The sequence below is a fragment of the Elaeis guineensis genome, chromosome 16, assembly GCF_000442705.2.
Source record: "Elaeis guineensis isolate ETL-2024a chromosome 16, EG11, whole genome shotgun sequence".
Classification (NCBI taxonomy): domain Eukaryota; kingdom Viridiplantae; phylum Streptophyta; class Magnoliopsida; order Arecales; family Arecaceae; genus Elaeis; species Elaeis guineensis.
Window position 1 is genome coordinate 43,034,338 of NC_026008.2, and position 71,906 is coordinate 43,106,243.

The 71,906-nt window shown below is 37.7% G+C and overlaps 4 protein-coding genes, 1 long non-coding RNA gene and 1 other non-coding gene across 19 annotated transcripts in view; 3 read left to right on the forward strand and 3 right to left on the reverse strand.

Moving 5' to 3' along the window:
* LOC105059032 (FT-interacting protein 7) overlaps positions 1–6,108 on the forward strand; it is a 7,250-nt gene extending 1,142 nt beyond the window's left edge. The window contains exons 2-3 of one of the 3 annotated variants that reach the window (XM_019855408.3): positions 989–1,073; positions 2,880–6,108. In XM_019855408.3, the coding sequence (XP_019710967.1) occupies positions 2,923–5,937 (3,015 nt within the window). In that variant the 5' untranslated portion in view covers positions 989–1,073; positions 2,880–2,922 and the 3' untranslated portion in view covers positions 5,938–6,108. The remainder of the gene's footprint in view (positions 1–988; positions 1,074–2,879) is intronic. The other 2 variants (XM_010942163.4, XM_073249889.1) reach the window with 2 other exon arrangements.
* Positions 6,109–7,481: 1,373 nt separating this feature from the next.
* On the reverse strand, positions 7,482–16,737 carry LOC105059033 (AT-hook motif nuclear-localized protein 5). Of its 2 annotated transcripts, none has more exons than XM_019855411.3 (6): positions 16,422–16,737; positions 15,121–15,672; positions 13,611–13,678; positions 12,163–12,294; positions 8,912–9,073; positions 7,482–7,906 (listed from the first exon to the last, which is right to left on the reverse strand). In XM_019855411.3, exons 2-6 carry the CDS (start codon positions 15,605–15,607, stop codon positions 7,679–7,681), a joined length of 1,077 nt encoding a protein of 358 aa, XP_019710970.1. In that variant the 5' UTR covers positions 15,608–15,672; positions 16,422–16,737; the 3' UTR covers positions 7,482–7,678. The 2 variants fall into 2 exon arrangements, with proteins under 2 accessions (XP_019710970.1, XP_010940468.1); XM_010942166.4 differs by having other exon boundaries at positions 16,351–16,736.
* Positions 16,738–19,402: 2,665 nt separating this feature from the next.
* Positions 19,403–30,260, reverse strand: LOC105059034 (uncharacterized). 5 transcript variants are annotated; one of them, XR_012137594.1, is made up of 6 exons: positions 29,817–30,260; positions 29,618–29,673; positions 23,648–23,908; positions 23,470–23,531; positions 21,117–21,268; positions 20,082–20,416 (listed from the first exon to the last, which is right to left on the reverse strand). It is a non-coding gene; the product is annotated as an uncharacterized lncRNA (long non-coding RNA). The 5 variants fall into 5 exon arrangements; XR_012137597.1 differs by lacking the exons at positions 20,082–20,416; positions 29,618–29,673; positions 29,817–30,260 and adding exons at positions 19,403–19,781; positions 27,172–27,793; XR_012137596.1 differs by lacking the exons at positions 29,618–29,673; positions 29,817–30,260 and adding an exon at positions 27,585–27,789.
* A 12,089-nt stretch (positions 30,261–42,349) lies between these two features.
* Positions 42,350–52,445, forward strand: LOC105059035 (probable serine/threonine-protein kinase BSK3). 6 transcript variants are annotated; one of them, XR_012137428.1, is made up of 12 exons: positions 42,350–42,627; positions 42,801–42,950; positions 43,037–43,257; positions 43,712–43,847; positions 45,479–45,612; positions 45,703–45,808; positions 47,691–47,776; positions 48,805–48,993; positions 50,236–50,400; positions 50,609–50,715; positions 50,954–51,120; positions 51,271–51,384. XR_012137428.1 is itself a non-coding variant. In XM_010942169.4 (12 exons), exons 2-11 carry the CDS (start codon positions 42,872–42,874, stop codon positions 51,803–51,805), a joined length of 1,476 nt encoding a protein of 491 aa, XP_010940471.1. In that variant the 5' UTR covers positions 42,360–42,627; positions 42,801–42,871; the 3' UTR covers positions 51,806–51,854; positions 51,968–52,445. The 6 variants fall into 6 exon arrangements, 4 of the variants coding, with proteins under 4 accessions (XP_073106011.1, XP_010940471.1, XP_073106010.1 ...); XM_010942169.4 differs by lacking the exons at positions 50,609–50,715; positions 50,954–51,120 and adding exons at positions 51,560–51,854; positions 51,968–52,445 and having other exon boundaries at positions 42,360–42,627; XM_010942168.4 differs by lacking the exons at positions 50,609–50,715; positions 50,954–51,120 and adding exons at positions 51,560–51,854; positions 51,984–52,445 and having other exon boundaries at positions 42,361–42,627.
* A 3,118-nt stretch (positions 52,446–55,563) lies between these two features.
* On the forward strand, positions 55,564–55,635 carry TRNAC-GCA (transfer RNA cysteine (anticodon GCA)). Its single transcript has one exon. It is a non-coding gene; the product is annotated as a tRNA-Cys (tRNA).
* Positions 55,636–56,403: 768 nt separating this feature from the next.
* The window catches only part of LOC105059222 (uncharacterized), a 16,647-nt gene continuing 1,144 nt past the window's right edge, over positions 56,404–71,906 (reverse strand). Inside the window, exons 2-3 of one of the 2 annotated variants that reach the window (XM_073250356.1) lie at positions 57,943–59,893; positions 56,404–57,137 (exon numbers count right to left, since the gene is read on the reverse strand). In XM_073250356.1, coding sequence (XP_073106457.1) covers positions 56,847–57,137; positions 57,943–59,709 — 2,058 coding nt within the window. In that variant the 5' untranslated portion in view covers positions 59,710–59,893 and the 3' untranslated portion in view covers positions 56,404–56,846. Of the gene's footprint in view, positions 57,138–57,942; positions 60,940–71,906 lie in introns of those variants that run through there. The other variant, XM_073250357.1, reaches the window with a different exon arrangement.

The following is a 71,906-nucleotide window of genomic DNA, read 5'->3' on the forward strand; positions in this document are numbered from 1 at the left end:
TCAGTGTTTGGAAACTTCTCCTTTTTAACTGAACCTGGGACTATGCCAGCGAATTATGTTCTTTAAGGCCAACTGCCTGGTGATGCTCACACAATGTAATATGTGTATATTTTTGCTATTAGTCTCATTTACTTTTAAGATGAGGCCTTTTACTATGGTTTAGGCATTTTATCAGATTGAATCAATTTTAATTTGTCTTGTTCTGCTGATCTTTCTTTAATGCTTCACTTTATGGATTATTTGTATTTGCTGGTCACTAGGGGAACTAGTTATTGTTACAGAATATTATTTGAATCATAATCATCTACATGTCATGACCTTGATACGGTAACATGCAAATCAATTTATCTGTTACAAACATATCATGCTTTTATATACGAGCATGTCAATTGGCATGGAAATCTTTAGCTTACCTACATTATGGTGTATTAACTAAGTTGGACGGCAAAAATGTTTTACAGAAGTACTAGAAGGATTTGGTCCCTTATACTATGCTTAGTATAGTTTCAAGCAATTTTTGACACTTAAATCATGTAGCAAATGCATGTGGCAGAGAACTAATAAGTCTACTGTTTCAGAAGGATTGGAGTAAACTTGGCAGGTATAAAAATAACTATCGAACTTATGTACCACCTTTACTGTTTTTGTTAATCTCTGCACTTTTGAAATTTGTTGGGTCGATGCTTGTGAGTCATATTTCTTGATATTTATTAATTGTCATGAATTTCAAGAATTTGAAGCTTCAATCCAATAATTTTGTGTATCTGTCAGGACAGCTCTTCAATTGCTTCTAATTTGAAATTTTTGAGGTGAAAAATCTGTTCCTCCTCTATATTTACCTTAAAAATTTAGATTTGCTTTGATTTTATTGTAAAATGTTGTCATCCCCAGTTAATTCTGTAATAGTTCTTTTATTTGACTGCTTCTTTTCCCTATCCTAATGACGGCTTAAATGTTTAATCAAGGTTAACATTGATCATTTTGGCAGTAAGAGTGGTAGCTCAAAGTATGCTATTAATCCTCAAAAACTATGGTCAGCAGCTCCTACTGTGCACTCTATTACCCTCAAAGAGGTCCAATATACATGTCCAAACTCTATGCTGCTGAATAATTTTTCTCTTAAAGTTTCCGTCACACCTTGTTTTTGCTTCATCAAGGTTTTCTGTAGTGATGAGTCAAAAAATGTCGGTAATGAATTTCCCAGTAATTCTCTGAATACCATGATATTTTAGGTATTCAAATGCTTTTGCAGAAGTGAAATAATTTATGTTCTCAACCAAAGAAAGAAACAAATTTCAAGATTCTTAAGCTGCATTGTGCTATAATTCAGTTCGCTTACTGCAGTAAATTGAACTTATATTCTATTGAATTTGCTTATATTAATGCTATTTGTTTCAGATTTACTATTACCATGGTTGTGGGATCTCTCCATTTCAAAGTAGTTAAATTTGATAGATAAACTCCATTACAAACTCATGCTTTTATCCTTGACTATAGTCCTACTTTAATGCAATGCAACAGACTTCTTATATTAAGTCCAATAATTGGAGCACAAAATCTTACACTGTGACTAGACACATAAAACTATTAATTCCAATAATTTTGGTTCTTTGCAATTATATATGCTAAATTAGATGTTGGTCATATTCCCAATCAGAGTATAAACTTGAAAATGTGGGTCCGACATCACATAATACCTTGCCATTCTGTGTCGGTTTCTTTTGGTTATAAATACTGCTAAACTCTAATGATCTGCGTTTAATGTTGAAGAAGTGCTTTTGTGATTGCTGTCTATATTGAAGGAAGTCTTAACCTGAAGAATCTTCTAGAAGTGTTTAAAGCTATTGAAGAATCAGTTCACTTCACTTGCTGGACTTGCTATTCCCTCCTCATTATAAGCCTGGTTTTCCCCTCTATAATCTCCATTTCAGTAGTCCATGTTTAACCATCTAAATTTCTAGAAACAAATTCAGACGGTTAATATCTTCATAGCTCCCAAGAACTTTCAAATCAAAATGGATAGCAAGGAACTTTGAAATGTTAATCAAATGCTAGAATGTCATGAAAAATGTTGAAGTCAGTGACCATTTTCTTAGATTTATCACTCAATAAAAAATATACTATCAATACAGTGATATTTATGCCTATATAAAAGGAGCATGGGACATATTTACTTTTTCCCAATTGTCCATCCAAAGGCATTTTCTTCTCTGATCTGTCAAAAAGAGGATCCTATCACTAATCTTTGTGGTCTCTAATCTAGACCGCTTCAAGATGTGAACTTTTTAGATTGATTGAATTGGTGGGCCTCGGTCTATTTGGTAAATGAGCTTGGGGATTTGTGTTGAAGCAAGGTTTTTCATTCAGGCATCCATTTAGACCTTACATAATCCTTATACTACCAACACTTCTTTGAAGTCAGTTGCAATTCTAAATATTTTTGGGACACCTGAAACTCTGATCATCTTCTTGAAACTTATGATCTGTATTCATGCTGCAATGATATGTGGGATACAAAATCCTCCAAGAAGATTAGATTTCCATTGTGCTCCCTTTATGTCTGAATGCTGGTTAACATTGGTCCTAAGATGGTCAAACTGTTGGATTTCTCTGTTTGTTAATATGCTTGTCAGCATGGAATGTTATTAGATAATCTAGTACTTCCAGCAAGGGCTTCTCATGGAGAACTTGTTTTCTGCTTATTCACATGGGTTGCTTTGTGCCATCTTCTCAAATTTGGTACATGTAGGTTTATGCTTTTGGCTATCTCTCTCTCTCTCTCTCTCTCTATTAGTACATTAAACTTTGAAAGCTACATTTGGTCATACTCTTTCTTTATTTAGGTAGGAATACTAACATAAATTCCAATTGTATTTCAGTAGGAAGAATTCTATCACCAAGAACTAGCAAGTTTCGCTGAAGATGAACAATTATAAGCTGGGTGTGGAAGTTATAAGTGCCCATGACCTCATGCCCAAGGATGGGCAGGGTTCTGCTAGTCCCTGTGTTGAGCTTCGTTTTGATGGCCAGAAGTTCCGTACCACCATCAAGGAAAAAGACCTCAACCCTGTCTGGAATGAGCGGTTCTACTTCAACATTTCTGATCCTGGTTCTCTCCCTGATCTTGCACTCGAAGCTTGGGTGTGCAACATCAACAACGCCACACATTCCAAGACCTTCCTTGGCAAAGTCCGGATTGCTGGGACCTCTTTTGTGCCCTTCGCTGATGCTGTAGTCATGCACTATCCTTTGGAAAAACGTGGAATATTTTCACGTGTCAAAGGAGAGCTTGGCCTCAAAGTGTTCCTTACTGATGACCCCTCAGTAAAACCTTCCAACCCACTTCCAGCTGTCGATCCTTTCCCAAATAATCCTCCTCCAAGTCAAACACATCAGATGCCGGCACGAGTCCTAGATCCAAACCCAAATCCACCTCCAGGACAAAAGTCTGAGTCAAGACACACCTTTCGCAGTATCCCGAAAGAGGACCACCAGCACCATGCTGCAGCTCCAGTTAGTGAACCAGTAAGGTATGTGGCTGAGCCGATGAAACCTGAGCCCCCACCCACAAGAATTGTCAGGATGTACTCATCGGCATCATCACAGCAACCGGTGGACTATGCACTCAAAGAAACAAGCCCTTTCCTTGGTGGGGGACAGATTGTTGGAGGCAGGGTCATCCGTGCAGAGAAGCCAACTAGTACGTATGATCTTGTGGAGCAAATGCAGTACCTCTTTGTGCGTGTGGTCAAGGCACGAGATTTACCAGCCATGGATGTTAGTGGGAGTCTTGATCCTTATGTTGAGGTGAGAGTTGGGAACTACAGAGGGAGCACAAAGCACTTTGAGAAGAAGCAGAACCCAGAATGGAATGAAGTGTTTGCTTTCTCCAGAGATCGGATGCAGTCATCAGTCCTTGAAGTTGTGGTCAAAGACAGAGATCTTATCAAGGATGATTTTGTTGGACTCATACGCTTCGATTTAAATGATGTCCCAACACGTGTCCCACCAGACAGCCCGCTGGCTCCAGAGTGGTACCGGCTTGAGGACAAGAAGGGTGATAAGACAAAGGGTGAATTGATGCTTGCAGTTTGGATTGGCACCCAAGCTGATGAGGCATTTCCTGATGCATGGCACTCGGATGCAGTAGTGCCTAGTGATGCCTCTGCTGTTAGCTCTCACCTACGGTCGAAAGTCTACCATGGACCCAGGCTGTGGTATGTGCGTGTTAACATTATTGAGGCTCAAGATATTATAATAGCTGACAGAACTCGCTTCCCAGATGTGTATGTGAAGGCACGAATAGGAAACCAGTTTTTGAGGACGAAGATAGTTCAAGCACGGACATTCAACCCTCTTTGGAATGAGGACTTCATGTTTGTGGCAGCTGAACCATTTGAGGACCACCTCATCCTGTCTGTGGAAGACCGAGTGGGGCCAAACAAAGATGAAGTGATTGGCCGTGTTATAATACCATTGGGATCCATAGAGAGACGAGCCGATGATAGGATGATCCACAGCCGGTGGTTCAGCCTTGAAAAGCCAGTTGCAGTTGATGTGGACCAGATGAAGAAGGAGAAGTTTTCTAGCCGGATTCATCTCCGTGTTTGTCTGGATGGAGGTTATCATGTGCTTGATGAGTCCACCCACTACAGTAGTGACCTGAGACCAACAGCAAAGCAGCTGTGGAAGCCATCGATTGGGTTGCTTGAGCTTGGCATCCTTAATGCTGAGGGGCTTCATCCTATGAAAACACGAGATGGAAAGGGCACATCAGATACATATTGTGTAGCCAAATATGGTCAGAAGTGGGTACGCACACGCACCATCATCAGCAGCCTGAGCCCAAAATACAATGAGCAATACACATGGGAAGTCTATGATCCAGCAACAGTTCTTACTGTTGGTGTGTTTGACAATTGCCAGCTTGGTGAGAAGGGTCCTAATGGTAATAAAGATGCTAAGATTGGCAAGGTTCGCATTCGTCTATCCACCCTTGAGACAGGACGTGTGTACACTCACTCGTATCCACTTCTAGTTCTCCACCCTTCAGGTGTTAAGAAGATGGGCGAACTCCACCTTGCAATACGGTTCTCATCCACATCATTGATCAATATGATGCATTCTTACTCAAGGCCTCTGCTACCAAAGATGCACTATGTACGCCCACTAACTGTGATGCAGCTCGACATGCTACGCCACCAAGCAGTTCAGATTGTGGCTGCACGACTGAGCAGAATGGAGCCACCCCTTAGGAAGGAAGTTGTGGAGTATATGTCTGATGTTGATTCTCACTTGTGGAGCATGCGCCGGAGCAAAGCAAATTTCTTCCGGCTCATGTCAGTTTTCTCAGGCTTGTTTGCAGCAGGCAAATGGTTTGGCAATGTGTGCGCATGGAAGAACCCCATCACGACTGTATTGGTGCACATTCTGTTCATAATGCTTGTGTGCTTCCCAGAGCTTATACTTCCTACCATATTTCTGTATATGTTCCTCATAGGGGTGTGGAACTATCGGTATCGACCACGCTATCCTCCACATATGAACACAAAGATCTCTCATGCGGAGGCTGTGCACCCAGATGAGCTGGATGAGGAGTTTGATGAATTTCCTACCAACCGGAGTCCAGAGCTCGTGCGGATGAGGTATGATAGACTGAGGAGCGTTGCAGGGAGGATACAAACTGTGGTGGGTGATGTGGCGACTCAGGGGGAGCGTATACAGGCACTGCTCAGCTGGAGAGACCCACGAGCCACTGCAATCTTTGTGTTGTTCTGCCTGATAGCAGCACTGGTGCTGTACGTGACGCCATTTCAGGTTCTTGCAGTTCTTGCAGGCTTTTATGTTATGAGGCATCCCAGGTTCCGGCACAGGATGCCATCTGCACCGATAAACTTCTTCCGGCGGCTCCCAGCAAGGACGGATAGTATGCTGTAAAGAAGGGACACAATGCTTGGATGGATTGCTGGTCTTGTTTCCATTAGTTTAGCTTGTTGCTCGTAATTTACTTGCCTTTATTTCTTTTTAACCTGTTGTTCATTTAATAGTTGAAGTTGCTGACGATAACTTTAAAGCAGAAATAAATTATTAGAAACTGTTGTGGCATCAGCGTACAGGTTTTGCGCGTCACCCAGGTCATTCTGGGTCATAATATTTGAACAAGCTTATGTTTCCCAGTTGCATGAGTTAGTATTTTTGACAAACGGACGAGTTGATAAGTTTGCTGCCATTAGTGTGGTATTATATTGATTAAACCCCACTATGATGATCGAGACCTATTTGATTGTTGCATGCATAAAAATCTGCTTTCAGGAAAAATAACAGGTAAGAGGGAAAGCAAGCTGTCGTTATTTGATTATATAAATACCAGTGTTCGATTGAAATGGTCTGTTTTGATCGTTCTTGCTGCAACATTTTGTACATGGTTCTTAAACTCAGTTAGGATTCATGGCATGTTTCTGTAGAAGCTTAGATAGGAAGGTCATTAATCGGAGTCTGAGGTATGGAGTAAGGGTTGAACCAACTTTGTTTCTTCTCTTCCTCAGTTTCCAAGTCTATGCATGTACATTGTCATGTGAATGGCCCCATTAAGATCTTCAGTGCCCTCACTCTCTGGGTTCCTTCCAGACCTGGATTTAAACTCAATTAAGATTCATGGTATGTTCTGTAGAAGCTTAGATAGGGAGGTCATTAATCGGAGTCTGATGTATGGAGCAAGGGTTGAACCAACTTTGTTTCTTCTCTTCCTCGGTTTTAAGTCTATGCATGTAGATGGTCATGTGAATAGCCCCATTAAGATCTTCAGTGCCATCACTCTCTGGGTTCCTTCCAGACCTGGATTTAAATCTCAACAAAGACAGCAATTCACAAAGACATAACTAATACCGCTTTTATAAATCAAATGCAGTTACACTTCTTATTTACAAGCAAATACAAAATTTATTTTACTGCAACTACAAACAAACACTGAAAATATGGATGCCAATACAGCAATCATAACCACAAAAAAACCCAACTACACATATTTCCAGACTGCGCCCAGAGGCATGTTTCATAAAACTTATGAATTTCCAAACTTCAGGTATTCAAACATACACTCGTTGAAAACTCAATGGATTTCCAACTCTGCCTCTTTTAAAAAGTCTTTCCACAGTATCTTCGCAGAAAATACTTGCTGATTATTAAACCAACTTACTTTAGTAGAAATACAAGATATTACGTAACAGATTTTTTTTTTTTTTTTTTCAATTAATAAAGTTGCACACATCAGACACTGCACGTGCACAGACATGCAAGCACACTGGACAACAAACCCACACCAATTTATGTTGAAAGCTCAGAAGCTTTAGAATCAATAAGACTTCAGCTGACAATAAGATATATAAAAGTTATCATAGTTTAGGCAAATGGTGATATCAAGCTCATATTGCAAAGCTGCAAGATATAATCATCCATATGATAACAAAAAACATGTTTCAGCATTGGTATAACAGAACACAATTTTACTAATCGGAATATGATGGTTCCCCAACTGCAAAAATATGTTAGTACAAAAAGTGAACATGGGAGTGAGGCAAAAGCCCACAGATGGTCCTAGTTTCCCCCAAGGCCACCCACTGTCACCCGCAGTGAAACATGCACACGAACTGTATCTATTATATCTATATCCAAACAAAAACTACCCACGAGTCAAATCAATATCAATGTGGGTGTTCCTCATGTCCATTTGCCTTAAACCAGTCCAACCTCCCATCACTGAAGGAGGGGTCAAATTTTGATTAAGCACAGCACTGGTTGGTATACTTTTATCACCCACTGGATGTTCAGACTCATGGCCTGATTCCTGACCAGTTTTTGCTTTGTTCTTTGTTCTTGAGCCACCATAAATAAAACTTCCAACTATCACCTGCAAGAAGTCACCAGTAAAGGATAGAGCATTAATAAGCAATATACAAATGAGCACACAAGCAAGATCTCCCAATCTGGTTGTTGCTGTCATTTACCTCTATGCACAAACAGCAAATCAGAAAGACTCAAACAACAGTATTCTCGTTTTTTAAGATCCAACCCACTAGGAATGCTACCAAACCAAGAGGACTAGCAACTTGGACAACTCTTGATCTCATCAGAAAATAAATAAATAAATAAATAAATGCAACTTTTTTTTTAAAAAAAAAGGAAACTGAAACACCTTTAGCTTGCAAATCTTTAAAACATTAAAACTAAAAGAAAAGGTCCATATTGCAGGCATCAGACCAGCAACCATCAACAGAACTCCTTTGTTCTATGCATCCAAAAATTGTTTCAGATAAGAGACAAGAAAACAAAGATCTAATGGACCTTCCCAGTGGCTGCAAAACCAGAAAAATCCCACCTAAGAACACAAAAGCTGATTTGAGAGAAATCTGAATTAACCCAGATTTAATTCAGGTTTCAAGAAGCTGATTTAATCTAGTTCTGGTTTGGATCAAGGGGTTGTCGAATCTCATACCACAACACACTTAAGAAGAATTCTATTGATAGTATTAACTGTAATTATTCATATTGCATATTCATGCTAACACTATTACTTCATCAGCATCCATGTATGCTTGTGCACTAATTAGTTCTGAAGGAAACAATACTTCCAAGTTAGGTTGCCAACTTTGGAGGACTTAGGGTACATGGTGCTCAAACAAAATCGAGGGCTTTACAAAGACAATAATTCTGTCCAGTATCTTAAGGCTCCAGTTATCTGATATAGGACAATTTTGAAACAAGTTTTTTTTTTTTTTTAATGCGATTTTACTTAATGCATAAAACTCAATTCATATATAAGCTTGGACCTTATGAACATAACCGTATTGACAGAAGATGACTACCTAGGATAGTCATTCAACAATGCAGCAGAACAGAAACTCAAATAAATTACCTGGACAGGGCTTGCAGCCCTAAGCAGCCCACCAACACCACCACCAATAACTCGACCATCAGGACTAGATAGGGAAATGCTTAGGCCCCCACTTCTGCTACGTGATCCGCCATTATCAGTCTTCAAATAAGAGCCAGACAAGCATAGAATTTCAAAACGACCCTGCACAAGCACTGCCATTAGAGACAAACTTACCTCATTTTTGTAATATAAACAGTGTAAATGAGAAAACAAGCATACGTAAATGGAAGCAGAACCCAGAACTTGCAGAGTGCCTAAAAGAAACTTCTAACACGCATTTGTCTAGAAAACAGTTTTATCAGCACAGAGGAGCAAGAAAATGCTCCCAATTGTGAGACAACAATCAAAAAGCCTCATCCCCTCACAAACTTGAGAATCTTTTATAGCTGGCTTCCAAATGTCATGCCGCCCTCTGAAACCCAATTTAGAAAGTGGACTTGCCATGATAACTAAAAGGTCAGAATGTAGGTGGCAAACCTTAGAGGAAACCTACACAACTGGATGGAGAGCTTTTTTCCTTCCCATTTTACTTTATGCTTACACACCACCAATTCATTGAGATAGAAATGATCAAGGTTAAAAGAAAGGGAAAAAAAAGAGCAAAATCTAAGAACAAAAAAAATGGGGGAAGCTGGGAAACCAACAGAGAACAGAAGAAGAAGAGTTGGACCCTTTGACATATGGGGAAAACAAATGGCCTGAATGCTTTGATGGGAATGGCAGTGGATCAGGTCCTGGCAAGAGTTGTTAGCCACATTTGTTAAGTTGTATAGATTCAGTGGTGAAGCCATTTATATGATTGAGGGGCGAAATGGCAGCAACTTATGTTTTTTTTCTTTTTTTTTTTTAAAAAGAAAGTCAAACAATGAAATTCCATATTATGTGTTGATGTCGGCTAGGGATTTGATACACCGGGAAAGAGGTTGGAAACAACATCAGAAGCATCAGAATTTTATTGGCAGGGACCTCATATCAAGGAGTGAATCAAGAGGCTGCTTGTTCTATGCTTGAAAAGAAAAGATAAAAGAAGAGAAAGGATTTACCATACTGTAGTTGCTGCTGCTTCATCCCAACCATAACTCTTAGAAAGGGTATCTTTGTTAAGAAAGTAAACTCAAACATGGATTCCTTTTTGAGAGACAGATCTACCAATATTCATTTTTCACTCGAATGGGCATCTACTATTGGGATCTAGGATGTAGACCACGTAGGTAATGGGACTTCAACTTTTAAGAGGCCAACATGGGCTAATGAAGAGTTGCTTATCAGCAAATATAATACATAGGAAAGTCTCAAAGATATTATAATCTATATATTTCCCACTTTACACCAAACTTAAGAAATTTACGATAAGATCAAAAAGCTCTCATCATACATCCTTTGGTAACCAACTCCAAAGTTTGTGTCAACAGTATTTGACCGAAACCCAACTGGGTAGTAGATCCCTGATGGACAGATGATAGCCATCGGTAGTCAGTCCCCAGCGTCGACAGTCAGCTCGCCCAGCCCACCTATTTCCCTAACCTGCTGAACTCCATGCAACCTGCTTGACCAACTTTAAGATTCACTCTTTCATAACGCAACCATATGAATGGAACCTGCTATTCATGATATATGGGACAAAACAATTATCCTTTAAAAGAAAAATTGTAACACAATTTCAAGAATTGAATCAAAGAGAAATATGCAGTTATTCAAAAAGTGGTATTCTTATAACCATCGTTAGACATAGAAAATGAAATTTCGAGAATGTCATTTTGGATCCAGAAATACTCGTCAATTTGTTAGGCAAATGAAGTCTAAAGAACTATAGCTATCTAGTGCATCATAATATCATCACGATCCTCAATTTGGTAGACATATGATCTGTTAATTTGGTCGATGTATATAAACCAATAAAACATGACATTTATCCTGTGTTTGGTTGGGGTCATGAGAGGGTGGACGAAAAAGGAGTTGTCCATCTACCATTTGGTCCAAAAAGTTACAGAATGGATGGATGAAAAAGGAGAGATTGTCCATCCACCCTGGCCTATCAATTTGTATCCTCCCATATTGGGAGGATGCGATGAAGGATAAATGGAGCATTGATGTATAGATTCTTGGATTGACAACATTATCCCTCATTAATTTTTTGACAAAACTATAATATTTCTTCACTTTTTCATTCATATTATTTATGTATATTTATATATATACTATTAATTATATACTATTAAATTTTATTACTACTTATTTTCATTTTAGTACATAATTTCGATAATTATAATTATCTTCTATTTCTTTATTTTTATTTACTATTTTTAATTAACTATTTGTATAATATAAATTAACTATTTAAATTATATTTTAAATTAATTAGTTATTTATATAATCAATATATAATTAATGCATTAATAATTAATTTATAAAAATTATTTATTAAATTAAATTAAATATTTATGTAATTTTTATATAATTATAGATTATAATAATTGAGTTTATATATTGTTTACTTCTTTAGTATAAATAAGTGTTATAAATTGATTATAGTAATATTTTTATCAAAGAATAGTCTAATAAAAATATTATATAAATATCATTCTTCCTTTCATTTCTCCTATGTTAAATAGAAGAGGAAATCATTTCTATCAATCCTTCCATGTTTTATCAAATATATGAAAGGATGGATGAAAGATCCATCCATCCTTTCCCATCTTCCATCTTTTCCCATCTTCCATCCATCCTCTTCCTCATCCATCTTTCTTCCTCCATCCATCCATGATCCATCCTTCATACCAAACAGAGGGTTAGAGAATGCCATGAGAGGAACCTTGATATCATGGAGATTCTTGAAAGCCTACACAACCTCCAACAGATTTTGCTAGGGAAAAAGGAGTGCTAATGGCCACAATCACCTTTCTGGATGAACCTCAAAGAATCTATTTTTATTTCTTTTCATCTATCAATTCCATCAATAAGATATTTGCTTATTGATCATGTGCTAGTCCCGATGTTAAGAGCAAAAGCATTACTATGACATGGTCAAACGATTGTTTGTAAACTTAGTTAGTAAATATCTGACATAAGGCATCTCATGTAAACAGATTTCCAAAAATAGTCGACATATAAAGGCTAACTGACATTCTGCAAGACAAAAATGTTAATCGTAGTTCGCATGGATTCCAACAGATTTACAAACAATGAAAAGAAGCAATATTCAGTTATACTGCAATATAAGATTTTCCTACCTCATAAGTGACTGTGCCACCAGAACTTGAAGGCTGACGAAGGGTCACCGTGGAAACAGAACCATTTGCTGAGAGTATGCACACAGCCCTTGGGCCCTGTTGTGAAAATGACATTATCTTTGTTGCAATATCCTGCAGAACAATAGTGATGAGCAGTCAAATCATTGTTATAGTGAAGCACACTCAAAGCAAAAGAAGAAAAACCATTTTTCCTACCAAACAGAATGGACTCAAGTACATTTGGAGCATCAGGATTTAAATAGTCATGCTTGCTAATAAAAGAAACAATAGATGTTACATGAAACTGAACTACAGTTCTACAGTTCTGCCGACATATTCATGTGTCAACAAAGAGGGAAAGCAGAAACAAGAAATTGAGGGAGACCCATCTACCATCTATCCAGATAAAAAAGAACAAGTACATATCATAACTCTTCCTGTTCTTTTCTTTAAATCATTGATTCCTTCATAGACTTAACTGCAAGTGATAGAACATAACTGATGGGGAAGTGCCTGGAATCAACCAATGGAGCTATTATGTTGCTAAGCAGCACCTCTGTTTGGGCAAGCATATAAAAAAATATAGTTGTTATTATGATAGAATTTTGATGCATATGCCTTGAAGAATCTTGCCTAAAGCTAAAGCAGCAAGCTAAGATGCAGTCTGCAGTACTGATGGGCAAGCACCCAGCCTGTAGGTGAGCACTTCGATAGCAACAGGGTATCCCTAGCCATTATGGTAAATGGATATTTAAAGACCTTGTTTCTTGTTAACAGCGACTAGTTGAAACTACATGTAACATTTTAGAGATCTCTTCTATATTGTCTTTGCTTACCAAATGAGGAATTTATGTGGAAGCATATGCCAGTCATTTTCGTTCGTAATTATACAAATACTTCTCAATAAACTAAATGAATGCCCAATGGACTAACAGCACTGCATTATGAACTGTTTCCTAAGGTTTTTCCTCTCTAAAAACATCCAAAAGATCATAGTTATGGAAACTAAACAATGTTATATTAAGGCTGTGTTTGATTTGGGAAGCAGCAAAATGGAATTAGCACCGATTACCTTCTAGGTGGAATTGCCACAACATGGGCATTCTTTAGTGATGCCTATTGCAGTAGTTATGCCATGAGTTATGCCCCTTTTTAGCTCCACTTGGATGATGACCTTTAGTCCATTAAAAAGTAAAAAGCATAAAAAGTGCCATTATGCCAAGGAATAGCTTATAGCAGCTCCCTCATGGAATAGTTACGCCAGTCATGAACAATTTTGACCGGCATAACCGGCATAACTATTCTATGGTTATGCCTCCTTCCTGAATGCTATTTGGCAAAGCCTGCTTAATGCCCAGACAAATGTAGCCTAAGTGTCATCACGTTCCAAGAAGAATTCTATACATCAGCTATGTAAAAGATATTAACATTAAAGGGGCAAGCCATACCTCTCCTACTGGAACTGTGATAATATGTGGAGTAAAACCCATTCCAGCCGAGCCAACAATCCATTCCCCTACAAGACAATCAATAAAAAGATGTCAAATCATATCCAAGCAAAAGATGCTCCAATACCAGTCCCCTTTAACTTCAACATGAATGTTCAAGAACCAATAGAGGACACCACATGAAAGGATGTTTAAAGTAAACTTAAATAAATTTGCATTAAGTAAACATGATACGACCGCTAAGTATAAATTGCGGTGGTAGCATGTCTAAGAATGAAGACATTTAGAAAGCATCAAGGAGAATAGTTGTCCAAGTTTGGTGCATCACCACTGTTGGAGGCTGCTATGAATAAACCAATGGCATCTATTGCCCCTAACAAGCTTACATGAATTATTTGTTTCTTGTGTGTAATATGCACAATGCTATGGAAAAGGAAGAAACAGAGAAAAATTAAAAACCAGAACAGAAGCAAAAATTTTGTGAAAATTAATCACAGAAAAAAACAAAGTTCTACCTTGCTTTCACACAGCTAGACAGAGCACCGATATTAAAGATAAGTACGGACATTTTTATTTCGGAAAATTATCAACTCATGGTATGCCCTCTAAACCCTCCGTGGGCCATAGAAGCTCAAGAAAAATCTAGAATTAGGCAGTCCTTTGGCACATTGAAATCAAGTGAAGCAAATACAGGATATGGGCAATATCAGTGTTGCATAATTAAATCCAATAGGTGGCAACACTACAGGCTATCCAATTTCAATTTACAGTGTCACTCCAAAAACTCAATGAGGGTTTAAAAAAGGGATGACTGATGCCTCAACTACTGCCCTAGCTTCTTCAATGCTAAAGAGATTAGTAGAAAATTTAATTGTAAAGAGTGAATACCTTTCAAGGGGCTAAACAAGTCTCAAATGGCAGCTTTACTGAAATGATAAATCCCATGCAAATGCTAAAAATTGCACCGACTTGCCTCCAAAAATTACAACTGAAACACAATTACATGCAGACAGATCAAAGATCACATAGTATCCACCATTGGATATTTCATTTTATCCTATGCCCCAACTTATGAAAGCTTTCAGACATCATAGAAGAACACCTTGAGTTATTTGCATGACCATGTGCCTGTAAGATGTACACATCATAGCTTACTATTAACCCATTCAACCATTAGAATTTCCACAATGGCAAGAGACTAGCTTGAAAGCTAAACAAGTAGAGGAAGAGACCAAAACATCATGCAATATAGAGCATGAAGACAGTGACAAATAAACAAAAATTGCCTTAAGTCAATAAATTAAATCTTTAATAAAACTAATATATAGACAGCCACATACTCAAATTACCTACAGGCTACAAAGTTAATAAAAAAAATTCACACACACACAAAAAAAGAATATTATCTCAGTCAAGGGGAAAAGCAATTCTTGCCTGAATCACACCAAGAAAAAAAAAGGTAACTAAGCAATTCTTGCCTGAATCACACCAAGAAAAAAAGGTAACTCACCAAGAGAAGCCAACTGCTGCTTCCTCCCAGTTCCAGGTGGTCGCCCCCTACCCCGCTTTTGCATTTGAGAGGCCGACCCCGACCCTGACACCGATGCTGCACCAGACACTGTGCCAGACCCCGACACGGTAGGAGGCGAGGACAATGGCGAAAGAGCTAACGCCATTGCACCGTCTGGCCCATACTTCCGTGGCCTTCCCCTCTTCCTCTTGACAGGTACTCCTGGACCAGGTCCCGCTGCCCCACCCACATTGCCAACATGCGGTGACATGGAAGACGGAGTCTCCACCTGAAACCCTGGTCCAATAGACACACTTCCAGCGTGTTGTAAAGAAGATAAGCTCGAGCTGGGGTTAGTCATCGAGCGGATGCCAGGAGGTGGACCATGTAGCCCTGTCTGTGATCCAGAACTGTTCCCACCGATACCTCTGTGGTGGATGTAGTATGGAGATGGACCAGACATCGATATGGCATCCCTCCCGTCCATGCATGGATTAGATGGCTTTCAAAGATGGCGGAAGATTACGATGAACGAAACACAGTTTATAATCTCTGGTGATACAAAACAAGAAAAGTTTACAAAGTATGCAAGATCAGAGATGAAAAGAATTTTCTTTTTTTTATTTTTACTTCTAAAGTTGAAGATGCATGAAATAATTCAGAAACCAAACATTAAAACAAAAAAAAAAAATTTGACAGCTATAAACAAAAAGGAGAGGAAAGCAAAACATTTAAGATTCTGAACTCGAATGTCCAAAGAAGATAGGAAAGAACAACAAAAGCGAGACATGAAGGAAAACAAGCCTCGGTTTGGCATACGAGAGCTCAAATGGAAGCCAGGCTTCGATGTTTTTTTCTAGCTCCTTAGCAAACCCTAAACTCACAACACTCACACGAAAAAGAAGAAACACCAAGAATTCCAAAAATGCAAGCCAGAACAACCCAAAAATCATATCTTTCTAGCCCCCGCAAAGCCCTAGTTCCGCCATAACGCCACAAAACAGCTCGTTTTCATGATCCCAGGAGAAAAGCCCAGACTTGAGGTCATCCCCGCGCCATCCACCCGCAAAAAGAAAAAAAAAGCCCTAACTTTTTCCTCTTTTATCATCGTCGCAACAAACCCCAAACCAGAGAACCCTTAAATCATCCCGACTTAGACCTCGACCACTTCCCTAACCAAACCTCAAACGATTAAGTGCGGAGAAGAACCCTAGAGCTCAAAAAACCAACCTTTTGGAGAGGAAACAAAAGGAAACGACGGAAGAGAGACAAGCCGCAAAGGTGCAAGCCCTGGCGCTAACCTCCGAACGTTTCAAAGACCGCCCACCTGCCAAAACCCTCTGCCAATAGCAATGGCACCAACCCCAGCCTCTGAAGCCTAGCAGACACGCACCGAAGGAACGCAAGCCGCAGTCAAAGCCCGGTTTCGCAAAAACCCTCGCTTTAAGCTCTCCTCCTCCTCGCCCAATGCGACTCCAAGAGAGAGAGAGAGACGGGATCGAGAGGCAACGGAAGGCCTTCAACGGCGGAAAGGAGTAGAGAGGAAGCGTTCAGAGAAGAGGAGAGAGAGAGAGAGACGATAGGGAGTACGACCGATACTGGAATCGCTGATAGGATAATTACAAATCTCCAGATAACAATAAATAAACATAATAAATAAACCAAAACAAACAAGCGAACCACTTCGCTGTTCACCTCACAACACCAATCACAGCACTCCAGCCCATCAAAGCCGTCCATCTGTACATAACTCCGTGGGACCCACATGAAACGTGGGCCCCACCTCTGTCTTTTTTTTAATCACAACACTGTGAAACGTGTCCGATACAAGGGCGTTTATGCACGATGTTGGAGGACAAGTGGAGGACCGTGGGACCCACTCTCACAGTACGGAGATTTTTTTGGTTGATTGCTGGCTACAATTTATTTTAAAGTTTATTTTACTATAGGGGTGATGGCCGTTGGATCGTGAGCGTGGAGAATTCCACCTTTTGGATTCAGAAGTCGTGACGGTTGTACAGGAAAAGAGCCCGTTCGCGCACCATTCCGGCAGAGCAGAGGATCCGCTGTATGCTATCGGTCGCTTTTTGATATTCTAGCTAATAGATGTGTGACACGTCATTAAAACCGAAGGATTTAGAAAGGGAGCGGCCGTAATCCTGTCCAATTTTGCTGCCGTCGGAATGTATCGTGGAGTGCAGCTTAGGGCAGACAGGATGCTGAGAACGTCTTGGATCTCGTGCCATTTTTTAAATTTATTTCGGATTTGAAGCTTCAATATAATAGAATTTTATTTTTTTAGAAAGGCAAAAGGTAGGGAAGAATAAAAGTTGGCCTCTCTTTCCTCATCTGTGTCATTTTCTAACCTTTCCACCCATCAATCATGAAGAGGATAGAAATCTTTTGAAATTTCAATTTTAACACTCTTAATCTTAATATAATGATGATGATGATGACAATATTTGAGAAAAAAATGAAAAATAAAATAAGATAACTATTCTACATTTATCATAATGGCGTTCCATGATGGTAGTAAGTACAGTTGGTAGAAGATATTTTGTGCGTTGTGGAGCTACTTAGACTTGGGAATATTATTCCATTAAAAAAAGAGTTGGGAATATTGGGAATAGTTGCGGAGATATTTGTGCGGTGTTACGTTGGATTCTTCCCTTGATGAACAGGGATTAATTGCTTTATTATATTCTGGATTTGTGTGAGGGGACGACCGACCCAGAAAGACCATATCTTTTGAGATAACGTGATTGGTGGATTTGTCTGGGAAGTCCAGTGGTCCCGAGCCGGCTGTGGCCTCCCAATTTGCTTCGCTTGTTCACATTATGCATGGTGGCTATCCCGAATGGGAAATGAGAAAGGAGCAGCGGAGAGTTGTTTGGAGGTCCTTTTCAAGCAATTGATTTTAGCAGCTCTCTCTGCTTTTATCTTGAAAAAAAAAATTCTTTTCTTTTCAAAATAATTGATTGTACTTTTTTATTATTTTCAAAAATAATTTTAAAAATAAATAAATAAATATTTATTATGATTTGAAGAGTTTAATTGTTTTTTTTTTTTCCAAAATAATCTTAAATTTTCATTTGTGATATATTATACCAACTTCCTGCATTTTTTTGTTTTACATCTACAAAATTGCACCCAAGAAAAGAACCAAGTCTTCATCTATCATCATAAAACCAAAGCTCAAATTGTATTCAAACAACAAAAGAATGAAACTGCATCTTCACATGCTAGTGGTGCCCTTAATTTCTGTCGATATCTATATTGAATGCAAAATGATCCAATTCTTAGTTTAATAAACTATAGATCCATATTTGATTGCAACAATCCAATGTAGATTGAAAGGAAGCTTTTCAGCTTCTCGTTTCCAAATCCATATTGGTAGCTAATCCGATCCCTTGGACTTCGTGTTTATCCTTATTGAGTTCATCCAGTATCTTTCAACATTTTGGAACTCAAAAGTTTGACAGTAATATACCTGGAAAAAAAAAAATCATAATGAAGTTTTGGTCCCATGTCGATCAACCTCTTCCTACTTAATTAATGAACAACAATTCAGCAAGCATTTGTCCAAGAACTTGAGTCAAGTAAAATTGCGGTATCACGTTCAAAACGTAACCCATCTTTTAAAAAGGAAGTGTCATTTCTTGAGATAACATCATCATTCATGTCCCTGAACAAAATGCACTCTTGATTCAAATATCCCACCTATAGCTTCCAATGAGAAGGAAGTACCATCCCGTTAAGTGAACGCCACTAGCTCCATGGTGGGCCAGTGACCAGACCGAAGAGAATGTGACTCATTTGGCTCTAAATGCCAAAATATCCTGCAGGGCAAGTGGATGAGGACCTCTTCCAACATGGCCCCCTGCTGTAACTCTTGAGAGTCTCAGCCTCATGGCTTCCAACATCTCCTTATCCTTGAAAACAAAGTAGCCTCCAAGTTTTTAGCTTGTCATCTATCATCATTCTATTACCACCAATCAAGAGAGAGCCTATGCCTCAATGTTCCCTGACTCAAGATATTTGGAATTCAAAGGGACCACCAATGTTCATTTCCTCAATGGATAAATATCCCACCAACAAGATAAGGGTGGAGGAGCTTACCCCACCAAATGGCTGAGATCATGGTCCAGTTTCAGGTGGTTGGCCCCCCCTTCAAGTCCCAGCCACTCTCACACACAAAACAGGGTCTCCTAATATGTTCTCCCCTTTTTCTAAGGAAAAAAATAATAATTTGTATATAATCTGGATTTGTAAAATTAATATAAAACCTAAGTAAAACTAACTACGAAGTTTTCACTGAATGTGTTTACAGCATATAACATGCAATTTGAGTAACTAAATTTGCCCAGATACACTGACTTTGCATCATATACAATTTCGAAAGTATCCTTCAAATGAACCATCACCTCACATCTAAAAGTTGTAGATATTGCTGACTTTCTACCTCTAGAAGCCAAATACACAACGAAAAAGAGTTTTCGCAAACCAAACCGGATTTATCCATTGATGATGAGCATTCTCTATGTCCAGATGCCCGGCCTGCACTATCACTGCTTCCCTCCATTCTTCAACATAAACAGTTAATCTTTTTTTTTTTTGTCTCTTTTGTTTGCAAACCACAATTTAGCATTCTATATCTGGTTCTGCTGACACAATGTCCACCAAATTAAAACCACTAAGAATTATAAAATGACATGAATCATAAACCTATATGAACAAGAAACATCAACCGTGCAGGTTCTTTACAATCTATAACAATATATCAGGAAAGAAGTGTCCACAGACAACTTAAGGCTCCAAAGGAAAAGCAAAAAAATAAAAATAAAGAGTGAAAGTCTCTCCTACTTTACTCCTATGCTTGTTATGGGGCAATCAACTCTCTAATGCATTATGGACCATTTAGAGAATAGTGTAACTTTCACACCACCAACACAGCCAAGTCAACCAGCAGAAACATGATATTTCAATTCAATGCTATCCACTTGCAGGGAAAATGGCAATTACACTAGCAAAAGGAAGATAGCCAAAGGTCAGAAAGTGACACTCAAGCTACAAAACTGCGTTGAAAGGGTCAAAGTAAATGCTACACTTCCCGAGTCACCGTGGTAATAACAAGCTACAGAATGGTGACTTGACCATATACATGTCTGTTTGTCAATCTCCTTTGCTTGGGCTGCTTTAATCTTTGCCAAAGCTGACAATTTGGTCTTCATCTTTTGCTTCCCAACCGAAATATTCCTGAATTTTTCTTCTCTCTATTCATGTCACTACCATCAATCTGAATCAAGAAAACACATATGGAATCCACGAAAGGCTAAAGTAATAATATGCATCGTCTTGCATATGCAAACATCATGGTCACAGCATGGCAACCATCTCTCATCATCTAAGTTAATAGAAAACCTAAACCAGTAAGCAGACTGAGAAGGGGGGAAGTGGTGGAAAAACATACACAAGCAACTTTTTGGTAATAGTGACAGCAGCAGCGCTAAAATAAAGTATACCAAAGTTTTAAAACCTGACACAATAACTGTTATTTGTCAGGCTGTAAAACCCAATAGCTGGGATCCACTTTATTGTTCAGCATTCGATTAAGAGTTATTGTTCATTCTTCTACCTTAGAAATGCACAGCATTAGACTTGAGAATCTTAAATCAAGTAAAGAATATTTCCTCGGATGAGCCACACATTCCTTTAAGTTACTAATATTTTGTCTTCCATAATTTCTTGTTCAATTCTATTTTTTAAGACTTACATGTTCGTCATGATGTGCACATGGTCCAGATTTTGGTAAACCAATTTTAAAACAGCTGGGAGCTTTCAGCTTACAAGTATTAATCCAGAGTACAATGATATTTGCAGCATGATCAAAGAGCAAGAGAAGGGTCCAGTGGGTAAGAGTTTCTGGAAAGCATAAATGAAAAGGTACGAAGAGAATACAAGGTATGAAGAGAATACAATATATTGTGTGGCAATACCTTCTGCAAAATACAAAATGTACACGCTGATGGACAGCTTGAAAAGTTGGCTCCTCCCATATATGATCACTCTTTATTTCAATCCATGTAACAGAGAGCATCCTTCACTAGGCAAAGGCATTTGCGGCCATTCTCCATGATGACCTCTTGCCCTTATGCATGGTTACAACTATATCAGTTAATATGATTGGACAGCAAATATCTCATAATGGAGAACCAAGATTTGCTAAACAGATGACAGTAGTCAGAATGGAGCAAGGAAAGGCTTATTTAATTTCTGAGCAAGATCAAACAGAATTTTTCTAAAATGGATCTCAATCTATGAAAAATTCATTCACTAACTACGATCCATTAATAAGAGGCCAAAACTTAAATGGAATCATATTCAATAATAGCTTGTTAATATGCATGCATAACAATAATCATCAAACCTTGTTCTAACCATGCAGGGTCAATTTTATGAATCCTAATTTGTCAAAAGTGGATATTTACACTTCCATGTCATTTCAAGCTTTTGTATATCCTTCCTCACAACTTCTATCCATGTTACCTTAGATCTTCCCCTCATCTTCCAATCTTCTTCAACAAATATAGAAGTGCTCCTTCATATTGTAGATCCCTCAATTTCCAAACCATCTCAATCAATTTGCTATCACTTTGTCTTTAACTATATAACTCCACTAATATAATCATTTCTTGCCATATCCTTCCTAGTATACTAGCATGCATAATGCTTTGATTTGCAAAATCTTTCCAATGAAGTCTCTTGGACAACATTATACACTCAGTAAAGTTTCACAACTAATCAAGGAAACAACTCAATATGACTCCCATCAAGAATTCCCACAATTTGTCTAGTCATATGGAAATCCTGCAGTCTAAAGATGTCCATACATCAAGATTCAAGTGGTTCCATTATGAGAAATAATATGTCAGCTTATACGATGTTATAATATGTAGAACAGAAGAAACTATTATAACAAAGATACATAGATCAAGAGTATACTGTTTGTTTAAATCTAACAGTTACCTTAGTGTGGACAACAAAAAAATACCATCAAAGTACAGTACATGTACAAGAGCATACTCTTTTGTTGCCATGAACGCTTGAAATGACTAAAGTTACTATAGTACAAGAGAATGACAAAGAACATTGCAACCAAACCAATTAAACATGAGGTATGGTACCTCATATACTTCATGGTGGAAATTTTGTCTCATTACAAGAAAAATGAAAAATAAGTACGCAGATAATGTCTCCATGCATTCTTTGACACTGATAAATATACATAGAATTTATAGAATTCAAAAAGACCTCCCAAGCACCTCACAATCAAAGTGCATTGATGCAGCAAGGTTATAATCAAGTTTGAAGAAAACAAAGATCTTGTGGAAGACATATTCATAAAGCCAGAGGTGAAACCCCATATAGGCTAAAAGGATATTTAACTCTTCAAACAATCATGTCGCTAAAATGCCCAAAGAAGAGCAGGATTGCAAGCAGATGATGTTTTTAAAGTGATTTAATGCGTAAGAAAAAAAAATAAAAAGAATAAAAAAAAAAAAAACTTGTATCCCACAATCGATGATGAAAGTGCGGAGAACCTTATCATAAGGTCAATGTAATTATTGAAATATTGATGTATATCATTGTATAGTACCATTTTAGGTAGAACATAACACTTCTTCTGCCTCACCAACATCAAATCTACCAGTTTTAATTTCAGGGTAACCTATTGGATTTTATTCTGTGATACCAAAGCATGGCAATAAGTACTCATAAAGTGCTTATATTGTCCTCTACTATTTGGTGTGGCCTAAGATCAAGGTTCCCAGTATCTCAATGTCATATCTGTATAAACCAGAAGCTTGCAGGATACAATGTACCATGCCACGTTATGCCACTTATTCACACAATTGGCATCAGTCTGAACTCTGATAGGTTCTATTCCTAAATTGTTTCTCGGTGAATGAGTCCTTCCAGTTACTAAAATAAAGCGGCTTCAACCTAGACATATCCACTATCAATTAAGAAGGCTCAGTAAACTAATTTAAAAAGATAAATAAATAAAAACGTTCCTTCTAGATGACGAAGAACATGGTTCATGTTTATCAGTTAATAAAGATGTCTCTCCCGCATAATCTCCCAAATAACATAACTGGAGCATTTTGCCAATAGTTAATGAATGAAAACAAATAACAAGTCGAACATAATCCAAACGACATGAAAAGAAAGAAAAAGAAGCAATTTTGGCGATCCATATCAAAACAGTAAACCCTGAGGAGGGAAAGAAATCCAGATGATCTAAAAATTATATAGAGATGAAGGGGATATTAAAAGGACGGTTCTCACCTTCATCCTGGACTTCTTTGCTTGCAGCTTGTTCTCTTTCTTTTCTCTTTCCTCCTCCTCTCCTAAATGTATCAAAAAAGTAAAAAGAAAAAGAAAAAAAAATAAATAGATTGGATTAATCGAAACTATAACAGTAATATAAATTAGAAGGATAATTCTTTCCAATTGGAGGTTTTACTTCGGAGGTCCAACTCGTCCTGCTTTATTCTCTTCGTTGGATTGTTAGTCTTCGACATCATTCTCTCACCCCCGCTCTCGCTTTTGCTTGCTTTCTTCGTCTCTGGAGTCCCTTTCGACGCTCCGGGTCCTTCATGGGTTAATATTACAGAAATGCCACTCTCGAGGCAGCCGGATGCGCGTTAGATCTAGGTCGGTTCCCTTGTCGGTTCCAGCGTTTGACCCCTAGGTTAGAGTCAGCTCGAGCCTGGATTCTGTGAGCCTGAGTCAACGACAGGTTGATTAGATTTTAAGAGATGACCACTGAAATGCTGGTCGTTAATTTTGACATCAGCCTCTAACAAGTTATAAGGGTTGATCCTGGCTTGCATCTTCTTGTTGTTATTGGGAGAAGAGAGGGAGATCCTTCTATACTATAATTATTTAGGCTTAAAATTTTATAGTTGCATTATCTAAGAGATTAGCGTTCAGGAAGCAGTTAAAGAACCACTATTTAAATCTAAAACGTTCATTAACTTCTGACTGACATATCAGCACAGTGATCCAAGTGGTGATTGATCGATCTACCTATCTAAGTATTTATATATATACACTTATGTATATCCGGCTCTTGATTCAAAATTAGGAATGGGAAATGTTTCTTTTGAAAGCTCTCCTATCAAGGAGTATTTTTCCCAAAGTGATCACAAGCATCAGTTTCGATGCCACTAATCGTAGATTTTTCTTTTTTCTATTTTAAGACTGATGATGGGAGTTCTAAACATAGTTTTATACATATATGTCAAGAAAAATTAGATAGTATAAGAATTAGATTGGTACTACAAGCTGTGATCGATCAAAGCTAGAAATTTGGCAAGTCCTTGAAATTTCTGTGATTCATGAAGCCGTGATCATATTTGGAAGATTTGGCTTGAAATAGACATAACTTCAACCATACTGAACATCACAATTTGACTGGCAAGTAGTTTCTTTATATAATTGGGCATTGCTTGAACATTTTCTATTGTTTTTACAGCATAAAGCAACTTATAATCTATCTCGAGATGAAATAGTGCTAAACTTTTATGCTCAATAATGATGATGATGCTACTAGTGTTTGATGATGATGTGCCACTGAACTTCCTAGTTCTCGACCAAAATGGATTGAAGGTGTAATTCCCTTGCTTAAAAACATATAATTTTTCAAGCCAAATGCTGCTAGAATAATCAAATATTTTTTTCTAACAATCAAATAGAGTTGTGATTCGACAGAAAAAGGGAAAAAAAACTATAAGCCAAAGTTTAAGCATTATGCCCTCCTGGGAGATTGATCTTGATTTCTCAACAAAATTACTCCATCCACAGGCTAAACTACGTATGTATTCGGATCCTCTACTCTTCAATGTTAAGCTGCTTATGGAACAGCTTGATGTCCCTAAAGTTCATCACATCAGAAGAACTAGCTAATAATGAGCTAGCTTATTCGTTAGATAATGCAGCAAGAGAGAAGAGATGGCACATTGAATGACCTACTTTTGATCAGTTTCCTTTTAGGCTTAGGACCCTTATTATGGCTCCTTATGTTGTAAAGTAATCCAAAAATTAATATAAAATGCCTACAGGCCTTAGTTGATTATTTTTCCAATTAGCCATAATGTGTCGATTTATTTACCGATTATGATTCTGTATTCACCTCTTTATGTTTGGCTTGTTTAGCTCCACAATTTAACCTGAATTCCCACGTTCTTAAACCGCATCCACTCTTATACTGTAAAACTAAGTTGAGACTTCTCACTAGAAGTATTAAGGGAAAAAAAAAACATTCTATTGAGACAGCTTTCCTAGAGCAAAAAAGGCTCTTGAACTGCTTCTTGAACACACTTCACAGGATTTCCGATATGTGTCACATAAGTCTTCTATGACAAATTTTGTCACACATGCAAATAATCCTGACAATGCCTTCCCTTTCACAAGATCTTCTAGGTGTGGAATTCCTTCTCTTCCATGTTGTCAGATGTATGCCACATCCCGTGCCCGGGGCCATATTATTTGTATTTGGGATTCGTTTCTAACAAATTAAGGCCAGTCGATATTAACCTCATAGGTGGAGTTTAGCCAAGAGAGAACGGAGAGGTGGCACGGCCAACTATATCAGTGAAGTAACCTAATTATATCTAATGAATTAGAGGAACGTCTCTAGCATCGCTATCTTCTCCACTCCACTCACTGTTCAATGTGGCACAAGGGAATTGATGTAACTCACAAGGGCCAGTGAGGTTGGTGTGAGGACTGTGCCACTCACCAGGCACCATATAGGAGCCATGTAGGAGGAATAGTATTGTTGGATTATAGTTTTTATGAAATAACTACAATTACTGATAAATCAATGACACTTTGTAGCTGATGTTCTTCTTGACCAAATGAGATTGGACACTTTTCTAGTCTTCTCTGTCTCTTTTATATATTTATTTATTTATTTATTTATTTTTGAGAGAGAGAGAAAAGTGGAAACTCATCCTGCTTAAAAAATATAAACGTAAACAAAATAATAACCAAGATCACATACCCTCTCTCATTGCAATTCATGCATCATCCAATGGTGCGTGCTGGAACAAGAGAGGATGCTCATCATATACCCAACTTGTTCAATCACCAAAAGGGTACTGATTCATGCATGGATGATGGGGCTTAATAAACTAGACCCTCTGGTTCAAACATGAAGACACTTAAAACTCAAGAAGATAGGGAAAATTATCGAACAAGAAGTCCCAAACAGAAGCCTAGCTATGTGGAGAGATCAATAGTGCTGATTTTGTTTATGGTGAGTTTAGATTTAAAGTCTGTTCTATTCATATGAGAGATAACTATAGGTAAAAATAAGAGATGTTGTGATGGAAATATGCTTACCACTTTATTATCCATGTAAAAAAAAAAGGCAATTGTGTGATGAAGGCAAGACGAGTCACAAACTCGATGAACCACCTGTAAGCCATGATCAAACAAACCCTGACAGAATAATGTGCATGCATGTCAATGGGCCAACTTCGGGCCTCAATTTATATCTTTTCGGGCCAGATCTTTGGAGTGAACCTATTCAAATTTGCAGATACTTTCCAAATTAATTTAGACCACACCAACATCTCTGACCGTGTACAGCACTCATGAAGGCTGTTGTATCTGGCTTATGTCTCATATGACATGAACTGAGAATACTTACAAATAGATGAGACTATGAGCCAAATTACATCTTTTGTAATTTATCGGGAAAAAAATCCTTTGTTCTTTTTTATAAAGACCTTGCTTTATTCATTTATATAATTATACTACTTAAAAAATAGAAATTATGTATTCGAGAAATAAGAGAAAATAAAAATAAATAACTCTCACACTCCCATATTACAAGAAGAGGAATCAAGTCTATACGTTGTAAACTTTTGAATCATTTCAATATAAATATTGCATATTACATGTAAAATTAAGAAACAAAAGCTGAACAAAAAGAACTTTTCTTTATGTCATCTTACTGATCAAGATTAAAGCACATACCTTCTACATGATGCCTCCAATGTCTAACTGGAGAGAGAAACAAATTGCCCACACTAATTCACAGGAAGGAAGAAGAAGCAACAGACGGATAATTCCAAAGGAATGGCATGATCTCACTACGCTATCAACTGATGAGAGAGAGAAGACAGAGATCAATGCGATCCCTTTGGAGTTCTCCATCAGCTGCCCACACCGACCAACATGGCCCTCTCTCTCTCTTCAATTCTTCTACGACACATAGCTCTCTTCTCAGCTTTATTCCTCTTCCTCGTTCTCTCTCTATCCACCTACACGCGTATGTGCGGTGGGAGTAGAGGATGTGGGAGGGTTTGTGGTTTTATTTATATATGAATAGAAGCATGTATAAAAAGAAAGAAGGGAGCGGAGGAGGAGGTTGGAATGGCGAAAGTTACCGAGCGGGAGTTGCAGTTGCCGTTGCTGTGCTTCACGCTTTGGACGTGAGGCCGAGCGGGAAGCGGGGGCTATTTGAGTGACGCCGTTCCCGCGCCACATGACCTAAATGCCCTCCTCCAACCTAGTTGGCTTTTCTTGCTTCTGTTTACCATTCCTTTTTATTTCTATCAAACAAACATCTCTATTTTTCCTTCTTCTTTTTTTTTTTTTTATACAAACTGGTGGTCATGCCACTCTAGTATAAGGCTAGCTTATAAAATCAAGGTACAAATAGCCCCGTAGGTCCGATGGACATGGGTCATCTTGTCTCCAGATCCATCTTTATTTTTCATTCAATCATGGTACTTCTTTTATCCGATAGTATTCAACTTTTCTAGACTTTAATTAGAGTACAAAGGAATCCTCCTCCAATCAGCTTGGCTTTTCTCCTTTGTGTTTCCCATCTCTTTTCCTTTCTGTGAAGCTAATACCTTATTTTTTATTCAATTATAATGCTTATATTACTCGGTAGATTTTTCGGTATTAAATTTTCTAAGCTTTATAGTTAAGGAATCTGACATATGCAAGGTACATGCTTAACTAGAAGAATAAAATGTTGATTGATGATTATTAAAAAATGAGAGAGGCTCCGATGCATATCTATTGATATTTTTGAACATACAAAATTATAGAATCTTTGCAAATTATCAACATAAAGTATATTTACCTTATATACATGATAAACATAATTTTTTATATCAATTGGATGCTAGCATATGGTAGAGTTGCTATTTATAGTAGAATTGGTTTTTCTAGCTCTACTCCGAAGTTATCTCTTGGCAAAAAAAAATACAAAGATCTTGCCCTGTATTTGTGTATATAAATATTGACATAATGATAACCATTTCATTTAGAGTATAAAATATTTTATGAGGACTATGTTTTCACAGTCAAATAGGTAACTAATCAGCCTTGGTAATTGATTTCTCAAGAGATGGCATTTAATAAGTTATCTTTATTTAATAAGCCTACCTATCCATGACAAAATATCTTTTAAAGCATTGTTGGAAAATTAGCTAGCTATTGGAGTGGCAGTTCTTAAGCCCACAAATCACCATAAGGAGTTCTATTGCAAAATAATGTGAATTGACCATGTTTGTTGCCTGGCCATTCTCAATCCCTTCAAGTGGCATGAGTTAAATTCTATTATGGGACCCGCATAGAAGTGGATGCAATCTATGAGCAAATCTATTGTCGTCGTACTGTCGAACAGTTTGAATGGGCCGGTTAAAGTTACTAGGGGTATTTTTGTAACTTCAGACCACAATGGGCGTTACATCCGTTGTTGAAAGGTGGCCCATGCCCTTCAAGCGATATAATGGAGGTGGTAGCTTCTCACGGTTGGATTCCTTCCCACGGCTCTGCTCAGAGGTCAAGAACTTCTTAAGACAACTTTTGTTTTAAATGCCACATCAAGTGGGAAATAACACCCTTCTGGTTCTACGGAATTGTTCAAAGTACCATCTAATTACTTAATCCTTCTACCATCTAATTACTTGTTTTGTTTCAAAAGTTGCGTAGTTTATCTTGATTCAAGTTCAAGCTAAGCTGTGTGGTGATCCAAAGATTTAAGTTGATTCATAAGTTGCTAGTTAGACACAAAAAGAAAAAAGGTTATAAGATGGAACCTCTCATAGGAATAGAAAGGACAGCACAACAAAGGAAAAACAAAACAAGTACTCTTCTTGTCACATAAGTGGGGATCGACATTGAAGCAGATGTCAGTAAATACAAAGATAAAGAGAAGGGTGTAATTCTCATAATGCCAAAGACCGGCATGAGTAGCAATCAAGCCCTAACCTTGATAGGAAGAAAGTGAGCACTTCGTCTGTCCAAGAAAATGACATCCACTTAAATTGTATTATTATCTTGCCTCAACAAAAAGCTAGCTTAAATGTTCTTGATTATTCTATCAGAACAAAGCGAAGCAAGGAAGGATAAAAGAATAGCAAGGTATAAAGAAAGTGGGGTACAAGATTACATCTAGCATTACCAAAGAAGCTCAATCAGAAAGTTCCCAAGAGCAGCCATCCATCACTCTGCCATAATCTTGCAAAACCAAAAGTAATGTGTGAGCCTATAAAATTATGATGTTTGAGACAACCGGAGAGGCTAGGCTGAGCTCTGAAGTCTGATGGCATAGAAGATATGGGAGGTTTAAGAGGTTTCATCGATGTGGAAGGAGTACTCACAGATGGGATTGAAGTGGCCTTGTCAAGTGGGCAACACCAGCACTGGATTTGATGACGCAGCTTATAGGTCAGGATATTTCGGGGAGGGGAATAAGTTGGAGAGCTTCTCTTTTCTCTATCGTCCATGTTTCCCTAATTCTGTAGTTGTTAAAAAATTGTCGAGGCAAGTCCAAAATCTGCACATAGATAAGTTTCTGGATGTCCATGTCAACACCCATGCACGTTTGCCCCACTGAGAAAATACTACTCGCTTTCTCCAGGTACCAGCAAAGGATCGATGCATTTTAAAAACCAAGGGACATCTTAAAATAAAAATTGGAGCAAGAAAAAACAAAAACTAGCAACACGTGTATTTAACTTGAAATTTTTTTAACATGCACATATGCACGCAGGTAGACTGACCTACACATGAACACTACCTTCGGCTCAATAATGAGAAGAATAAACCAGTCCCCTTCCCCTCTTGAATATTCTTTCTATCCCATGAGAAGTGCAAGAAGATCCACCTTATGGGATTAGCCTACTCCAGCTACTTCGAAAATTTCCTCCGCAATAATTTGACTATGGAAACTCTGCCAATTACTCACAGTAGGGGAGTTTAAAGATTCAAATCTCAACAATGTGCAATATTCCGAAATAATTTGTATAATTGCAAACATGCAGCACTTAATGCATGGGCCAAAGATTGTGTCACACATGACGGGAATGTGCATGTGCACCAATGCAAGAATGAGGGGACAATGAGCCAAAGTTGAACAAGACAAAGGAGCTCAGGATAGAACACATAATTCAATTCGGCAATAGAGACTGAAATGATGGCCAAGTTGATCATCTCCATGGGTATGTCGTTTATTGCGATAAAGATGTACGAGATGGCCAAGTTGCTCGTACGATCCAACTACACTTGGTTTCCCGATCTTTGTGATAAAAAAAAAGGTGAAGAAACCTTGGCCACAAGAGGGTTTAGGTGCAGTTTGTGCGTTCCATCTTGTTTCAATAATGGATGAGGGTAGGAAACCAACCTCGTGGCTCCACTGTTTCTCCATTAGAAGGAAGCATCATCCCCTCCATTGTGTACTTGGTGGCCACCTTTTCTCCCACTCCCACAAGGCAGGGTCATGTGCAAGTGTTTGGAGCCAAGGGCACCGACTCCATGCCCCAAAAGCGACCGCCGACCGGCTCTGAGGCCGGCCAGCCCCACGCGCGGGCATCGCGCTTACGTCCGCCTGCGCCCCGGGCCCGGCGCACCTGGGGACGGCTCTCGCCACCCCCCCCCACCGTGGGGCACACCCAGGGATATTACTTCTTTCCCTTTCGTCCAGCTAACCCCTGGTACCTTTCTCTTTAGGTTCCCATGTGCAAGGGCTAGAGGCTCGTCACCTGGGCCATGGCCGACAGTGATACATGTCGAGCTCCAGGTGAGGCAGACCCATCAATCATACGTGATCATGCCGAGGTTGATGGCTACCTTGTCACTTCTTGTACACCCACGCCCACAACCTCTAAAATTAATTTGCCCAAGAACAATAATCGATATCCTTACACATGGTTATTGGTGTAAAACCTCATTCCCAACAACATAGAAATTAATGCAAGGAAGTATGGTAAGCTATAAGTTTTCTTCTTTAGATTTTATTGTAAAATAATATTCTCAATAAGTATCATATCCGCATCATATCAAATAAGATGAAAGCATGCAACACGTAAACTGAAGGAAAAAAAAAATATTAGAGATTACTAAAGCAGAAAGATAGTAGCTGCATGAGTGATATTTGAGCGAAAAAGAAAAAAAAAATATGTATATGTAATTATGACATTGTTATGTTGTAAGCTTTCATTATATTTATACATATTCAGCTACCATATGGATGAAAGGGAGATTCTCCAGTGTCATCAGGAGAATCTCAACACATTATCACATTATTGTGTTTTTGCTTTTCAAGAGGTCGGCATCATGGCGAATGCATCATGAAGATATTTCTGTAAAAATGGAAGTGATGATGAGACATGATTTCTTATGAAACAGTCCTCGCATCATAGACTAACAGCATATTACTTTTCCCAGCTTAAATTGTAGAATGACCACCAGAAACACTCGAGAGTTGCAGTCAAACACCTAAAGAATAAAGTGATCATGGTGCAGGAATATCCGAAAACAAAATCAACTTCATCCACAGAATTGCAGATGCAGGGAGGAACAAGTGGACTTCTTATATATGATACATCAAGCCTGGCATTAGAGCACTATGCCTAAGTCGATGACTTTATATTTCTGCTGAACTGATAATTTTCTCACCACATGTGGATAGATTTGCTAAATGAATTAAAAAGAAAATGGTCCATTAGTAATTCACCTGTTCATTTTTATATTTTGGCAAAAAAAAGGAATGAGAAAAGGTTGATTGAAAAGTTTAAGAGGAATAAGACACCAGAGGCACTGAAAAAAATGGAATAATATTAATACTCAAGATTAATGATTGACATGCAACAAAGTAGCCGATAGAATAAGCACACAGTGGTGCAATTCCCAGCAGAGATGAATTGGAGACCCCATTTACATAGGAATTGATGTTATATATACGACCAGAAAGTGGAGAGAATGGGACTTCCAATATTTCATGCAAAAGAAACCGTCTCTAGAGGCAAGGTTGTGGTGGATTTAGAACGGAAATGAAAAAGACAAGGTGACCACTTGAAAGGCAAAGAATAGGACGTAAAGGAGAGATGACCCAGTTCGCAATGATGCCCCCTCAAGAGGGCTAGTAGAAGGGACAATGGTTGAGGAGACCTATACTCTTCTTTCCTTCACACATTCATCGATCCTACGTAAGAGGACTACTTGGATAAAAGTTAAAATAAACAAGGTTAAAGACCTACCTCAGCTTCAAGAAATTAAAGGACTGAAACAGTTCTTATATGGGGTGATTCCAGGTTTGTGAAGTGATAGTAAAGGTGAGTGCAGACAAGATAATGCAAGATAATATGAAAGATGCGATGATCTTTTTGCTTATGGAACCTGTGACATGTGAATAAGGGGTAAAAACAATGAAACAGGCAAGTGATTGGAATTATGTGCAGAATCTCAACATTCTTGTAGCAATAGGCTATCAATATTCCAACCGATGTAGAGTGTCAATATCTAATTTGTGGATCATAATAAAGCACCACAACTAATCTCTTGCATCTCAAAAGAATATTTGGTTTCTCACTACGTTAGTGATCATTAGTTTAAAAAAAAAAAAAAAGCTTCATGAGAAAAACTAAATATATATAGCTAGAATTACCCTAGGGACACACCATCACCAAGGTTTAAATCTAGAACCCCCTATCCTCGGAAAGAGGGGTACAAGTTCCGGCACATAGCCCAGCATGCATAGTCCTATTAATTTTTTCAGCCTTCTTGATGTTACAAGAGGGAAACGCAAAGGCTATTGTTCAAGCCTGCTAGCTTGTACTTCGGCATCCAAGACATCCAATCCACTATGTGGTGATACTCTCCATCAAGAACTGGAAGTAAAACCCAAGACTGTGGAGTGGATGCAACAATGAAGCAAAATATAGCATGATAGCAGTACAGAATTTAAAAGATCAAATGGAATCACGTCTTTAAATCTAGCATATATACCTCTCTCCATGTTAAATATCATGATGCGGAAGTGACATGACCTCTCCATTAACTGACTAGTACAATATATATAAGAAGGGGTCAGGTTGGGGTTTTCCGGCCCACGGCCCAAGTCCGACAGGATCCATAAAGACCTGAGTCGATAGGACTTGTGGGTTAGACATGACACGGTCTGTATATCAATCCGATCTCCTTAAAATGAGTCGTGCCAACGCATAGCACGTTTTAAATTTTTTTTAATTTTTTAAAATATATATATGAATAAATTTAAAAAAAATTAAAAACTAAAGATTTAAATATAAAGCTATCTTGTTAGATAGAGAATTTGACGTGGACCCCTACTAGTTTATTAATAAATATCAAATTGGTACAGAAAAGAAGGGGGCTGACCTCCAGAGTACAATGAGAAAGGAGAGAAAAAAAATAGAATTATAGAGATGACTCATCTCAACAATTAAAAAACTTAATATAATTAATAAAAAAATAGATAAAATCGTATCAGCTTATCTCTGCTCTCACTGAACTCCTTCAAGACTCTCTCTCTGCTTCCTACTCTTCTGTGCTAGTTTGACAAAAATCTTACTAATTGTTGGTCTCGTTTGTGTCATCTTCATTAGAGGATGTAGTAGAATATCCACCTTTATCTTTAAGCCTCGCTTCCGCATCCAATTAATTTTTGAAGTAGAGCAGCATCTCCACCGTCTCGCTAGTCATCCGACTTCTCTTTTCGTCAAGAACATACCGACCTGCACTAAAAGCGGATTTTGATGCCTTTGTGGATATCGGCATAGCTAAAATATCACGTGCAATGATAGATAAAATAGGATATTAATTTTTAATACTTCTCTACCAAGCTAACATATCTAGATTATCTATTTGATTTTCATCATATGCAGAATATCATTTCGTAAATAAAATTTTAGTTCACTACTTGAAGTAGATGAAGAAGATGCAGATGAACTTGAAGCATATATTTGTCTCCTATATGCAATAAAATTAAAAACAGATGATGAACGAAAACTACTAGAAAAAGTGATAGAGCTTTGTGCTGGTAATCTAGATCCACGAATTTTTTTATCATATAATGCATAAATATCATAAAGAAGTTTTGTTACCTCTGCTTTAGTGGATTCAAGATCCAATATCATGTTTTCAGAAGATGCATTAAGTAAAATTAGCACACCACTCAATTTAACTTATGGATCAAATACAGCAGCTAAATTATGTATAGAATATATCTTGTTCTAATATTTATTCTATTTAAATTTTATTTGTTCAATAATAGACATTAAAATATCATCAAATCTGTATTCTACAAATTTTCTACTAATATCAAAATGCTTGTTGTAAAAATAAATATCAGGTTGGATAATAAATACCAGAAAGAACATTAGTAGCATTATAAAAAGTAACCAAAAAATCTTTCAAAATTTTATCTTTAGTTTAATCAGTTTTAGTCAATACAAAATCTAATCCACGGTCATTAATATATGCACTTAATAAGTATCTATATGGATATGCATCGTGTATCATGATATATGTTGAATTCCAATAAGTCATTACATCATGTTTAAATTTTCTAAAACCTTTGCCATGATCTATACATAGTTGTTTAAATTCTTGAAGTCCTGTTCTTGAAGCATGAATAAAAAAAATTATATTTTTAATTTTTGAAATTACATCTTCGATCGTACCCATACCAGCTTGTAAAAGATTTAAGATATGACATGCATATTTAACATGCAACAACTGGCTATTTAAAATGGGATGCAATAGGTCCTTCAATAATATAACAGTAGAATTATTATTAGATGCATTGTCAAAAGTAATAGACATAATTTTATTATTAATTCTAAATAAACATGTTGTTTGGTAAATAATATTCAAAATTTATTATCCAGAATGTGAAAAATTAAAAGCACGAAAAGTAAAAATATATTTATTTAAATTTCAGTCATTATCAATATAATAAGTAGTAATAGAAATAAAATAATTACTACCTATCGATACTGATCAAATATCAGAAGTTAATAAAACTTTTGAATTTAAAACAGAGAGATTTTCAATTAAATTTTATTTCATTGCTAAAAAATTTGTCATAGCTATCTTTCTAAAAGTACGTCTACTAGTTCTTTTGTAAGCAGACCGTAAGATTAATTAAACATACTTTTCAAAATTAAAAAACTCGCATAAATTAAAAGGCAGTTCATCCCTAACTATCTATTTAATTAGTGCTTTTCTTTGATTTTTATGATTATATACAAAATTACCTACCAGAGATCTCTCTTATACATTGAGAGTACTTTAGAGATGAAAGTCACTCATCCTATGACTCTCTTGATATCTCTATAAATGGCCGGTTCCTCCGCTATTGGTATAATTATAAAATTTAGCATATTTTTTATATTTTGCTTTTCGGACTTCGTTAACAAGAACTCTTTTAAAATCCTTCCAAACTGCACTAATCTTTTTATGAGAAGAGGTTTGACATTGAGTAGTTTCAGAAGGAGTAGGAGTAATGAGATTAGTTTTCTCTTCCTCGAAAACAGAGGGAACGCCAAAATGGCTCTCATCATAAGATATCATTTTTAAATTTATGAATCAAAAAATAAAAACTAATCGGAAGTGGAGGAATTGAGTAGAGGTAGCGTGGAGATTTGTGAGCTTCCTCTTGTGCTCTTCGACAAAGACCTCCTCTCGTGCTCTTCGACAAAGATCTCCTCTTGTGTAGTACATGAACACTTACTAAATACAAACTAAAAATTAAATTACTATAATACTTGCAATATTGCTAGAAGAGAGAAATAGTAGTAGCAGAGAAGGGAGAATAGTAGATTTGGTGTGGTGAGAATGGGAGTGGAAGGGGTTATTTATGAAAATCCATAAAAAAATTTTTTTGAAATATCTCTTAAAATAGCCGTTTTATGGTTATTGGGAGGGATAAAAAGTTAAAAAAAAATCAAAAAATAATCATTTTTGACCGTTGTGGACTGAAATGGGCCTGGATCGGGTCGTGTCAGGATCGGCCCATAACGGCCTCAAACGGGCCATTTCAAGCACGATCCATTTGTAATTTTTTTTAAAAAAAAAGATTCATGGGCCAATAGACCGTATTAGGTATGGTCCGCCATCAATCGGATTTAGAGTCGTCTCGGATTAAGATTTGATCCTAATCGTTTCGTGTTAGACACGATCTGTTTAGCCTCAAGTTCGGTGGGTGTGGATCAGACCGTATCAGGTATGCTCCAATGCCCTTATGGTATGCAGATTGATTGAAGGACAATATGAGGACTTGGGAGGTGGGCCGTGCAGATTAATGCAATAAAAGTGGTACCACTCATCATACTGGTACAAGCAATCATGGACCTCTAGTTATAACGCTTCCGGCAAAAGCAAGAAAGTGTGCTCCGAGCTCTTAATAACTGCGTTAACCACGAGAAAAGTGGGTGGCAAACCCCATTTGTGTTTGGGTTTCATATACCAATATGGATACGTTTAACCAACTCCTTGTCAAATTGGACAGGCAAAGATTCACCCCCAGTAATCACCATGAATACTTCACTCAATGCAGGTCACCCCGAATCGGAAATAACCTGCCATTGTAAAGAAAAAGAAAAAATATATATCCAAAAGTATGTTGGCTATCTGCAAATTTATCCAAAATTTGGAGATTAGATGCTTATTTTTTTTCACCTGTTTAGGTCAAAAAAATTGACCAAGATTGGAGAATTTACATACTGCTAAGGTGCAAATCCAACCAGAATTTTTTTAACAATCTAGTATGCTGATAAGAGCTTAATTAAACAGAACCATGGGACTTACAACCACTTCAGTAGTTCACTATAACAGGCAATATTTACAAAACAACGTAGGCATTTGCTATTAACAACGTCAGTGATTTCCACAGCATGATGCATGGACTTGCAAATGGAACCAATTTAAACAGGAACTGTTAACTACATGACAAAATTAGACAAACATATTGGTTTCCAAGTAAAAATCCAAAGCAGCAATGGATGAATATTTTGTTAGTCAAAATCATCAGTATAAACATCCACAGGACAGAGGAAAAGCATCCTAAAACATGGAGCAAACATCTGTTGGGTTAACAAAGTTCTTATTTAAAGAAAAGAGGTGGAAGAAGCTCTCAAAGAATATATCATTTATCAATAAGCAACTCGATGAGAAAAATTTATTCCGTCAACATCTACATTTTTCCAAGTCAGACATTTAGGTATGGCTCTGGTTGCACCAGTTCTTTAATTCTTCCACTAAATGCTGAAATTGTTGGATGGCTGTTTTTGCTGATCCCCTCAAAAATTTCTTGACTCTAAAAGAGCTTCAAAACCAAAGAATCTTACAGGGTTACATTCAGGAACAAGGACAAGCTTGTTTAGCAGTGACATAGCATACGAGTTAAACTTTAAAGATTTCTTGTCGACTGCCACAAGAAAATGTTATTGCATGTAGCGTGCAATATTTTTTGAGATAAACAAATAAATGCATATATTTATACATACATACACATAATATTAGTTTTGTTTATGTATATTCAATTTCTAAAACTTCTTTCTTTGTATAAAGAATAAAAAACTACTAACAAATTAGGATATATCTCAATTTTTGGATAACCAAAATTGTCAGGATGGAGTGGGATTTTCATGCAGCCAGGCTTGGATGGGAAAAGTTTATAGGATTAAGGTTGGGCCCAAAGCTGAAATTTTGTTTGAGATTGAGGCCCAAGCCGGATCGTGCACTGAATTGGCTCGGTGGGCTCCTTTTTGGGCCTTTATAAATGGAGCCCGAACCTTTCATGCCCCAATAGCCCTTAAATTGATCCAGTCCCATTTGTATATTAATCATCAAAGTTTTTGTTGTTCATGATTTAATTTTCATAGTATGTATTGAATTTTTTATTGATAACCTGCTCGAATTATAATTGTTTAATTTTGATTAATGTTTTAAAATATAATGTTTGATACCTGATAGATAACCCAGCCTGATCTCCACCCTACTCAAATCTGATGCATATAAACTCAATCCTATCTTTTAATACAGCGAGTATGGAACGAAAGATGGACCTAAATCCTAGGGCCTGGGTCTGGGTTTAGTGAAAGCTGGACCATACCAATATGCTCCTAGTTCCTCCACTCTTAAATAGGCAGCTAAAAATTTTAAGGGTTCGAACCTTAAGTTATTTGGAGACCATATTGATAGGGAAATTTTTATGAATATACCACATCCAAGATGTTTTCCTTTTGGTGCGAAACTTGCAAAATGGAACTGCACAAGATGTAACTACAAAATTTATGGGTGGGCATAAGGAACTTCCATTAGATCCCTATGGAACAACAATTCTATGGTATTGATTTTAGACAACATTATTTATGACTAGTAATTAAAATCATGTGGTTTTGGCTTCAAGGATATTTTTGTCAAGAAAGATATTAAAAAGTTTTATGGACCAAGTATAGTTGTCACTATGATGGAAAAGAAATAACACAGCAATGACTGATAATGACTGCGCATGACCTCGAACCTAGCACACGAGGAATGGATGTCAAGACCCGTTCCAATCAGGCTACCATCATGATGGTATATAAAATTCTTTATATATACTATATAAAATAAGATTTTCAAAATTTGATATTATTTCTTGAAAGATTCTACTTGTTACTTTTTCAATAATAAATGCCATCGGCATATTTATTAGATACGTAACCATGCAATCCAACTTCTACCCGCTATCTCTTCTTTCACACCCCCACCCCACCAAATTTTAGATATATCTTCTCATATATTTTTTATAAAAAAAAAAAATCTAATAATTTATTTAAGCCTACATCAACTTCCTATCCCACATACAATCTCTCCCACATTCATGCTTTTTAATCTCTTTTAAGTAGACGTCATTTTCTTACCCTTCAATTTTCTCCCCACCTTATTAGTTCCCTATCCTATCCTCTCAAATCTCTCTCATCCCCTAGCTCATCGATTCATTTATCTCTCTCTTTATTTCTCTCACCTGCTCCCTTACTATAGTTTTTCTCTCTTTTTTAGTAATATATATATATATATATTTAAATTTATTTTTACTATATTAAATGTATTTGGTAGTTTAAATTATATTTTTTTAATAACTTTATTATGTTATATACTTCATTTTTTATATTTTTTCCTTTAATTTGGCATATTTTTACAATTTCTTTGTTTTTTTACATCTTTGATTTATGGATACATTTTAGTCTCTTTTTTTATATTTGTGATTTTGTAACACATATTTTCATATCATTTTTATATATAATTTTTTTTTGGTAGTTTTATCTTTTATTTTGTCTTATTCTACTTGCATTCGTATTTATATCTTTAATAGACAATTGTTTTTAAATTCTTAAATCTTTTTTAGTTCATATATATTATTTTTATTTTTATATGTTTGATATATATTTTATTTTTAACGATCATATTTATTTTTTTTATTTTCTATGTTATTTTATTTCTCATTTTAATTAATTTTATTTGTTCTATTTGTACTTGGTCTTTTAAATTCTTTTTTACTATCATTTGTGTTACTTTGTCGGAATGTTTAATTTCTTTTTAATTTTTATCCTTTTTAATTTTATATTCCTTGCAACTCATATTCCTAAAATTCTTTATTTCAATTTCTTTCTTTTATTTTTATATTATTCTAACTTTCTATTGCATAATTTTCATTTTTAAAATTTATTTATATTTTTAAGTTACCATACCCATTTCTTTATCAAAGTGCATTGGTACAAGAAAATGCTTGGGATATCCCGGATATGTAGTCCCAAAACGTGGACCCTATGCACGAGTACGAAATGGGCCCCACATTATTTACACCAGAGGTAGCAATCTTTTAATATCCCATCTCCCAATTTGTCTCGGAAGGTCGCACGCGCGGTACATGAGAAACCCACGCCTGGATGGCGAAAAGATGATGATAGGAAACCACGTTGAATCCCATAGAGGTTTTAAAACAATAATAATCTATTCTTGCGTATGATTTGAAAATCCGGCGACTGTTCCATTGTGTTGTATCATTCATTTAAGAATTAAATATCCTGATGGGATATTCCATGAGACATTGAAATTGGTACCATTCCATATACCATAACAGGATTTTCTAATATCTTGATCAGCATATCTTAAGAGAGTGAAATAGCAGTCACTATTCTATGAAAAAATCGAAACCGTCACATCCTACTGTGTTTAAAATCTTATCCTAATCATATCCTAACATCAAATATGGATTAGCATGGAACATGTGACAGGACAATGGGAGGAAAGGTGTGGATAGTGGGTGCTGACGTTGTTTTACCTCAATTTAAAATTGAAAGATTTAAGTTGGAATCTAAACATCTTGGAAATTAAAATATTACGGAGACTTGCGATGCGTTAACGCTCTAAAGTGGGCCAGCTATCAAAGAGCACCCAGCCACAAACAAACAAGTCCCTGTTTCGTGGCATATACTTCTTTGATTACATATAAGGGTGCTTCAATCAGAATTTTAATAAAAATTAAAATTAAAATAATTTAAAATTAAAATTAAAATAATTAAAATTTTAAAATATTTAATTCATGATCGAAATCAAAATTAAAATTAAAATTAAAATTAAAAATTAAATTTATAAAAAAAATAAAAATTAAATTTTATATAAATTGAACCATTCTCATTTTATTTCGAAATCGAAATTGAAATAAGACACTTTTTAACTAAATAGTTGAAACGAGAATCACCTATTTCAATTTTGATTTTAAACCTCTATTTTTTAAATTAAATATTTTTTTCATAACAATTTATTTTATTATATTTTTTTCATATTCTCTCCATATAATATAAAAATATGAGACATATCATGCATTTGATTCATAAAAAATATAGAGATTGAGTGCATATCTTTATCTTTCTAGTGAGTCATGCGGTGGAATTGATGTATCTAAATACATATTGATTTTTTTTATATATATATATTTTTTAATACTAAATATCCCTTGACGGCTGATTGAGGTATGCACGGTAAAGATTCATCGTCAACTGAATATTATTTTTTATTTGATGCCTGCAATACAAGGAAGCCATGAAATGACCTCCTCCTTCCTCTTCTTATTTTAAATTGTAACTTATTAGAATATCTTTTGAACAAACAAATTATTTATTTCAAGTAGCAAGTACTCACAATTCCTTAGTTTTATATATGATTGATGTGAAAATCAATTACAAAAATTCTATCACGATTCCATGATACACATAACGTGGAGTCTTGAACTTTGAATTTTTTTTTTAAAAATAAATAAAAGAAGAAACTATCTATGTGAATTTTCAAAGTTTTATACTTATTAATTTCACTCAAGATTCTTGTCATCAATACTTTCATTAATCAATGCAATCATAACCATTCATCAACTATTTTTCTATCTTAAATTAATTATATAATTTTGAATCCATACCTGTTCTAACTGGACCAGCCAGCGCCGGGGTCCCCAGTTCTCCATAATTTATCTCCACCTGACCTCAGAACAGACCAAATCCAGCTTGGTTGGTGTCCGGGCAACCACGGCAATACCGTGTACGCACGAAGTCCGAGGTCCATCGCGTCCGCGAACGAAAAAAAAAAGCCGCCAAACCGCCCCCTTTCCAGGCTGTGATGGACGGCCAAAAGACGCCCCCGACGGTTTGGTCGATTCATCCAACGGTGGAGATGCAATTGCGGCGAGAGAGGGCGGGCGGAAAGCTACGAATCGGAGAGGCGACTCCCAGTTCACCGAGACTTGCTTTTAAACGGCCGTATTATTCTTTTTATATTTTTTTTAGCGGTAGAAATTCTAGTACGGCGGTGGAATACCAGGGGAAAAAAAAAGTTTTTTTAAAAGGTTACCAATAGGATAATCTCTGATCATAATTTTAAGCTGAAGGATGGCATGTCGGTATTTTTTTTTTTTAAGTAATTATATTTTCCAGAATAACCCGAAGACGAGATCGGATCTCTCTCTTTCTATCCCTCCCTCGTACCCTCCCCCTACGCGGCTTTGAATTGGGCAGCGCTCCAAAGACTTCGATTTGCTCGGGTCGATAGGTCTTCGATTGAAGGCCGTCTTCGGTTTTGTCGGTCCAGATCTATGGGTGGTGCTCGATCCTTCCGAACTGCAGCAGTGGATTTCAGGTAGTTTCTTTCTCTTCTGTCATCAATCTCAGATCCGGATGAGTGGACTGACCTTTTTTAGTTGGAGTTTCTTGAATTGGTGGATTTGATTCCGAGATTTGGTTTCGAAATGAGATAAAATTCGCTTCAAACTGTTGAAATTTGGTGGACTGAGTGGGTTTTTTGGATTCCAGTTCGCTGCAGCTAGTGATAATGTTCTTTTGAGGGGATTCGTGTTCTTCATTGTCTTTATATAGAACCTGGAATGGGTTCTCGAGTCTCCAAGTTAACGTGCTGTTGGGGTTCTCAGTACAAGGGGACCGTTCTTGAAGCTCCCGATGTTGGTGAGTTCACAGGGCTGAATTGAATTCGAAATCTTGTTTTAGGGAGTCGGTTGTGGGTGGTGATGGTGGTGTTTGTTTTGTTGCAGAGAGCGAGGAGAAGGGGGACGCATATGACCTGCCTCCCTTCCAGGAGTTCTCTTTTGAACAGCTTAGGTTGGCCACGTCTGGCTTTGCAGTGGAGAACATCGTGTCGGAGCACGGGGAGAAGGCTCCGAATGTTGTTTATAAGGGAAAGCTGGACGCTCAGAGGAGGATTGCAGTGAAGAGGTTTAATAGGTCGGCCTGGCCTGATCCTCGACAGTTCTTGGTACTGAAATTCTCACCATTTTTATGTTCTGGACATAAATTTCCATCCCTTTTTTTCCTTTTTCTTGAAATTGAAACTAACGTAGGAGTAAAAGCTAGGCAAAGGTTAATTTTATGTTGTATCAGCATGTAATGGATTTGAAATAGATATGGATGGAATACATTGAGGTATTTCTGTAGAGTCATGTGATCCTTGCTTCATGGAGATGAGAGCATGATAAGGCAGAAAAATATAGTATCCTTAGATGCATTTCGTGGAGATGAGACTCCTCAAGTGGATGTCGGGTGATAATAGTAACACCATTGTAATAATTGATTACATAAGATGGCCACAGAGTTGTTTTGTCAAGGAATAAATTTATGCATCACTTATTATGATGGTTTCACCAACTCAAGGAACAGAGTGGAGTGCTTCATGGTTAATTTTGACAGCTTTTTTTTTTTTTCCATTTTAGGAAGAAGCAAGAGCTGTAGGTCAGCTTCGAAACCATAGATTGGCAAATTTGCTTGGCTGTTGCTGTGAAGATGATGAGAGGCTGCTTGTGGCAGAATTTATGCCCAACGACACACTTGCAAAACATCTTTTTCATTGTAAGTTCCTGGTGACTGTCATCACATTACTTTGTGTGTGTATTGTTGCTATTTCTATTTTTGGAAGCTTTATTTACTAATCCAGTATGCTTTTCTTTTGTTTGAACATGGAAGTGGGGAATAAAAATTCTTTGAAATCAAAGCTACACTTTCATTGTCCCTATTTAAAAGGATTAATATTATTTTGTGCAGACTATAGAACTTTGAAGTTCAAATATTTTAATAATGGATGCTACTATATTGAACCAAAATTTATGTATTCAAATGAAGCAGACTACTACTTTAAAGTCAAATTTTAAAATTGCCCTCTTTTGCTCGCTCCCTCCCTCCTTCCCTCCCTTTGAGGGTCTTGGCGGAATGGTAAAATCACTCTATTGAGACTTGGGTGTTATGGGTTCAAAACATGGAAATAATCTCTTTGCACTTTGGAGTAAGGGGATGTACATTTGACCCTGCCTAGACTCCTTAGTGGCGGAAGTCTCGTGCATTGGGATGCCCTTTTCTCTCTTCCTCCCTCTCTTCTCCCATTTCCATAGTGGTATCGACACTGCTTTCTTATGCATATAATCATCATCCATCCCTAACATGTCCTGATGGAACTATCCTTTTTGTTTTGTTGTGGGTCTAGATGAGATCAGAATGCCCCACAAAATCTCCTTAATCCCATATAGTCACAATTGGACCTATACATAGATTAGGCTAGGTAATGGTTCAATATTAACATGAATTCTCTAAGCTCAAGCTTAGCTCACCCTCAGGCCACTAGTTCCGAGCCCAAGCCTGGCCAAATGAAAGCTTGGTGGGTCTAAGCCCGAACTAACCGGAACTCCATGCCCTAGATTGAAGGGCAATGATGCCAGTAGTTGATGGTGTTGGCAGTTGGAGGTAGCTGCCAGAAGTTGGCAAAAGGCATTGGCGGTTAGTGGGGGAAGAGAGATAGAGAGGAGGGAAGACTAGGGATGTATATCAATGTCTGGATAGAACTTCTCCACCTCACTCTAATTAAATGAAAGATAGGACAGGAAAAGACTAATCTAATAATAAGAATGTCGGGCCAGGCTTATTTAATTCTATTGATCCTAGCCCTACCCTGAAATCTAGCTGCGCCTACATATTTGAGCCCAAGCCCAGCCTGTCGGGCTTCTGCTTAATCCCGCTTGAAATCGGATTAGGCAAGTCTGGCTAGGTGGGCCAGGCTTAATTTTCTAAGGTCTGATCAAAATGCATCACTTCCTCACCAAACCTCCCCTATCTTTGATGCACAATCCTTGTTTTTGAACACCTCAAGAATAAAGCACAACTCTCCACCCAACTATCTCCTCATTCTTAATGACTTCAACATTGTTCAACAAAGCCCTTGTGTATCATCTTGCTATCATTACAGCCTGTACTGTTCCTGAATTATTCGGTATTTGTATGTCTCAATGTCGGTTCATTTCTTAAGCTTGTCATTTCCACCAGAATTTCATATATTTCTAAGCATATCTTGCCTTGCTATATCCATTATGTTTTCCTTATTTTGTTCTTTTTATGGTAATGTAAGTTATATGCTTCATTGCTATTACTCTGCCATGCAAAATTCAACATTCCACTAATTTGAATGTGATCCTTTTATCGCTTTCATTTTATAGGGGAAACCCAACCCATGAAATGGCCAATGCGATTAAGGGTGGTACTCTATCTAGCTGAAGCCTTGGAATATTGCACTAGTAAGGGGCGTGCTCTCTATCATGATCTTAATGCTTATAGAGTTTTATTTGATGATGTGAGTATGCAGCCATTTATTGGTTTTATGCTATCAATTTCTTTCTGCACTCGTAGTTTGTATCTCTCACTGTGGATTAGTGTTCTGCAGGATTGTAATCCTAGGCTTTCATGTTTTGGCTTGATGAAGAACAGTCGTGATGGCAAAAGTTATAGCACGAACTTGGCATTTACACCTCCTGAGTATTTAAGAACAGGTATGTACTTTTTCTATGCTTGAAGTTTTGTACAACAAGAGGGCATCTTCATGTGGCTTAATGTATTACTCTTGTCAAAGAATGTTTTGTCTTTGATCCTTTCTGGAATTTGGACTGAATTAAGTCTTCCTGAGCTTAGATATCAGGTAGACCACTGTGCTACAGACTGTTGACTTATGCAATATTGGTGCTCCATGCCAACATAAAAGACAAAATTTTCCACTATCTACATTATTTGACAGTTGATATCATAACTTAGAAGACTGAAACGACTGCTGCTGGTGAGGAAATAGAAAGCCTCTTTTGGATGATGTGCTTTTCTGCAAAGGTCAATTGTTGAGATCTCTTTGTTGCCTGGACAGTTAATCAATTCTAAAGAGAGCAAAAAGTCAGCACACTTTATTTATGATTATTAATTTTTTTCTGGCTTGTGTATAGCCTATAAGAAAATACCAACACAAGTACTTCGTTGGACAAGGAATAAATGCCTAAACAAGTATCTTGTTAGTATCAGAACATCTATGGGTACCATGACAAATGTGAGAATTAATTTTTGATGGGTTTAAAAGTTTTTGTGGTAATGAGCCTACAGTAAGCATTCACGTGAGTCTATCTCTTCTAGTTGACAATATTGTGGTTACAATTGGCGGTCAAGAGAACAGCATTAGTGTGTAGATTGTGGAATGAGGCTAAAGAAGGATGACTATTAAGTTGAAATTGTCATTCATTTGAAATGATGCAGACTTGCAGAGGACTATGTTTCTTAATGAATTGAATTAATTGAAAGTTTGCAATAACAATTTTAAGTGACTATATTTGGAGAAGTTACGTACCTCCTTTGGTTTCTTTTATTTCCTCAGCTCCAATGCATTGATTATAGGGAAATTGAGGTGGACCTTTGGATCAAGAATGTTGAATGAAGTGGAATCACACATTTAGGAGGTTATGTGTTTGCCTTATGCCATCAAGACTTTATGAAAAGTAAATATAAAAACACAATAGTGACGAGACCAATATTGGATTTTGGTGGTAAAAGTGGTTCATGCACACAGATGAAGGTAGCAGATGAGAGAGAAGGTTCATAGATATCATTGCAATTTGTATCATCTTTATGTTATACAATTTTACATGATTTTATGTTTAACTAAATTGTCTTCTCATATTTGAAGAGTTACATATCCATTTAATATTATCTAGTAGTATAAAGAAGAATTACATAATCATGGAGTCTTGCGGTTACAGTCATTGTGCTTAGTGTTTATAGTTCTGCCAAATATTTGCTGGCAGGACATTCACTGAATCTAATCTGCAATGGCTACTTTTACTTCTCCATTATATGACTCATGTTTATCTGGGTAAATCTGAGTTGTCGCTACATCAAAATGTGTTCATAATCTCTTCTTGTTCGTCTGTTATGCATTGCATAGTTTTCAGATTTTGATGATCGCAACCATAAACATTAGTTAAAGCTTCTATGTTAAGTAGTAGCTCTTGTGTCAGTGAAAGGATGCCAAACAGCATCATCCATATGGAAGGTCTGATGCTTACTTTATGAGTGGTGTTTAATGTTGTTGTTTGTGATTCTGCTAAATGTCTTAAATGAGTCAAAATGCTTTATTGGAGAATGAGATTAAAGTTACAATGTAATTGTTCCTTCATGAAATCTCATGTGATTTTTTCACATTTGTGACTTATGTTGTACTGAAGATATAATATGATAGATGTTTTGACTATTTTTGTTGGAAAAAACCATGTTTACATAGTTGAACCTGCATTAAGTTTAATATGTTTATAAATTGCGAATTTGTGGAGAAGTTGTGTAAGTTTTTGATAGACCCACTAATTGTTTATATTATCTAATTTCTTCTCATTGAATTTGCAGGAAGAGTTACACCAGAAAGTGTCATATATAGCTTTGGCACGTTGTTGCTTGATGTTCTTAGTGGAAAGCATATCCCTCCTAGTCATGTAAGTAGTATTTTTTTGATCTACCTTCCATCCTTCCGCTAAACATGTCAACTTTACCATGCTCTCCCCCCTCCTTTCCTTTTACTTTTGTTTTGCAGAATAAGCAGAGTTTGTTAATTGGAACATGGAGTCTATGGTTGAGTGTCTGAACAAAGTTTCAGTAATACTGCCTTCACTCAAAAATAACTAATAAAAGGAGAGGAAGCAATAATATCAGGTCATTGAGATTCATGATGGAAGTGTCTAAGAGCTACTATAAATCTGGTTATAATGTTGTTAAGCACTTTTAAGATTGCTCTCACCAAACTGAACTTGACAGGTGGACAGGGAGGAGTAACCACCTTGATAAAGAATTTACAGCTGAGGAGAATGGTGAAATAAATTATTTATATGAATATATAATTTATGCATGTGCCTCCGTTTGGGGTGGGGGGGGGGGGTGTGGGCGAGAAGATTTTTGAAGGGGTGGAACTTGCATGTCAATGTAAAAGTGTTTGGGATTGGTGTTCTGAACAATGAGTGATTAATTATTTTTGTATTACTAACTATTATTTATGTATAACGAGAAATGCTGTACATAGAAATGATTCACAGTTGGTACAAAAAATATTGCTTTGTGGAAATACACTCTTAGTTTAATAGGCCTAAACATGATGTCAATATGATTCAAAGTTTAGATGCTAGGTTTTTCTGTGCTAGATTCTGTTAGATGAAGTGATTTTAGTTTAAGCTTTGCTGTTCTCATTAGTCATGACTCATATGGAACTAAGAAATCTTGTCAAATCAAATCAGATCATGTTAAATTAATAGGAAATGCACAACTTGATCTTACAGGCTTTTTGGAGCGGGCATATATTGATTGGTTCATCTGAAAGATGATTAGTGAGACATTTTCTCTCATTGGTAGAAATAACGTACTGATACTTTCCTTTGACATTATGTACCCTGCAGTTGGTTTTTTCTTAAAATTCATGTGCCTGCATCAGTGTATCATGCTGAATCTGATTGATTCTAGAACTTCCTGGCAGGCTCTTGACTTGATACGTGATCGTAACTTCAACATGCTAACAGACTCATGTTTGGAAGGACAATTTTCAAATGAGGATGGTACTGAATTAGTACGTCTAGCTTCAAGATGTTTGCAGTATGAGCAACGAGAGAGACCTAATGTGAAGTCATTGCTTCTTGCATTGACTCCGCTGCAAAAGGAGATTGAGGTGGGTTCATGAAATCCCTTCCCTCCCCTCCCCCCCCAATAAAATCATCGTGGCATATCTCTTCTTTTGTACTCATATTGCTGTTTAGTGCAGTGGAATGGAGTTGTTACAAACTTACGATGAAGTTTGTCTTTTTAATATTTAGTCTCTATGCGATTCTACAGTTTAAAGTCATGCTAAAATTGCAACTTATGCAATTTGTACTGAGTGAAGTTCATTGTCGATGTACGTTTCTGCCTGGAATAATAACCTGTTGTTCATTCAGGAGTTCCTTTGAGCATGCGAGAGTCTTTACTTCTTGGCTCAATAAAAGAATCTTGTTAATCATCATCTGTTAAATTGAAACCTCAAAATGATGTTATTCTATGTGTTTAAAGTAGTAAAGCCTGGCCAAATGGCAGCTTCTAATCGTTATATTCTCAATTGTTGACTTGTCTGATTATATGTACTTAAGTTTGAAGAATTATTCCGATTGTGCTGATTTATATATGTTGGACTAAGCAGTGAGGAAGAGCATTGATTCATTCTGTATTCCTGTATGCTTTGGTGCTTTTTAGAAGCACCCGTTTGTTTGCATGCATTGGTTGGTGGAATTTCACATTTGCACATGAAAAAATAAAAAAAAATGAAATCCCTTCTGATATTGACATCGTAATCATCTCTTGGCACAGTGTGGTTACAGTCACATTATCCACGCTTGTGGAACATATGACTTTATTTTGATTTGTCTACACTTTAGAATTGCAAACGATTTTCTCCTAATTGGAAAATAAAAACTTCCTTTATGTCCACTGCTTTATATTTGTATCTTGGAGACTTGAAGTTGGTTGTGCTATTTCTTGTACCGAGTGCAAGATTTGGTTGATGTGGCAACAATCAACCTGTTTCACCAAAAAAAAATTGTAAATGCAAACCATTGACTGGTTAGTGTCCGAGACACCCTTTGTCATCTTTATCCATCTGGAATTCTAGATAAAGTCCAAGGTTGCTGCTTAACTTACTATTGTTTGTAAAACTTCCAATGCACCATGTGGTTTCCATATGCAAATACATGCTCTATTCACAACCGTACATGTTGTATGTATGTTGTCTATATGTTAATCTTAAATGGCTCATTCTACATATGCCCAAGTGCATCTTCATGCTTATACAGGCCTCTGAGCTTTCGGAGGGTCAAGAATGCATTGATGATTTATTTCCTTATTTAAATCCTGATGCATATTTGCAAGATTTTCTATCTAGGTTCCTTCTTATGTCTTGATGGACATGCCTCGTGGTGGTGCATCCTCATTGGAGACGCTCCCTCTTTCCCCACTTGGTGAAGCTTGCTCCAGAATGGATTTGACTGCAATACATGAAATCCTAGAAAAGATAGGGTATAAAGATGACGAGGGAACGACAAATGAGGTTGGTGAAGACTTTTCATTTTCAGTTTCCGGTTATGTATGTAAACTCATTTGTGTATAAAATTAATGTGTTTTGGTTTGCATATATGTTACTATCCACATGCAAATATCTGTATTTGTTCATGCCAAAAATTGTATCTTCATTAGCTGCAATGATTTCCAAGGAGTGGGAACAAATGATGATCTTATATTTATTGATGCTCCTTCAGGATTTAACCTGCTGTGAAAGAGATGGAACGGTTCTGGACTATAATACTGCGACCTTTTCCCTAAAAAATTGCTTCTTCCCTATTGTCTGAGATTCAGAGAACAGGATGCAAGTCTTCAGCCACCTGTTTAATAACTGTTATTAGTGTTTCTACCCCTTTGTATGTTATATTATAGCTTTCCAATTGCAAACTTGGTTTTTACGAGATATGGTTTCTCCTGGGGCCAGGCTTAAGATGAAAAAACAGATATGGCCTGATTTTACATGCTTGTAATTATGTTGGTGTCTACATTTTCATGTGATGCTTGACAAATATATGACTCTCTGACCATCAAAATGTATTCAGATGGCAGGATGCCAAGGTATTAAAGTCTAAAGTTCTACCCTAAGTAGAATTTGTGGCACTACCGGGCACAGGATTTTTATCTTGTTGATGGGCTTCTGGCAGAATAGATAAAAATAAATGATCCTTTGTTGCATGAGCTATTTGATTACCAAGTTACAACTTTTGGTGTAAGCATAAATACATTTTTCTTTTCTGATATTTTGCGGTCATCGATGTTCCAACCTCTCTTGCAATTTAATCTGTTCTATCACATGATAATTTGTCTGTTATATTTATGTTTTCTTAATCTTTTTTCTTTTTTCTTCTCTGTTTTTCAGCTCTCATTTCAAATGTGGACCAATCAAATGCAAGAAACGTTGAACTCAAAGAAGAAGGGTGATGCTGCTTTTCGGCATAAAGATTTCAATACAGCAATTGAATGCTACACCCAGGTTACTTTTTGTTTACTAATTGCTTGTTAGAATTGACCATTTCAGTGCATTTTTAAAAATTTTCTTGATATACAAATGTTTAATTATCATGTGTAGTCATGGAACTCATTATTTTCTAAATGCTAAGAAGGTTAATTATCCTATGTTACTGAATTTTTTTTTTTATGACATGCAGTTCATTGATGTTGGAACTATGGTTTCTCCGACAATATTTGCACGCCGCTGCTTGTCATACCTGATGAATGACATGCCACAGCAAGCTCTGAATGATGCAATGCAGGCACTAGTCATATCTCCTACTTGGCCAACTGCATTTTATCTTCAGGCTGCTGCCCTTTTTGCTCTTGGAATGGAAAATGAAGCTCGAGAAGCACTGAAAGATGGGTCATCCCTAGAAACAAAGAAGAACAGGGGGCATTAAAGGCAAGCTAATTAGATGATAGTCGATTGATAAATGCCCAACTTTTCAGGTATTGTCCCCTATAAAAATATTGGATTTTGAAATAAAGGGTATATCCAACTTCAATTTTCTGAAAATGTGAGTGAATACCGGTGATAGACAGTTGATTGAATGATTTTTAAGGGCCTTGCTGTTTCAGGTTTAGGTGCATACATGACCGCAATCATTGGATATTGAGGCAGGTTTTGTTCATTGCCATGTGGCTAGCATGCTACATAACCCCCTCTTGTGTACACCAATCATCTCCATATGTATCATGCATGTATATATGGAAGCAACGACCACCATAGTGTCCCCGAAAGAAATCGCAAACTAATAAGTCTGGCAAGAAAAATGGGAAAGCTTGATCCTTCATCCCTAGTTTTAGGTATTGTACTGTTGTTTTACAAGGATGTGTGTTGTAAATGTCCATCTCGCTGGTAAACATGTAATAATGTACAGCAGTGGAATGATTTAAATTGTCAGTGTGGTTCTTTTTTATTATCTGTGGGTCCTTAATTGGTTTTCTCCTGAGAATTGTTGGTTTCTTTCTTGAAGAACATTTGCTGAAAGGTTATGTATCTTGGACTGTGTTTAATGTAGTGATGTGGAGATTCTTTGATGGTGGTTCTTATGTTGTATGGGTTGGACTACGAGTTCTTTCGGTTTTATGTGTCTTCGAGTAGGAATTGCTTGAAACTGGAAAATTTTCAGTTTCCTAACAAGTGGAAATAAAAATGGCTTTATTTTCAAATGCTCAAGCCCATGAAACAGAACTTCCTAGTATTCCATGTACAGGTGACATCCCATCATAATGTAAATCTTATATGGCACCAATCCTTTTCTTCTTTTTAGCGGTAATGTCCTGTTCTCATGCAGATGGGTTTTTTCCATTCATCATTCCTAAGATCATCATTACTATATACCATAGACTTAAACGTGCTATTTCTGTTTCTTAAGGCTTCAAGACCTGAAGGTGATGATGTGGACGTATAATCGGTAGCAGGGCTGTATCAACTGCTTCGTGAAGCCCGTATTAGGAGTTTATTAAAACGCTCTTATATGTATTGCTGCATTTTCCTTCCTTCCAGAGAGGGGAAAGGAGACTGGTATCTTGCCTTAGGGGTCCGAGATCATCTCGAGGGTTGGCAAGCTAACATTCTATTCATGATGGGAAGGACCACTTTTGTGAGATATGTATTGAATTTTATTCTAGTCTACATCTTGATGAATACTATTGTGTCGATATCTTGCCTTAGGAGTTTGGAGCAGTGGTTTAGAAATTTTTTGTAGGGCTCTAGACAAAGAAGTCATGAGATTCACCTGCTCTCCTGGAAGGTGGTTTGTCAGTCGATGCGTGATGGAGGGTTGGGGATCCAGTCCTTGTTGGTAAGGAAGGAGATTATAATTGTCAGATATGCTGTCAGATTCATTCTCGAGCCTAACTGTTTGTGGAGTACAGTGATAAGGGCACAGTATGGAGCATCCCATCAGGGATTCCAGATCCAAATTAGTCATGGATGCTTCTTCATCTGGAGGAAGATTTTTACCCGCGCTCCTGCTATGATGGCCCATGCTGATTGGAGATGGGAGGTTGGTTGATGTGCACCAGGACGCATGGATCTCCAACTTGCCCTTCTCTCGCTAGCCAACCTACGTCAGCACAGAGGTTGATGATCACCAGCTTGTCTGTGACTTGTTCGCTGTCGATGGTAGGGGTTGGAGGACTCAGGATATCACTCATCTTTTTGGTGGTTAGCTTACTGACAGGATTCTTGCCATCCTAATTTCTGCCCACCAGAGCCATGACTTGAGAGTATAGAGCCTATCGTGTTGCTCTAGGGTTCCTATCAGGGATCTTGTTGAGATGTGCAAGCCGGCACCTGAGAGGAGGATCGAGGCTGTCTGGATCTGGAGAGTGTCTGTCCATCTTAGGATCAAACTTTTTCTCTAACAAGTTGCATTGGATCGTCTATCTACTCGAACTCTTCTCAAAGATAAAGGTTTCGACAGACTATCCGATCTGTGGGTTGGAGGATGAGTCAACGGAGCATGTCCTACTTCATTGTTTGAGGGCATGTCTGATCTGGAGGATGGTCAGTGGTCAGGCTTGGGGGTGAATACTAGATCCTAGCTTCCTACCTTCTTGGATACGATTCATCGGAGCATGATCAGGGGTGTGCCCGTGGGTGGTATGATGGCATATATTGCCTACTAGATTTGGCTTTTCAGAAACAGTCTAGTTTTTTATGCTGAGGTGGTGCCTGCGCTTCGAGTTCTAGAAAGAGCTTGCTGTTTAGCTGAGGAGTATAGCCGTTTTGACACTATCGATAGGTTCCTTAACATCTCGAGATCCTGGGACGCCCTTGCTGCACCTACACGACCCGGAGTGTGCTTTTGATTTCTTGGGAGCCCCCTCCCTTAGAGTTTGTCAAGGTGAACTTTGATGATAGCATCAGGGATGGTAGAGATGGTGCTGGTTTTGTTATTCAGGGTCCGAATGGCTGCAGGGGGCTTTCATCTTTACGATCCATCTGTCCCCGATGCGGAACTTTGTGCCACCTAGGCAGATATCATCTGGATGAGGGAAAAGCTTCGAGTGGAGAGGATCTTCATGAAGGGTTACTTGCCACTGTTATCGGCTAGATTCGGAACGAGGCAATGCATCTGGAAGCTCATCTACTACTTTGTGCCATCTGAAAGTCCCTTCGTATCCCCATCGCAACATCTATTCAATACGTCTTTCAAGAGATGAATAGGGCCGCGGATTGAATAGCATCATTTGTTGCCGAGCATATTAATGACTGGATCTAACGTCAAAGTGATGACTGCCTATGGGCACTTTGTGATATTTTGTATTCTGATTCTATGGGCTGTATTCATTTTAGATTGGTGTAATCGTCTGTTTGTATTATAAAAAAAGAATATTTTAGATTGGTGTGATCGTCCGTTTGTACCAATAAAAAAAAAAATTGATATCACTTTTTGTTTATGATTTAAAGATTATAGACAATACATCAATGGTGGATCAGGATTGTATCTTTCACGCGAAAGAAGGTTTCACCTTCCTTTGTTTGAATCCTCCTTTGGATGGAACTGAGAAGGACAGATCTAAGCTTGTTTCTGAAACTGGCCTTATTTTTATTTTTTGGTACATAAACTGGCCTGGTCTTTACCAACACGTTGGAAATTGCTAACCGAACAAAATGTCACACAAGTAGACAAATGAGGGGACTCTTTTAAATAATGAGCAATGCTAAGACAACCGACAGATTCACAAATGAAGGGGATAAACTGCTATCATTCTCTCTCTCTCTTTTTTCCTTCCTTAGAAATAAAAAATTATTATATTTGATGCAATTAATTATTTTTAGACTACTGATTTCCTGTGGGCCTTATTGGTTTGGTCAGGTAAGGATAAAGTCGATGCACGGCATGCGAGAGTTCTTTTTTTTTCTTAAAAAAAATACTTTTTTAAAAAAATTGATACTAGAGAAGCTCTAACTTCCGCCCATTGTCTATACCTGGCCGCCTCCATCAAAGCCAAAGTCCAATTTTTCAGGCGTGCGAAATCAGGACAGAGTAAGTTGGAACGAGGGTTGACGCCCCAAGCTCGCCAGGTTTATCCATTCGAATTAGGTTGTGAAGTCGAGAATTTTGTGGATGATTAGGATCTAGGGTTAGAAGACATTGATAATCAAAAAGGTGTTATATTAAAAATTTCTTGAATGCAACAAATTGGGTCCTTAGCTCAGTGGTAGAGCATTTGACTGCAGATCAAGAGGTCACCGGTTCGAACCCGGTAGGGCCCTCTATACTTAAATTTTAAATATATAATTTGTTTTTAAAAAAATCGTACAAAATCGTTTTGTATAAATATTCTTATTTTCTTAACTAACAAAACCGTTTTATTATTTTTCATTTTTAATGGACAAAATTTCCTTTTACCTTACAAAGCCATTTTTCTTTTTATTTTTTATTTCTAAGGTAACCATTCTTTTGAAGTAAATTACCAAAATGGGCTAATCATCTATGTATATTCAGGTCTCACTCGAACCAATTAAAAAAAAAAAGGGCTCACCATTAACTTATATTCAAGGTCTCAGTTGAAGCAGGGGAAAAGGAAATTCCAGTGACTGAGACTTCTTTTGGTAGTCCTTGGACTCCAGCTGAGTCCTTTCAAATTCAGAGTCTAACGACTCAAATCTCCCGTGAGCTGAAGACCTGTGACCAAAGGCCTCTTGTGATAAATGAAGGCTTATAGGTCCATTCCCATGTTATCATAAAAACGTTACAGTGTACAAATATATTTCGTGTGAACGTATTGTTAGAAATCAACTCTCCATTTATTTCTTAAAATTCTTACACCATGAAATCTGTGACAGATGCTTACTGATTCAGGAATTAGAATGATCAGAGTCGGGCAATTCGATAGAAGAGTCTCTAAAAGCTGTTTGTCCCAACTCCACTATGCAATTAGAGCATCATATTCTCAACATAAAATATTTTGGACGGACAAACCAGCAAAGTGAGGCAACAATTATTAATCGGCGAAATCAAGATACATGGCTCTTCCTAGATAATAAGCAATATGGACCAAGTTGCCTTCATTATTAAAATCTACATGGTAACTTAATTTTATGAGCAATCCTCCCCAAGACTGTAAGCTAAGCTGTATAGTTGGCCAAAACTTTGCCAAACTTCTTCAATTGCTAGGCCAAAATTGTGCCAAACAACATGGGACCATGCCAGAGCTTATCTTGCTAATGTCTCTCATTTTAGACAAGCCATGCTAACATGCATCTACTCGAGTCTTAACACATGCGCCGGCCGGCAGTACCTGTCACCTGTGTCCAAGCCAGGTAGACCATCCAAAGGATTCGAAGGCAGGGTACAGCCACAAGGCTTCTGTGCAGATTTTGGGAAGTTGGTGTGGCTCTAGATCCGCCTTCCCGGCATTCGGTTCGATCGTGTTGTTCGCACTCTCACCATATGTACTCTTTCTCTGGAACAGAAGTGCAGGTTAGGAACTAACAACGATGGACCTATTTGACTCTCTTCTTTGTGGTTCATTTCTCTTTGGTTTTTTACTGCCTTTGTGTCTCAGTTCCTCCCTGGGTGGCAACCTCAGCAAATCAGAATGTAACCTCTGCCTGCTCTGCTGATCAACCAGTGGAGAAGTTTCTGAACTGTGCAATATAGCAATGCAAATTGAGAATGCCTGTAAACTAGACAATTGTGCATGAAAATGGACTGAATAGAGCCCTCCCTCATCAGGGCTAATAGACAATGCAGAAGTCTTTTCTTTTATTCCCTGTTAAAAGAAATCAACATAGTGACAATTGTAAAATATACACAAATATGACCAGTTCCAAGAAATTAAATTTTCTTTGCCAAACAAGAGCATGGTTCTGGTATTTACACCATAAAAACAAATTGTAATGCTCAGAGGATATTAAGTGATATAATTCGACTATAGTGGATATGTGACACACTTGGTTTAAAGAATTCTAATATCTTTCACCCCCCAACTAATTATATGACGCAGAAATCAGAACAAAAGGACAGAAAGATTCATCCAGTGAATATTCCATGTATGTTAAAGAAAAAAATATTCTGATGATTTGAACGACAAGATCATTGTAATATACAAGGTAGGTTTGAGGCACACAATCCGAGATTGTAGTGGTAGATTTTGTTGATACAAGCTTTAGTTCCCATATTATATTATCTGCCAAAATATGTATCAATTCATGTCTAATCATTTTGACCAGCCACCATAAGAGAGTAATTTATATAGGTACTCTTGGAGGCCACAGCCTATTTTTTGACTAAAAGGCTAATGAATCACATTCCAGATGTATCTACTTCGCTGATTTCTACCCTGGTAGTTGTAGCCATTTTAAATAAATCTAGGTGAAACTTTTTGGGTATGAAAAGTTAATAGATTCCATATTGCAAAGTTAATGGAAACTTGATATATTTTCTAATGATCGATTCACACATTACTTAAAAGTCATTCACCGTCTTTAACTTGTTTTCAACCTCTAGGACAGAACTGTATGCATGCTTAAACCAATTTATTCTATCAAATAAAAGCAAATTGCACATGGATGTACCTGAAAAAATAATGCAACAGGAGGTTGACTTCCCATGGTTGGACAATCAGCCACAACACCACTTGAATTGCCAAAAATGAAAATTGGACAGGCCATGTCCCAGCCGCCACAGTCACAGCCTCCACCAGATCTCCATCTATCAAGTAATGATGAAGGGCCACCATTTTCAGTGGCTGCCAAGCCATGTGTGCCGCTTGGGGTGACCACCTTCACATTTGCAGGAATCCAGTTGCTGGATATGGTTCCTCTTATTTGATCAATGGTTGAAACACTTGATAAGTTCAGGTGTTCTCTTGTGATGTTAGCATTCATTTCCACATTCTTGGTGCTCTCCTTTTGATTTGAGGGGATCTGAATTACAATAGCTGCAATTTCAAGGTGTGAATGCAAGTCTGCAGGTTCCCAGGGGTAAAAAGATGAAGCATCATAGTCACCCTCACTCAAAGCATGTCTAACACTAACAGGATATTGGCAATTTGCTGGCTCTTTTGAACATTTGGCCTCTAAAGGACTACCTATAACCAAGTCACCAGCACTAATGTCCACAGGTTGAATGGAATCTGAAGAGCACTGAGATCTTTCTTTGACTGCAAAACTCCTCCTTGCCTGGGCAATGTCATATAAAGTAAACTCTGTCACAATAGATTGATTGGAAGTGACATTGCAACTCGTTTCCAAGCACAAATAACTAGAAACTTGCATCTGGCCAATCATCTGAAATGACTGTGCCTTCTTGACCTTTTTCCCGGACCCAATGTTATTACCTCTCTTTTTACGACTATAGAAGGTGTAAACCCAATTAATTGCATTATCCGTTCTCCATGCCTTTGCAGAAAGAACATCTTCTCGGACTTCCGTTGAGAATTCAGAATATGGAATACCATGCTTATAATGCAATCTAAGAGTACCCTGTACATGAGCTGGTGAAGAACTTGAAACCGATCCTTGGTCTCTCTTAATCACTCTCCCAATTGGTTCCAACTTCTCTGTTGCCTTCAGAAAATCATTGGACAAAAACTTGCAGTACATACTATTTCTCCTGACGCTAGCAGAATCAAATGTTCTGACACCAGTATCTTCTCTTTCCATAAGTGGTGGATTTCGCTGAGATTTGGATTTCATGATAGGATTCAACATCTTCTTGATTGGGCTAAGCCAAGTTTTTGTGCTGAGACTGAATGGGTCTCTTTCTAACTGACAAGGTGGATAAGATATTCCCACCTTTGCTGAAAATGACTTGGTCAAGGTGTCTACCATATCTTGCTCGTAAAGGGCTTCACCGCCATTCTCAGTACCAAGCATTTGATTGCATTTTAAGTTTGGCTTTTGAGCTAATTCTCTTCCATGCTCAAAAGCTGCATTTGCAGAAGGGAATGCTGAACTATTTTTTGCTAAGGTAAAACTTTGGTATAAACTTTTGAATTTTGAGTGCTCTTCGAGTAACAAAGGTACATCAGCAGGTTCAATAGACCTTGTCTGAATTGGGAGGCTTATATTAGTAGGTGCTGATCTAACCTTTGAATTTAGAGAAGCATATGATGATATCTTTTCCTGCTGACACTTACCAGCTTCATTCCGGAAAATATAAGACAAGGAATCAGTAATCTCAATGGATATAAAACCTTTATCACTATGAGTGAGTTTTACCTTCCTTCTCTCCTCTTTTAACTGTCTCATTCTTCTTATCTCTCTAGAGCTTTGATATACAGAACCCCTCTTTAGTACTTCATTATCTTTCAAATTTGGTCCCACAAGCCTAGAAGGCATGCTTTTGCAATGAGAGCTAGGAGATTTACAGCAGCTAAACTCATAGAAGTTTTTTATGTAATATTTCTTCCTCAAGGCTTTCCATTCTATACTTTCCTCTTTTTCCAGACTGTTCTCAAGAGAGGGATGAACAATTTTAAACCTGGATGCTGCTTGGCAGCACTAGCCCCATGCTTGTACTGACCTGCAACGACCATAAGCAAACAAGGTCATGTAAGGGGGGAAGATCCACCCTGAATATACCATGTCCTAAGATTTAAATTTTATTTGTTTAATATTTTTGAAGAATTTTTCAAATTTGACCAATAATTACATGCATGACTGCTTTTGATCAACTAAGAGAATAGTAACAATCAATTTCTTCCTGCTAAACATTCAAAACATAAGCATGAGCACTAAAAGTCAAGCATGCAAACAATAGCCAGTATATGTTCTATTACCAAGCATATAGGAGAAGGAACTATGTAAATCATCAGAAAAAGAATTGATGTTGAAATTATAAATAAGGGTAAATGTGTCCTCATCAAACTTAAGGACTGTGAACCAATACAACAAACTTAGCAAATAAAACCTGATACCTGATGTTTGACTCTCAAAAATGTAAACATGGCTTGACAAATTGTAACCTGAAGGGGAAAAAAGGCTTCAAAAATGGATTCTCTTTTATTAAGATGACTAGTTATCACCATATTATCCTCAAAAATTTGTATTCATAATAAATCATGAAATTCTGCAGAGACCATGCAACTGGAGAGCTATTTTATATGCTGGCAATTAACAAATGCATAACTCTAAAATTCTGATTTTTTTTTTCTTAGTGGCTGTTCTGACTGAAATATAATGTAGTGCAAGTGAAAAAAGGTCCGACCAATGTGGTTAGTGTTAGATGTGTACCCTAGATGCCAGATTGACTGACACATTCCTGTACAAATTTAAGGACAAATTTATAATTTTGACTATAAATAAATAAAAGGATTATTCTACTCTCACATTGTATCTGTGATACATCCTTTGAGTTAGTAAGAATGTTAATTCATATTTTCAAGAGTTAAAAATTTAAGGCATGAATTTACATAACTAACTCATAAACAGCTCCTGACCATAGGATCATCACGAGGATGGTGATCGATCCGGAAGGTTGGTGTACAATCACTTTCTTAGGGTAGATGTGTCTTGAGTCTACGGTGTGGAGACACCAGAGCGAGAGTACAGGTATTCGTTAAGAACGAGAGTACTAAGCATGACCACCTCGAGCAATCATAAGGAAGTCTACCTTCTCGTCGATGACTAGCTCGATGCTGCAGCTGTGTGTCTAGTTCTTTGACCTGAGGTGCATCGACAGTTCACCTTGAGTGTGTTATAGTTTGACTACACCATAACTCGGTCTCCTAGCCATTCGAAATCCCGAGGTATATGTTGGCTGTAGCATATTCATTGTAGGAACCAGATTGCACCAAGATGGAATCTGTCAACCTCGGTAGATGAGAGTAGTCCTATGATGATCAAAAGATTGAGTCCTTAAGCCCATGGCCATGGCAGAGTGAAATAATGGAAAAGAATTTTCCATTGGGATTTCACATCGGACTCGGATCGATCGATTGATTCATATGACTGATGTTGGATTTAACGAGTTCACCTTAACCCTAATTCAGTCGAGACTCATGATAGAGGAACTCAATCACACAGGTAGCTGCACCGAGAGGTTCGTCTTCATTTCTGATGGGTTGCCATCATATACTGCTAGGTGTCACTGATGGATTTTGAGAGCAATTAGAATGATCTTGATAATCGATCATTTTAATTATCTGAATCAGAAGAGTTCTGGTCCATCGAAAGGAGTTTTGATGATGTCGATGATAAGATCACGACATGTCTCATTACCATATGGAAATGAACCTAACTGGATCACACAAACAAGAGTTAGGATCTGGATGTCATCAATTGAGCTAGCCCAGTTCGATTGATTTGGATTAGATCCAATTAGGTTTAAGAAAATCGTGCTAGCACATGATTGAGCCTAACTTTCTCCTCCTGCAATCATTTTCATCTCGACTGAGCCAAATATGATTTGACTCACCCAGAGAACCTTGAGAAGATTTCTCTCAGTCTGACTGGAGCCAGTCTAGCTCAGAAAAGTTTTGTCTTAATTCATGAGATGAATTTAAGACAACACCTGCCAATTTCTGTCACCTGTCATTTTCGTTTTAAGACATCGGTCAAACGTTGACTTATGGATCTTGAACTGAAGGTCACTTGGCAAGAGGTCATTAGAGAGTTTTTGTGGAGTGTCCACCTGCTAAATTAGGCCTCAAAGTGGGCGCCAAGATCAGATTGGGCGTGCGCCCCAAGTAGATAAGGATAGAGTCCCATGAGATGAGGACTCTATGCCTTAATCGACTCAAACTATTGGGCGCCAATCTCACTGTGTTTATCCAGTGTCGGCACCAACAATAGGAGGATTTGGTGGGATTCTTATCTGATATGATTAGATGACATCACTCCATCAATCAGAATTTTTTCAGAATTAATTGAAATTTTTTGATTGATCGAATGATGTGGCACTGCATGGCGCAGCAGGATCTATTTAAACCCTGTCTACACCTAAGGTTTATTGAATCTGCTCAATACCCAGCAAAAGCCTGATATCCCTCAACTTCTTCATGTTTCTCTGGTCCTCTCTCTCTCCTCTTCACGTCCAAGAAGTTGGGCGTCCATCTGGTGCTTGTCTAAGGCGTGGTGGCTCTCTGATCAGAAGGCTGCAGGGATTTGTCGAGAAGCTGCTGCTCCAACTTCAAAAGATCTTTTGAAAATCTTCCATATCTGATTTTTGGAGCAGAGATTTGCAAGGAGAAGACGATTCAGATCCTGCTCGAGTAGATACCGGTAGAGGCCAGGCGACTGCGTGGCTATTTTTGAACCTCGGACATTGCTGCGATCATCTACAGGGTAATCTAATTACCCTAGAGGTATTTCTCTAATTCTCAAGTTTTAGATTTAATTTTAGATTAAATATCAGATAATAAGAATCAGATCTAATAGACCTTAGATCTGAAATAAAGTAAGATAATTTTTTTAAAAATATTCCATCCCAGATCTCATTAGATCTGCAAGATCCTACAAGGAAAAAGCTGGTTTTCCCTTCAACTGGTATCAGAGCCAGGTTGATGGCTCTATTTCAGATCTAATTTAGATCTGATTTTTAATTTTATTTATCTGATATTAATGAATTTCAGATATCACATCAGATGTGATTGGATATGAAATCAGAAAATTTAAAATTAAATCTAAGTAGATCTAACATGTATGAGATGCATAACTAGACTAGGAATAGTTTAAACTATGAATAGTCTTGAAGTTTTATATTTTAATGTGATATAAATTAGATCTAATTTATTCTCTGATTTTTTGATATTATAAATGTTATATTCAGATCAAAAAATAAAAAATAAAATTTAATTAATTCATAAGATTGATCTGCTGCATGCCTAGACTAGTTGTAAAATTGTTCTAGTAACTGTCTAGAATAGATTTTATATTGAATAGTTCAATTTAAATCTTATTTTTCAGATATTACATGTGATGTATCAGATCTGAAAGTATGCTAATTAGATCAGATTTTAATACATGAGATGTATGCAAAGCATGTATAAGTTAGATCTGAAATTATATATGTGATATGTAAGTTAGATTTAACTAGTTTTGTAGTTAAATCAATATTTCTGATTAAGATGTTCCTCATGGCCATCCGGTCATAAGAACAAAGTAGGGTTTAAGACCCTCTCCTCCCATTCAATGGGGTATTCTTATGGCGTGTAGGGGTGCTGCACGTTCATCCGTAATCAGAAATCAAACTTACTTTTCTATAAAACCCTAGATCCTGAAATCCTATGATTTATTTTACATGTTTTGTTTATGAACCCAAGACTTAATTAATGAATTAAGCTTATGAAATTAAATTAGGTCTAAAATTGAGAATTTCAGATCTAAGTCATTTTCATAAAATTGGGTTCTGACTTGGGTAGCTCAATTAGGTCTAGTGGTTGATCAAACTGAATAAAAAGTTGGTTAGGTGGGATCATGAAAGCTAATAATTGACTAGCCTAATAGGATTAAGTCAAGGTCGAATCACATTCATATGTGACTCGATCAAGTTAAGATCTAATTTGGCTCAGTGGTTAGAGCCTGGATTGTAGGCTAACCCAATTGATTCTGGTTCGATAATTTGGTGTCTAAGGTAAGTTGGGCAGATGCGACCGAATGGTTTTTAATTGGGAGCTACTCGACTCGAATGCGTTCTTGTCAAGTTAATGGCATATCCCTCCCACCGGTCTCACTTACCTGACCATATGTGTCGATCCAGTTCTGATTTGAGGTGACTAACAATTCGAGCTAACCCATGCCACTAGGTTAGTCATAATTGTTATGACTATGTCAAGTCAAGTTTAATGAGACCTAAATTAAATCTTCCTAAGAAAATATTAAGTCTAAGGTCTTCCACCATTGTGGATGTGCGGGCCCTTCCCGGGGTTGATTATTCTCGACTGGTTACAGTGGCTCAGTTGCATCGAGAAGACGCAACCATGTCCATTAGGCATTGGATGCTACGGATTAGAAGATGGGTTGTGCTCAATATTCCGGATACGGTGAGGGACTCAATCAGGAATCTAGTTCGTGCAAATGGTGGGTTTGACTTAACTAAAGATTGGAGCAATATTCCAGACACGATGAGCTTCATGAATTAGAGACCAAGTTTTGAGTGCACCATGATTAGAGAATTATTGGACAAGAGTTGTCCACTCATCGGTTGACCCATCACCAATAACTGTTAGGTGAGGTGGTGAGCCAGTCGGTGAGACCGCACCACCCACTAGAAATCACTAATCACGGAGATTTTCACATCTCTACCTAGGGAGTGTAGGGATCTGAGAAAATAGTGGGAGCCTAATTTATTTAAAAATAAAACCCCTAAACAAATTGGTTAAGTCTGATTACAAAATCTAACTAGAAACTTTTGACTCTCTACAGAAAACATGTCTGCATCCAACCTCCTGACCAAAATACTAGACACCCACAGATTGACTGAACCCAATTTCAAGGACTAGTTGAGGAACTACAGAATTATTCTGGGTTCTGAGAAACTGACTCATGTCTTGAACCAGGACCCACATGCCATGCCAACACGTCCGACTGCTGAACAGAGAGCGTCTCTGGAAAAATGGACGGATGAAGATAACAAAGCCAGGTACTACATGTTAGGTGCCATGTCTGATGACTTACAGCGCCAGCATGAGAACATTATGACTACCCATCAAATGTTGGCTCACCTACAAGTGTTGTTTGGTGAACAAAGTCACGCAGCCAAATATCAAGTCTGCCAAAGACTTTTTAAGGCTAAAATGCGTGATGGACAGTCAGTCCAAGATCATTGTTTGACAATGATCAAGGATCTTGAGGAGCTTGAGAAGCTCGGTATCATCTTAGACAAAGATTTTCAGATTGATGTGATCCTTCAGTTTTTGTCCAATGCATATGGTCAGTTCATCATGAACTTCCATATGCATAAGATGCAGTGTACCTTGGCTGAGTTAATGAACATGTTGGTTACGGCTGAGCTTTCTTTGAAGAGTTCAAAAGGCTCAGTCCTTACTGTGGAGCGGACTTCTTCCAAGAGAAAGTTTTTTGAAAAGAAGAAGTCTGCGAAGAAGCAGAAGGTAGATGAGAAAAGGAAGAAAATGGAACCGAAGAAGAAGGCTGCTGAAAAAAAAATATATTTTCACTGCAATTCAGACGGCCATTGGAAACGAAACTGTCCTCAGTACCTGGCCACCCTGAAGAACAAGAAGGATGGTCCTTCTGGAGGTATGCTCGTTATAGAATCTAATCTTACGATTTTCTCTGCATCCAGTTGGATACTTGACTCTGGTTCTAGTGCTCATTTGTGCACTTCTATGCAGGATCTTGAGGAGAGCAGAAGGCTGAGGGATGGGGATATGATCCTACGCGTCGGAAACGGAATAAAAGTTGCTGCTGTGACTGTGAAAACCTACCCTCTGTGATTACCGTTAGGATTAGATTTAGTTCTTAGAGACCGTTATTATGTGTCTGCAGCAAGCAAGAATTTGATTTCTGTTTCATGTTTAGCACAAGAAGGCTATGTGATTAGCTTTCATAAGGATCATTGTAACATATTTTATGAAAATAATAAAGTTGCAAATGATTTTCTTATTAATGGTCTCTACCAGCTACATATTGATGTATTTGTATTTCATATCGAGCAAAATGTAAATGCCATGAAAATTAAAAGGCCTAGAGATAGTCTAAATGATAGGTATCTATGGCACCTAAGGCTAGGTCATATAGTGGAAGACAGGGTTAACAAATTAAAGAAATCCGGACTATTGAGTCTATTGACTTTCGAGTCATATCCAGTTTGTGAATCATGCCTTCAAGGCAAAATGACCAAGCTTCCTTTTGTGGGACATGGGGAAAGGGCCACAGACCTACTTGCCCTAGTACATACGGATGTGTGCGGTCCATTTAATGTGCCGGTTAGAGGCAACTATGTCTACTTCATTACCTTCACCGATGATATGTCTAGGTCTGGGTATGTATTTCTAATGAAACACAAATCTGAAGCTTTTGAAAAGTTCAAAGAATTCAGGCATGAGGTAGAAAAACAAACAGGAAAGCCCATTAAGGTTCTTCGATCAGATCGAGGAGGTGAATACCTTAGTCGGGAGTTTCTAGACTATCTTAAGGACAATGGCATAGTCTCTCAATGGACTCCACCTAGAACGCCACAACTCAACGAAATTTCAGAACGAAGAAAGCGGACCCTATTAGATATGGTCCGTTCCATGATGAGCTTCACAAACTTCTTTGAGTTTCTTTGGAGACATTGTCTCATGACAGCAATATATGTATTGAATAGGATTTCCTCTAAAATCGTTCCTACCACACCGTATGAGATATGGCATGGTAAGAAGCCAAGTCTGAGTCATCTCAGAATTTGGGGTTGTCCGGCTCATGTCAAGAGACAGCAAGTGGACAAGTTAGAGTTCAGGTCTTTTAGAGCTCGGTTCATAGAATATCCTAAAGAGTCATTAGGATACTATTTCTATATTTCGGAAGATCACAATGTGATTGTGAATCGACATGCTATTTTTCTTGAAAAACAGTTTATTCAAGATGGTAGCATCGGAAGAATAATTAAGCTCAAGGAGAATGTCTCCCAAGAGCAACGAGCTAAAGAACCTGAGGAACCCAATCAATTAGAACCAGTCCTAACACAACCTCTTCCACCTCGTAGATCGACTAGGATTTTCCGTCCTCCTGAAAGGTACTTAGGTACTATACAAAAAGAAGTAGAGAAAATGTTCCTCACGAAAAATAGGGCTCATGGTGATGACCCCAAGACCTATGACGAGGCGATATCAGATATCGACTCCGAGAAATGGTTAGAGGCAATGAGATCAGAAATTGACTCGATGCACTCAAACCAAGTCTAGACCTCGGTAGATCCACCTGAAGGTATTGTACCTATTAGGTGTAAATGAATCTTCAAGAGAAAGATAGGTGCAGATAGGAATGTGAAGACATTCAAGGCTAGGCTCGTAGCGAAAGGTTGTAGTCAGCGCGAAAGCATTGACTATCAGGATATCTTCTCGTCCGTAGCTATGCTAAAATCCATCCGCACATTGCTTGCTGTTACAGTCTATTTCGATTATGAAATATGGCAGATGGACGTGAAAATGACGTTCTTAAATGGATATCTTGAGGAAGATATCTATATGGAACAGCCGCTTGGTTTCACATCCAGTGATGATGATCACAAGGTCTGCAAGCTGCAAAGGTCTATTTATGGACTTAAGCAAGCATCTCAGAGCTGGAATACTCGTTTCAATGATGTGATCAAAATATTTGGTTTCATCAAGAACGAGGAACTATGTGTATTCAAGAAGGTCAGTGGGAGCGTAGTTGTTTTCCTCGTACTGTACGTTGATGACATCTTCCTAATTGAAAATGATATTTCCATATTGACTTCAGTCAAAATATGGTTGTCTAAGGAGTTCTCTATGAAAAATCTAAGAGAAGCATCCTTTATACTGGGTATTAAGGTCTATAGAGATAGACCAAATAGGATGCTAGGACTTTCACAGAAAATGTACATAGAGGAGGTGCTAAAAAGGTTTAGCATGAAAAACTCCAAAAAAGATTTAGTACCTTTTAGACATGGCATTCATCTCCCCAAGAAGATGTGCCCTAGCACACCTGAGGAGATTGAATACATGAGCAAAATCCCTTATGCTTCCGCAATAGGGAGCCTCATGTATGCCATGCTATGTACACGACCTGATATAGCCCATGCTGTGAGTGTCACAAGTAGATATCAGTCGAATCCAAGCAAAGAGCACTGGACTTTTATGAAATATATCTTTAAGTACTTGAGAAGGACTAAGGATATATTTCTAGTCTTTGGGAATGGAGAACTCCAGGTTCAGAGATTTACAGACTCAAACTTCATGTCTGATATAGATGATCGAAAGTCGACATCTGAAAGTCTGTTCATTTGCAATGGTGGTGCAGTCAACTGGAAGAGTTCTAAGAATACGGTAATTGCTGATCCACCATGGAGGCAGAGTATATTGCTGCATCGGAAGATGTGAAGGAGGTATTCTGATACAAAAAATTTGCCGCAGAGCTTGAAGTGATGACATCCCTCTTTACTGCAACAATAATGACGCCATAGCTCTGGCTAAGGAGCCAAGGTCTCACCAGAAGTCCAAGCATATCAAGCGGCGATTCCATCTGATCCGTGATTATCTCGAAAAGGATTATGTCGAGATTAAGAGAGTCGACTCCACAAACAATGTGGCAGACCCACTGACAAAGCCATTAGGCCAGCAGAAGATCGAAACCCACCTTGAGAAGATGGGACTTAGATATGTAGCCAATTGGTATTAGGTCAAGTGGGAGTTTGTTAGATGTGTGCCCTAGATGCCAGATTGACTGACACATTCCTGTACAAATCTAAGGACAAATTTATAATTTTGACTATAAATAAATAAAAGGATTATTCTACTATCACATTGTGTCTGTGATACATCCTTTGAGTTAGTAGGCATGTTAATTCATATTTTCAAAAGTTGAAAATTTAAGGCATGAATTTACATAACTAACTCATAAATAGCTCCTGACCATAGGATCATCACGAGAATGGTGATCGATCCGGAAGGTTGGTGTACGATCGCTTTCTTAGGGTAGATGTGTCTTGAGTCTACGGTGTGGAAACACCAGAGCGAGAGTACAGGTATTCGTTAAGAACGAGAGTACTGAGCGTGACCACCTCGAGCAGTCATAAGGAAGTCTACTTTCTCATCAATGACTAGCTCGATGCTGCAGCTGTATGTCTAGTTCTTTGACCTGAGGTGCATCGACAGTTCACCTTGAGTGTGTTATAGTTTGACTACACTATAACTCGGTCTCCTAGCCATTCAGAATCCTGAGGTGTATGTTGGTTGTAGCATATTCATTGTAGGAACCAGATTGCACCAAGATGGGATCTATCAACCTCGGTAGATGAGAAGAGTAGTCCTTTGATGATCGAAAGATCGAGTCCTTAAGTCCATGGCCATGGCAGAGTGAAATAATGGAAAAAAATTTTTCATTGGAGTTTCACATCGAACTCGGATCGATCGATTGATTCATATGACTGATGTTGGGTTTGACGAGTTCACCTTAACCCTAATTCAGTCGGAACTCATGATAGAAGAACTCAATCACACAGGTAGCTGCACCGAGAGGTTCATCTTCATTTCTGATGGGTTGTCACCATATACTGCCAGGTGTCACTGGTGAATTTTGAGAGCAATTAGAATGATCTTGATGATCGATCATTCTAATTGTCTAAATCAGAAGAGGTCTGGTCCACCGAAAGGAGTTTCGATGATGTCGATGATGAGATCACGACATGTCTCATTACCATATGGAAATGAACCTAACTGGATCACACAAACAAGAGTTAGGGTCTGGATGTCATCAATTGAGCTAGCCCAGTTCGATTGATTTGGATTAGATCCAATTAGGTTCAAAAAAATCGTGCTAGCACACGATTGAGCCTAACTTTCTCCTCGTATAATCTTTTTCATCTCGACTGAGTCAAATGTGATTTGACTCACCCAGAGAACCTTGAGAAGATTTTTCTCAGTCTGACTGGAGCTAGTCCAGCTCAGAAAAATCTTGTCTTAATTCATGAGATGAATTTAAGACAACACCTGTCAATTTCTGTCACCTGCCATTTTCGTTTTAGGACATCGGTCAAACGTTGACTTATGGATCTTGAACTGAAGGCCACTTGGCAAGAGGTCATTGGAGAGTTTTTGTGGAGTGTCCATCTACTAAATTAGACCTCAAAGTGGGCGCCAAGATCAGATTGGGCGTGCGTCCCAAGTGGATAAGGATAGAGTCCCATGAGATGAGGACTCTATGCCTTGATCGACTCAAACTGTTGGGCGCCAATCTCACTGTGTTTATCCAATGTTGGCGCCAACAGTAGGAGGGTTTGATGGGATTTTTATCTGATATGATCAGATGACATCACTCCACCAATCAGAATTTTTACAGAATTAATTGGAATTTTCTTATTGGTCGAATGATGTGGCACTGCATGGCGCAGCAGGGTCTATTTAAACCCTGTCTGCACCTAGGGTTTATTGAATCTGCTCAATACCCAGCAAAAGCCTGATATCCCTCAACTTCTCCATATCCCTTCTAGTCCTCTCTCTACCCTCTTCACGTCCAAGAAGTCGGGCGTCCATCTGGTGCTTGTCCAAGACGTGGTGGCTCCCTGATCAGAAGGCTGCAGGGATTTGTCGAGAAGCTGCTGCTCCAGCTTTAGAAGATCTTTTGAAGATCTTCTAGATCAGATCCAGATCTGATTTTTAGAGCAGAGATTTACAAGGAGAAGACAATCCAGATCCTGCTCGAGTGGATACCGGTAGAGGCTAGGCGACTGCGTGGTTATTTTTGAATCTCGAGCATTGCTGCGATCATCTACAGGGTAATCTAGTTACCCTAGAGATATTTCTCTAATTCTCAAGTTTTAGATTTAATTTTAGATTAAATATCAGATAATAAGAATCAGATCTAATAGACCTTAGATATGAAATAAAGTAGGATAATTTTTTTTAAAAATATTTCACTCCAGATCTCATTAGATCTGGAAGATCCTACAAGGAAAAAGCCGGTTTTTCCTTCAGTTAGCATGCTACGTCTTGATAAAGCTGTTTCTGGTTATTTCAGATTGAGTGGAAGCAAGCTGAATATCTTGCATTTCATTTGTTATTCATGTTATCTTTCAGCTAAAACATCACCCAGTTGTAGCAAGATGTGGCAAGCTTTCAAGGATTTATCAAAAAGCCTACTTGTTTGTGTGTCTAATATCTTATGATCCAAGAGAGTCACCATCCATTCATAAAAGAGCAAAATTACATACCGAAGAAGATGGAAGCCAGAGAATAATTATAATAATGAGAAAAACAAAAGCAAGCACCACAGATGGCTTTATTTGAATGGCCAGAGATAAAAATGCAACTACTTGCAGAGAGAAGATTCCTTCAAATTTCAAAGTGAAAATGACACTTACAGGCAGCAAGCTAAGGAGTTAGCGTAGAAATGAATGGTGCTAAAATGCAAAATCAGAAGAATAGACAGTGAAAAATCCATGAAATACACAGAAAGAGATGTACTAACAGTCTAACACACTACCTATTGGTCAGTTGGCTACGCCACAGTATAAAATCTACACATTGTCCTTAAGCAACGCAAGTTAATTTATCTAAGCAAAAATCAACCTAAGTGAATACATAACCTGAACAAGTTCGCACAGCAACGCGACCGTGAAATATAAACACAAAAAAAGTCACTAATATTTGCCAAGGCATAGCTAGAACTTAATGGTTTTCTCTCCTCTGTAGTCTGTGACAAGAGCACATCAAAGGTAATAAAATGCATTAGAATCGAATGCAAATCAAGTCCTTAAGTGGCAAGTCCTTTTACCTCCACAATCAGATGAACAAAAAATTACAAGCTTATCATGGCATCAGTTTCGATAGAATGCACATATCCATCTCCACTTATCCCTACCTACCATTAACTAAGTTCGATCTTTGCTTCAGTATTCACATCCTATGGCGTGA

Excerpts from the sequence above, each read along its gene's own strand:
- LOC105059035 (XM_073249909.1), top strand. The coding sequence starts at position 42,872 with ATGGGTTCTCGAGTCTCCAAGTTAACGTGCTGTTGGGGTTCTCAGTAC. Across the intron at positions 45,809-47,690 it reads TCCTGAGTATTTAAGAACAG|GAAGAGTTACACCAGAAAGT; the intron begins GTATGTACTTTT and ends TTGAATTTGCAG. Across the intron at positions 50,401-51,270 it reads ACGAGGGAACGACAAATGAG|CTCTCATTTCAAATGTGGAC; the intron begins GTTGGTGAAGAC and ends TCTGTTTTTCAG.
- LOC105059033 (XM_019855411.3), bottom strand. The coding sequence starts at position 15,607 with ATGGACGGGAGGGATGCCATATCGATGTCTGGTCCATCTCCATACTAC. Across the intron at positions 12,295-13,610 it reads TCACAGTTCCAGTAGGAGAG|GATATTGCAACAAAGATAAT; the intron begins GTATGGCTTGCC and ends ATTGTTCTGCAG. Across the intron at positions 7,907-8,911 it reads GGGCTGCAAGCCCTGTCCAG|GTGATAGTTGGAAGTTTTAT; the intron begins GTAATTTATTTG and ends GACTTCTTGCAG.